The sequence below is a fragment of the Triticum urartu genome, chromosome 6A (assembly GCF_056163025.1).
Source record: "Triticum urartu cultivar PI428250 chromosome 6A, HENAU_Tu73, whole genome shotgun sequence".
NCBI classification, from domain to species: Eukaryota; Viridiplantae; Streptophyta; class Magnoliopsida; order Poales; family Poaceae; genus Triticum; species Triticum urartu.
Window position 1 is genome coordinate 526,253,216 of NC_141878.1, and position 72,089 is coordinate 526,325,304.

A 72,089-nucleotide genomic window follows, 5' to 3' on the forward strand; every position below is an offset into this window, starting at 1 on the left:
CCATGGATATAACACTATGGGTGGAATAGAATATGATGATGGGGGTTATGTGGAGAAGATAAAAAGGAGAAAGTCTCACATCAACGAGGCTAATCAATGAGCTATGGAGATGCCCATCGATTGATGTCAATGCAAGGAGTAGGGATTGCCATGCAACGGATGCACTAGAGCTATAAATGTATGAAAGCTCAACAAAAGAAACTAAGTGGGTGTGCATCCAACTTGCTTGCTCACGAAGACCTAGGGCACTTGAGGAGGCCCATTGTTGGAATATACAAGCCAAGTTCTATAATGAAAAATTCCCACTAGTATATGAAAGTGACAAAACAAGAGACTCTCTATCATGAAGATTATGGTGCTACTTTGAGGCACAAGTGTGGCAAAGGATAGTAGCATTGTCCCTTCTCTCTTTTTCTCTCATTTTTTATTTTTTTATTTGGGCCTTTTCCTTTTTATGGCCTTTCTCTCTCTTTTTTTGGGCCTTCTCTTTTTTATGGACTTTCTCTCTCTTTTTTTTGGGCCTTCTCTTTTTATGGCCTTTTCTACTTTTTTTTATTCCTCACTTGGGACAATGCTCTAGAAAATGATGATCATCACACTTCTATTTATTTACAACTCAATGATTACAACTCGATACTAGGACAAAGATGACTCTATATGAATGCCTCCGGCAGTGTACCGGGATATGCAATGGACCAAGAGTGACATGTATGAAATAATTATGAACGGTGGCTTTGCCACAAATACTATGTCAACTACATGATCATGCTAAGCAATATGACAATAATGAATGTGTCATGATGAACGGAATGATGGAAAGTTGCATGGCAATATATCTCAGAATGGCTATGGAAATGCCATAATAGGTAGGTATGGTGGCTGTTTTGAGGAAGATATAAGGAGGTTTATGTGTGAAAGAGCGTATCATATCACGGGGTTTGGATGCACCGGCGAAGTTTGCGCAAACTCTCAATGTGAGAAAGGGCAATGCACGGTACCGAAGAGGCTAGCAAGGATGGAAGGGTGAGAGTGCGTATAATCCATGGACTCCACATTTGTCATAAAGAACTCACATACTTATTGCAAAAATCTACAAGTCATCAAAAACCTCGGTACTATGCGCATGCTCCTAGGGGGATAGATTGGTAGGAAAAGACCATCGCTCGTCCCCGACCGCCACTCATAAGGAGGACAATCAAATAACACCTCATGTTTCAAATTTGTTGCAAAACGTTTACCATACGTGCATGCTACGGGACTTGCAAACTTCAACACAAGTATTTCTCAATTTCACAACTACTCAACTAGCACGACTTTGATATTATTACCTCCATATCTCAAAACAATCATCAAGCATCAAACTTCTCTTAGTATTCAAAACACTCTTAAGGAAATTTTACTAACTTTGAATACCTAGCATATTAGGATTTTAAGAAAATTACCATGCTATTAAGACTCTCAAAATAATCTAAGTGAAGCATGAGATATCAATAGTTTATATAAAACAAATCCACCACCATGCTCTAAAAGATATAAGTGAAGTACTAGAGCAAAACTATATAACTCAAAAGATACAAGCGAAGCACATAGAGTATTATAAAAAATTCCAAATCATGTATGGCTCTCTCAAAAGGTGTGTACAGCAAGGATTATTGTGGTAAACTAAAAGGCAAAGACTCAAATAATACAAGACGCTCCAAGCAAAACACATATCATGTGGTGAATAAAAATATAGCTCCAAGTAAAGTTACCGATAGAAGTAGACGAAAGAGGGGATGCCTTCCGGGGCATCCCCAAGCTTAGGCTTTTGGTTGTCCTTGAATATTACCTTGGGGTGCCTTGGGCATCCCCAAGCTTAGGCTCTTGCCACTCCTTATTCCATAGTCCATCGAATCTTTACCCAAAACTTGAAAACTTCACAACACAAAACTTAACAGAAAACTCGTGAGCTCCGTTAGCGAAAGAAAACAAAACACCACTTCAAAGTACTGTAATGAACTCACTATTTATTTATATTGGTGTTAAACCTACTATATTACAACTTCTCTATGGTTTATAAACTCTTTTACTAGCCATAGATTCATTAAAATAAGCAAACAACACACGAAAAACAGAATCTGTCAAAAACAGAAAAGTCTGTAGTAATCTGTAACTAACGCAAACTTATGGAACCCCAAAAATTCTAAAATAAATTTCTGGACCTGAGGAATTTATCTATTAATCCTATGCAAAAATAATTAACTAAATATCACTCTCCAAATAAAAATGGCAGGAGTTCTCGTGAGCGCTAAAGTTTCTGTTTTTTACAGCAAGATTAACAAGACTTTCCCCAAGTCTTCCCAACGGTTCTACTTGGCACAAACACTAATTAAAACATAAAGACTCAATCATAACAGAGGCTAGATAAATTATTTATTACTAAATAGGAGCAAAAATCAAGGAACAAAAATAAAATTGGGTTGCCTCCCAACAAGCGCTATCGTTTAAAGCCCCTAGCTAGGCATGATGATTTCAATGATACTCACATAAAGGATAAGAATTGAAACATAAAGAGGGCATCATGAAGAATTTGACTAGCACATTTAAGCCTAACCCACTTCCTATTAATAGGGATTTTGTGAGCAAACAATTTATGGGAACAATAATCAACTAGTATAGGAAAGCAAAACAAGCATAACTTCAAAACTTTAAGCACATAGAGAGGAAACTTGATATTATTGCAATTCCTACAAGTATATGTTCCTCCCTCATAATAATTTTCAGTAGCATCATGAATGAATTCAACAATATAACCAGCACCTAAAGCATTCTTTTCATGATCTACAAGCATAGAAAATTTACTACTCTCCACACAAGCAAAATCCTTCTCATGAATAATAGTGGGAGCAAACTCAACAAAATAACTATCATGTGATTGAAAATTAAGATCAAGATGACAAGTTTCATGGTTATCATTGTTCTTTAAAGCATACATGTCATCACAATAATCATCATAAGTAGGAGGTATCCTATCATCATTATAAATTTGCATATCAAAACTTGGGAGACTAAAAATATCATCTTGATCAAACGTAGCATCCCCAAGCTTGGGACAAACATTAATTGCAGCAAATATATTCTCAAAAACATCATCTTCATCAAACATAGCATCCCCAAGCTTGGGACTTTTCATATCATAAGCATAATCACTCTCATCATTAATAGTATGGATACCACCAATAGTATAGCAATTATCATATTCTTCCAAGAAAGTGCCAAAAAGATTTTCAAGATCATAAGAAGTATCATTATCTTCCACAATTATATTTTCATGAGGCACAATAGTAATAGGAGCAGCACTATTTGGGAGAGATATCTTTTTACCTCTCTTCCTTTTTCTTTTCTTCTTCTTCACCACATCATGTGTGGGTTCAATCCTCTTTTTGGAGCTTCTTATTAATGAGATTCGTTGAATAGGAGGCTCCTCCTCGTTACCTGATTCAACATAAGAAATAATAGGAGGGTATTGGGAAGTCTCTTCCCCTTCATTAGTATTCTCTTCATCTTTTATTTGTTTTCTTTTCTTTATGTAATTGGAAATATAAGGATTTTCAATGCAATTCACCGCACAATACATGTAAATCTTCTCTAGATCAAAATCAAGAAATCTATCAAGATTAAACTTTGGAATACCCTCAGTTATACGTTTCATTTCCTCATACCCCAAAAGAAGACTAAGCTCTTTACGATGCTCAAGGGTAATCAAATTATCACAATTTTTGGATATGATTCGGTCATGAAACAATTTGCATTGGAGATTTAAATGACCATGTTCATTGCAAAGTTCACAAGGGGTGCGAAAAATATTGAATTTTTCAGCACAATCATCAAGACTTTCTTGCAACAATTTAGTTTCTAAGTACTTATGCCTCTTTCAATATCTATCTTCACTATTTGGTGTGTACTTACAAACCCAATGTACTCCACAAAAATTGACATGTTTATAGGAGACATCATAACTAGTGCAATCATCATTAGTATCATGGATATTCAAAGGATTCGTACTAACAACATTGCAATCATGCTCATCATTCAAAGATTTAGTGCCAAACATTTTATAGACTTCTTCCTCTAGCACTTGAGCACAATTTTCCTTTCCATCATACTCATGAAAGATATTAAAAAGATGAAGCGTATGAGACAAACTCAATTCCATATTTTTGTAGTTTTCTTTTATAAACTAAACTAGTGCTAAAACAAGAAATAAAAGGATACGATTGCAAGATCTAAAGATATACCTTCAAGCACTCACCTCCCCGGCAACGGCGCTAGAAAAGAGCTTGATGTCTACTACACAACCTTCTTCTTGTAGACGTTGTTGGGCCTCCAAGTACAGAGGTTTGTAAGACAGTAGCAAATTTCCCTCAAGTGGATGACCTAAGGTTTATCAATCCGTGGGAGGCGTAGGATGAAGATGGTCTCTCTCAAGCAACCCTGCAACCAAATAACAAAGAGTCTCTTGTGTCCCCAACACACCCAATACAATGGTAAATTGTATAAGTGCACTAGTTCGGCGAAGAGATGGTGATACAAGTGGTATATGGATAGTAGATAATAGTTTTTGTAATCTGAAAATATAAAAACAGCAAGGTAACGAATGATAAAAGTGAGCATAAACAGTATTGCAATGTGTTGAAACAAGGCCTAGGGTTCATACTTTCACTAGTGCAAGTCCTCTCAACAATAATAACATAATTGGATCACATAACTATCCCTCAACATGCAACAAAGAGTCACTCCAAAGTCACTAATAGCGGAGAACAAACGAAGAGATTATGGTAGGGTACTAAACCACCTCAAAGTTATTCTTTCCAATCAATCCGTTGGGCTATTCCTATAAGTGTCACAAATAGCCCTAGAGTTCGTCCTAGAATAACACCTTAAGACACAAATCAACCAAAACCCTAATGTCACCTAGATACTCCAATGTCACCTCAAGTATCCATGGGTATGATTATACGATATGCATCACAAAATCTCAGATTCATCTATTCAACCAACACATAGAACCTCAAAGAGTGCCCCAAAGTTCCTACCGGAGAATCACGACGAAAACGTGTGCCAACCCCTATGCATAGGTTCATGGGCGGAACCCGCAAGTTGATCACCAAAACATACATCAAGTGAATCACGTGGTATCCCATTGTCACCACGGATACACACGACAAGACATACATCAAGTGTTCTCAAATCTTTAAAGACTCAATCCGATAAGATAACTTCGAAGGGGAAACTCAATCCATTACAAGAGAATAGAGGGGGAGAAACATCATAAGATCCAACTATAATAGCAAAGCTCGCGATACATCAAGATCGTGCCAAATCAAGAACACGATAGAGAGAGAGATCAAACACATAGCTACTGGTACATACCCTCAGCCCCGAGGGAGAACTACTCCCTCCTCGTCATGGAGAGCACCGGGATGATGAAAATGGCCACCGGAGAAGGATTGCCCCCTTCGGCAGGGTGCCGAAATGGGTCTAGATTGGTTTTCGGTGGCTACGGAGGCTTCTGGCGGCGGAACTCCCGATCTATTGTGCTCTCCGGTCGTTTTAGGGTATATGAAGATATATAGGCAGAAGAAGTACGTCAGGGGGGCCACGAGGGGCCCATGAGGGTGGAGGGCGCGCCCGGGGGGTGGGCGCGCCCCCTACCTCGTGGCCTCCTCGAAGCTTCCTTGACGTAGACTCCAAGTCTCCCGGGTTGCTTTCCTTCCAAAAATAAGTTCCGTGAAGTTTCAGGTCAATTGGACTCCGTTTGATTTCCCTTTTCTGCGATACTCTAAAACAAGGTAAAAACAGAAACTGGCACTGGGCTCTAGGTTAATAGGTTAGTCCCAAAAATAATATAAAAGTGTATAATAAATCCCATAAACATCCAAAACAGATAATGTAATAGCATGGAACAATCAAAAATGATAGATACATTGGAGACGTATCAGGTGTGTATTACCTGAAAATATTGACGAGGCCGCGCAGCAAGAAGAAGGGTCGGCGGTGAGGAGGCCGCGCAGCAAGAAGAAGGGTCGACGGCGAGGAGGCGGCACTGCATGAAGAAGGGTCGCCGGCGAGGAGGCGGCGCCGCAAGAAGAAGGGTAGCCGGCGAGGAGGCGGCGCTGCAAGAAGAAGGGTCGTCGGCGAGGAGGCTGGGCTGCCAGTAAGCAGCAGTGAAGGTTTGAACTTGGAAAGCAAGGAGGAATAGTGGAAATGTGGCTTTTGGTAGGAGGGAGGGGCGGGGAGATAGATATTTCCGCTGTGGAAAAAAAATTCCGCTCGGTGCCGCGAGAAACTGGTGCACAAGTGTGGTTCAAGCGGGGGCAGTGGACTGTAGACAACAAAACTTTCTGCGTAAGCCTGACAAGACGGTGCGCCAACATATTTTATATCACATCCCACACGATTCTTTCTAGTAAACTGTTTGTAGTATACCTGATTTTTTCATTATGTTTTGAAACACAAAATGGTCTTACGGAGGGAAGGATGGCGTTTGAATTGCTAGAACATTTACGTACAGTGAACATGCAACTAGTACATGAGTGTCATGTTTAAATTTGGAATTATTCCGGGTTCGTTTGCATTTTCATGCATTAATTGTGTTTTTGGGCATTTAATGTGCATAATTCAAATTTGAACTACAAGCACATGCTCCAATGCACCAAAGTTTGTTGAAAAATCACATGTGTGTCCTTGGGTGAATTTTAGGTCCCATGCAAGAAATGGGAATGAAATTCAAATATCTGGGCGTCGTGGCTCGGCCGGAAAGATTGAGAGACTTGGTTTCTTAATTCCTGTAAATCTAAAACACGCCTGAAAATCATGAAACTTGGCATGGTGTCATGACATGGCACCAACATGCTGCGGTATTTTTTTTGGCCGAATTGGGACAAGCTTTGGTGTAAGCTTCTTGCAAACCGGAGCTTCCCTCAAGAAGGCTCTTGGTTCCGAGAGGGAACGTGTCACCTCTGTGGGCAAAACGAGATACATACACTGCCTTCTCCCGCCTTAATTTTTTTACACAGGAAGATTAGACCAAATAGAAGTATCATGCTAAATTTGGAATTATTCCGGGTTCGTTTGACCTTTTTTGTACATTAATTGAGTTCCTGCGGATTTAATGTGCATAATTCAAATTTGAACTACAAGCACATGCTCCAGTGCACCAAAGTTGGTTGAAAAATCACATGTGTGTCCTTGGGTGAATTTCTAGGTCCCATGGAAGAAATGGGAATGAAATTTAAACATCTGGGCATTGTGGCTCGGCCGAAAAGATTGAGAAACTTGGTTTTTTAATTCCTGTAAATCGAAAACATGCCTGAAAATCATGAAACTTGGCATGGTGACATCACATGGCACCAACATGCTACGGTAATTTTTTTGGCCGGATTGGGACAAGCTTTGGTGTAAGCTTCTTGCAAACCGGAGCTTCCCTCAAGAAGGCTCGTGGTTTTGAGAGGGAACGTGTCACCTCCGTATGCGAAATGACATACGTACACTGCCTTCTCCCGCCTTAATTTTTTACACATGCAGATTAGACCAAATAGAAGTATCGTGCTAAATTTTAGAATTATTTCGGATTTGTTTGGCCTTTTTATAAATTAATTGATTTTCTACGCATTTAATGTGCATAATTCAAATTTGAACTACAAGCACATGCTCCAGTGCACCAAAGTTGTTTGAAAAATCACATATGTGTCCTTGGGTGAATTTTTAGGTCCCATGCAAGAAATGGGAATGAAATTCAAAAATCTAGGCGTCATGGCTCGGCCGGAAGGATTGAGAAACTTGGTTTTTAATTCCTGTAAATCCAAAACACGCCTGAAAATCATGAAACTTGGCATGGTTGTCGGTGTACAAAAGTAGGGGCCTTCTATACCCCTTTACTTGTGCATGGGCAGTTGTAGCCGCACCTGCGACCATGCTTGGCGAGGCAGAGGAAGCGAAGATACAAGACTACCCGAGCAGCGCTGAAGCCAGAGGCGCGAAGAGCAAAGTGGCATGATGGGTTTCCCTCGGCAAGAGCCTTACCGGGGCTGACCTATGCTGCCCCGACAATAGCCTTGCCGGGGCAACTTGCCTAACACCATCGAGACCGCCACCTTTGAGCGTGAGGATTATGACGCCATTGACAACGTCAAGACCAAAGCTCGGGAGTGCTTGCATGGTGGCATGCAGATCTTTGCGATGAACAGAGGCCTGCAAGACTGGGTAAGAACCAGAAGACGAAGGCCCCCAGGCAAGACCCTTGCCGAGGACGCCCACAAGACCCCGGCAAGACCCTTGTCCGGGACATCTGCAGGGTCACAATCAGGCCCGCACTTACCCAGGTTTCACTGCCCCATGGCCGTTCTGGCGCAGCAGCCAACCTGCCAACCAGGCACGCACCTACGTGGCAGCATGCACCTTCTAGGCCAACCAGGCAAGCACCTACGTGGTGGCATGCAGATCTTCATGAAGACCCTGCCACCGCACCAGCGCAATAGCCAGCCAGCTAGCGTGGTGTTGCATGCCTCGTCATCTTGGACGCATATCGAAGCGAGGCGAGGCGGCGACAGACGAGACAAGCTTCCTTGTTGTCCCCGATAAAGCAAGGGGGCACGTCGGTAGCGCATTAAATGCATTTTGTCCCACGATGTCAGGGATAGACTTGTACACTGTAGATACTTTCCACCTCCTGTGTGCCGCTGTGGCAGCCCATTTGACATATAAAAGGAGGCCCGAGGCATACCGAGGAGAGGATTCGAACTTTTTGGGCTAGGCATGCACCGCAGCTAGTTCAAGAACACCAAATATACACCAATGCAGGACTAGGGTATTATGCATCGTTTGCGGCCCGAACCTGGATAAAATTCCCCCGCGTTGATCTTCCAAACCCGCTCTTTCAGCATCCCCGCACCCTGTCAACCATAGTAGGGATTCCCTGTGATCTCATAGGTGTCGTTCTTGAACCCCGACATCTTTGGCGTGCCAGGTAGGGGGCGCAAGCTGTGAAAATCCGGTTTGGAAATTATGTTGGGGAACGTAGTAATAATTCAAAAAAAATCCTATGTGTCTCCAAGATCAATCTAGGAGATACTAGCAACGAGAGAGAGGGAGTGCATCTTCATACCCTTGAAGATCGCTAGGCGGAAGCGTTACAAGAACACATTTGGTGGAGTCCTACACGCAGCGATTCAGATCGCGGTCGATTCCGATCTAAGCGCCGAACAACGGCGCCTCCGCGTTCAACACACATACAGCCCGGGAACGTCTCCTCCTTCTTGATCCAGCAAGGGGAGAGGAGAAGTTGAAGGAGAATTCCGACAGCACGACGACGTGGTGGTGATGGAGCTCGTGGTTCTCCGGCAGGGATTCGCCAAGTGCTACGGGGGAGGAGGAGGTGTAGGAGAAGGGAGAGGGGTTGCGCCAGGGGAAGGGTGTGGCTTCCCTCTCTCTCCCTCACTATATATAGGGGAAGGGGGAGGAGGAGGCGCCCTAGGGTTCCCTAGGGGAGGGGCGGCGGCCACAGGGGAAACCCTAAATGGGTTTGGGCGCCCCCATCCCTAGGAAACTTGCCCCCCATGCCGGGAGGAGTGGCTGCCCTAGGGGAGGCGCCCCCGCCTCTCCAGGTTGCGTGAGATGGGGTGGAAGGGGCGCTGAGCCCCTTAGTGGGCTGATGTGCCCCTTCCCCTTGGCCCATAAGACCCCCCAATGCTTGCCGGGGCCTCCGAAACCCCTTTCGGACACGCTGGTCGTCACTCGGTACCCCCGGAACAATTCCGGACTCCAATAACCTTCATCCAATATATCGATCTTCACCTCCGGACCATTCCGGAACTCTTCGTCACGTCTGGGATCTTATCCAGGACACCGAACAACCTTCGATAACCACATACTATTTCCCATAACAACTCAAGCGTCATCCAACCTTAAGTGTGTAGACTCTACGGGTTCGGGAACCATGCAGACATGACCGAGACATCTCTCCGGCCAAAAACCAATAGCGGGATCTGGATACCCATATTGGCTCCCACATGTTCCACGATTATCTCATCGGATGAACCACGATGTCGGGGATTCAATCAATCCCGTATACAATTCCCTTTGTCTATCGGTATGTTACTTGCCCGAGATTCGATCGTCGGTATCCCCATACCTTGTTCAATCTTGTTACTGGCAAGTCTCTTTACTCGTTCCGTAATGCATGATCCCGTGGCTAACTCCTTAGTCACATTGAGCTCATTATGATAATGCATTATCGAGTGGGCCCAGAGATACCTCTCCGTCATACGAAGTGACTCCCAGTCTCGATTCGTGCCAACCCAACAGACACTTTCGGAGATACCTGTAGTGCGCCTTTATAGCCACCCAGTTACGTTGTGATGTTTGGTACACCCAAAGCATTCCTACAGTATCCGGGAGTTGCACAATCTCATGGTCTAAGGAAATGATACTTGACATTAGAAAAGCTTTAGCAAACGAACTACACGATCTTGTGCTATGCTTAAGATTGGGTCTTGTCCATCACATCATTCTCCCAATGATGTGATCCCGTTATCAATGACATACAATGTCCATGGTCAGGAAACCACAACCATCTATTGATCAACGAGCCAGACAACTAGAGGCTTACTAGGGACATATTATGATCTATGTATTCACACATGTATTACGGTTTCCGGTTAATACAATTGTAGCATAAACAATAGACAATTATCATGAACAAGGAAATATAATAATAACCATTTTATTATTGCCTCTAGGGCATATTTCCAACAAAACGAAGCGTTCCGGTACATCTGTAGATAACCTACATAAGCGAAGTACTTTTATCGTTAAAAACCTTATCACTTATACATTACCAAAGTGACCAAATCACGTCAAGCTCTCCCATCCTAAGAAGAATTCTAAATGATGTAGGGTAGAACCCTAATCGCCCGATCTTTCACAAAAGGAGCGGATCCCGCAAAGAACACGAGGAACATGAGGGGGAAACGAGGGAAACACAAGGGGAAACACAAGAGAATCACTCAACCAACAAGAACAAGTTACACATGCTCTAGATCCTCGAATACATAGAACGATACACGAATCCACGGACAACTAAGGACGATACAAAAGGGTAGCCGGTTCTTCTCCGTGAGGAGGTCTTGTATCCACGAGGGGATCTTCTCCGCGAGGAGGTCTTGAATCCAAAGGGATCTTCTCCGAAGAGGCCGCGGTCTCTCACGAGGAGTAGATCCGATGTGGATGAGCGAAGCTCTATCTCTAAGTATGAGCTAAACCAACGCTAACCCTAGAAAGTTGTATGGGATAGAGTATATATAGTCTAGGTGACGAAAGGGTACACGGGCCTCGGCCCAAGTGGCTGCGCGCAAGCAGGGCCGGAAGTCCCGGGCTAGGTCGGAAGTTCCGGGCGCCGGAGGTTCCGGGGAGGGTCCGGCCTAACCAGAGAGTTGGCGCGGAGGAGATGTGCTGGCATCCGGGGGCCGGAAGGTCCGGGCCGGCCGGAGGTTCCGGGCGCCGGAAGGTCCAGGACGGGGTCCGGGCTAACCCGAGAGTTGGCACGCTTGGGCCGGTCGAAGTCATCGGCGGCCGGAAGCTCCGGGTCGGTCGGAAGGTCCGGGGGCCGGAAGTTCCGGGCTGTCCAGAGTGTTGGCGCCTGTCTCTTCTTCTACAGTCCTCGGCTCCAAATCTTGAGCGTTGTACCTGATGACACATAGTATCTCGGACTTAGGCAGTAGCCATGTCTCACTTTAAGAGGGGGAAAACTCAAGTAGGAGTGATGTCACCTTGGATTGAATAGCACGTGCCCTAGCCCTTGTCATTGGTCCACTTGGAGCTTGGATAGTTGAGGTGGCGTCCATGGGGATGGTCGTGGGATGCTCCGCATCATCTCCCCTCCCTTGGGGAAGATCCGTCCTCGGATCAAGTTCATCATCACCATGGAAGGGAGAGAAATCTTTGATGTTGAAGATGTCGCTCACGTTGTATTTGTCGCGCGGGAGGTCGATCTTGTAAGCATTGTCGTTGTATCGTGCGAGCACCTTGAATGGTCCATCTACTCGAGGTCGAAGCTTAGACTTGCATTCTTGTGGAAAGCGCTCCTTGTGAAGGTGTAGCCACACGAGGTCACCAATGTTGAAGACCATAGGTTGCTTTTTGACGTTGAGCTTGGTCGCAAGTCGTTGTACTTGGCGCTCGATGGTGTTTCTTGTATCTTCATGCACCTTCTTGATATGGGTCGCTCTTGCACTTGCGTCCAAATTGATTCGCTCTTGGAGTGGTAGAGGTAGAATATCCAATGGTGACAAAGGGTTGAATCCGTAGACGACCTCGAAAGGGGACTTGTCGGTTGTTGAGTGTCTTGCTCGGTTGTAGGCGAACTCGGTGATGGGTAGACACTCCTCCCACTCCTTGATGTTCTTCTTGATGAGTACTCGAAGTAGAGCGGAGAGTGTGCGGTTTGTCACCTCTGTTTGGCCATCGGTTTGAGGATGGTAAGCCGTGGAGAAGAGTAGCTTGATTCTGAGCTTGGCGCATAGGGTCTTCCAAAAGTAGCTAAGGAACTTGACGTCGCGGTCTGAGACGATGGTTTTTGGCACACCATGGAGACGCAAAATTTCCCTACAAAAGAGATTAGCAACATGTGAAGCATCGTCTATCTTGTGGCAAGGAATAAAATGTGCCATTTTTGAGAAATGGTCCACAACGACAAATATAGAATCTTTCCCATTTCGAGTTCTAGGCAAACCAAGGACAAAGTCCATGCTAATGTCTTCCCAAGGTTGGTATGGAATAGGTAAAGGCATATAGAGACCATGAGATTGAGCTTTGGACTTAGCTTTGCGACATGTAGAACACCGGTTGGTGAAACGATTGACATCCCGAAACATCTTAGGCCAAAAGTAGCTCTTCGAGAGCGTGGAGAATGTCTTGTCGCGTCCGAAGTGTCCCATTAAGCCTCCTCCATGAGATTCCTACAAAAGCAACAAACGAAGCAAGGACTCGGGAATGCAAAGTTTGTTAGCTCTCATAAGGTAGCCATCTTTGATGTAATAGCGTTCCCAAGATGTATTCGACAAACACTTAGAATAAGGAATGGCAAAAGTTGTATCATGCTCATATAAGTCTTTGATATGCTCGAAGCCAATGACATCTAACTCAAGTTGCGTGACAAGCATGAAAATGCGGGAAAGAGCATCCGCTACTATGTTTTCTTTACCCTTGATGTACTTGATGACATAGGGAAAAGACTCAATAAATTCACTCCATTTAGCATGACGCTTGTTCAACTTAGTTTGTCCCTTAAGATACTTGAGAGTCTCATGATCGGTATGAATGATAAACTCATGGGGACGAAGGTAGTGTTCCCATTCATGCAAAACGCGGACTAAAGCATATAGCTCTTTGTCATAGATGGGATAATTGAGTTGCGCTCCTGAAAGTTTCTCACTAAAGTAAGCTATGGGGCGCTTCTCTTGCGTTAACACACCTCCTATGCCATTACCACTAGCATCGCAATGAATTTCAAAAGGTTTCTCGAAGTTGGGTAAAGCAAGCACGGGAGCATGAGTAAGCAAATTCTTAAGCTCATTGAATGCGGTATCTTGGGATGGTCCCCAAACAAAAGGTGCATTCTTCTTGCTCAAAGCATGCAAAGGCGAAGCAATGGTGCTAAAATCCTTCACAAAGCGACGATAGAAACCCGCAAGGCCAAGAAAACTACGCACTTGATGCAAGTTGGTTGGTTGCAGCCAAGTCTTAATAGCATTGATCTTGGACTCATCTACATGAACACCCTTAGAAGAGACCACAAAACCCAAGAAAACGACCTTATCAACACCAAAAAGGCATTTCTCCATATTAGCATAGAGATGCTCTTTCCTAAGAGTTTGGAAAACGGTGCGGACATGGGTGACATGCTCTTGGATAGATTTACTAAACACAAGAATGTCATCGAAGTAAACCACAACAAATATACCAATGTAAGGGCAAAAGACATGATTCATAAGGCGCATAAAAGTGCCCGGTGCTTCCGAGAGACCCATAGGCATGACTAACCACTCATACAAACCAAACTTGGTTTTGAAGGCGGTTTTCCATTCATCACCCTCTTGTATGCGGATTTGATAGTAACCACTTTTAAGATCAATTTTAGAAAATATAGTGGCTCCGCTAAGCTCATCAAGCATATCATCTAGGCGTGGGATGGGATACCTATAGCGAATGGTGATAGCATTGATAGGTCTACAATCTGAGCACATGCGAAAACTACCATCACGTTTTGGCACAAGAATGACCGGAACGGCACAAGGGCTCAAACTTTCACGCACATGTCCATGGTCTATGAGATGCTTTACTTGCCTTTGTATTTCTTTTGTTTCGTCAGGGTTGACGCGGTAGGGAGATTTGTTTGGAAGTGGCGCTCCGGGGATGAGGTCGATGCGGTGCTCAATGCCTCGAAGTGGAGGTAGTCCCGGAGGTAGCTCATCGGGGAAAACATCTTGAAATTCCTGCAAAAGAGAAGACAACACTAGAGGAAGAGTGTGAGAAGTGTTAGTTTGTGGTGCATTGTCTTTGCACACGAGGATGTAGTGTAGGACACTAGATGGGTTCTCACACACTTCTCTCATCTCACGTTTGGTGGCAAATAGAACTAGGTTCTTGTTTTCGCTCATCGTGGAGGCACTCGAATTTGGCTTGTGGCGCTCACTCTCTTTTTGGTGGCTCGCTCTCTCACTATGATCTCTACGATGGGTGGTATGCTTGTCGGCGATCACTTGACTTGGCGACATTGGACGGAGGACGTACTCCTTGCCCTTAATCTTGAAGATGTAGTGGTTCGTTCGGCCGTTGTGGACGACTCCTCTATCGAATTGCCATGGCCGTCCAAGGAGAAGATGACAAACGGTCATTGGAATAACGTCGCACTCCAAGGTGTCTTCGTAGGCGCCGATTTTGAAGGAGACTTGTACTCGGTGCTCGACTTGGATAGTGCCGGAGTCACTAAGCCATTGCACTTTGTATGGATGTGGATGCTTCGTATTGGGCAATTGGAGCTTGGAGCAAAGTTCTTCACTTGCGAGATTGTGACAACTCCCTCCATTGATGATGACCTTGACGGATCGTCCATTGATGCCGGCCTTGGTGTGGAATATGGTGCATCTTTGGTCTTCATCTTGGTGATGTTGGAGAGTCAAGACTTTGGAGACAACAAGTGCGGGGCTTGAGTCTTCATCATAAAATACTTGTTCTTCTTCATTGTTCACTTGGCGGTGCATGGTGACTTGCTCAAGGGCTTCCATTTCTCCTTTGCTCATGGAATCATAAGTGCCATCGTCGTTGAAGATCATGGTGCGCTTGTTGGTGCACTCATAGGACTTGTGGCCTCGGCTTCCGCATGTGAAACACTTTAGGGAGCTCGTCTTGACGGTCTCATCGGTAGGGGTTGATGATGATGAAGCTCTCGGCTTGAAGTTGCTTGTAGTAGGCGAAGCTTTCTTGGAAATCGACTTGTCGATGTTGGAAATAGACGGTCTTGTAGTCGGTGTTGGAGTCGTTGAAGCTTGGTTAGTGGAGAAGCCGTAGGACTTGGATGAGAACTTGGCATACTTGAAATCATCTTACACTTGGCGTTCCTCTTTGGTAGCTTGGTGCACGAGCTCGATGAGATTTGAGTATGGTTGGAAGTCGGCGATCTTCTTGATAGGATGATTGAGTCCATTCAAGAAACGTGCCATATTTTGCTCATCATCTTCCGTCACATTGGCTCTTATCATTGCAATCTCCATCTCCTTGTAGTATTCTTCAACGCTCTTGGTTCCTTGCTTGAGTTGTTGGAGTTTCTTGAAGAGGTCGCGGTTGTAGTAGGTAGGCACGAAGCGTGCTCTCATGACATCCTTCATTTGTGCCCAAGTAGTGATGGGTGGATCACCTCTTGCCTCGCGATGCTTAATGACTTGTTCCCACCAAATGAGGGCGTAGTCTTGGAACTCAAGGGATGCCATCGCGATCTTCTTCTCTTCTTCATAATTGTGCAAATGGAAGATCTTGTCAACTTTCAATGCCCATGAAAGGTATTCTTCGGGATCGTTGCTTCCGTTGAACTTGGGCATGGTGAACTTGAGCTTGCTGTAGCGTTGCTCTTCATTGTGTTGGGGTTGGGGATGATGACGCCCATGTTGAAGATGATTGTCCAACTCGTGGTGCTCTTGATGCGGAGGATTGTCAACCTCGTGTTGATGTTGTCGTGGAGGATTCCCATTGTTTTCATTCTCTTGATGAACTTGATGGTCTTGGCGAGCTTGTGGAGGAACGCGTCGAGCTCGAGGGGGCACTAGATGATGCATGCGAGCTTGAAATTGTCGCTCGTGAATTTCTTCGTGAAGTGCTTCCTCTTCTTCACGGGCTTGTCGGCCTCGGTCGGCAATGTCTTGACTCGCATCATGTAGAGCTTGTTGCGCCTCAAGTGCTTGAGCGTCACGGAGTTGTTGTGCTTGACATTGAGCCTCGGCATCGTGTGCATTTTGGTGTAGACGCACGCGTTCTTCCTCTTCATGTTGGCGTTGTTGTTGCCGTTCTCGAGCTAGCGCAAAGGCTTCTTCGGCTTGACATCATCGGTGCTCTTAAGAGTCGGTATCCCGAAGCGGATTGAGGTTTGCTTGACGGTCGGTGCGCGCGGCTCGACGAAGAGTGTTCGATGTCGGTGTACTTGAGTCGGAATGGCGACTTGAACGGTTCCTTCTTGAAGTGGAAGAAGAGCGGTTGAGCAACAAACCGCGATCTCTTCCATCCTTGCGTCATTCTCTTGCTTGTGATCGTCGAGCTTGTGGTCGAAGTAGGCCCTTGTACGTTGCTCGGAAAGTCGCAAGTCGGCGGCAAGGTTGTCGATGCGTTCACTCATAGCTTGTTGCTCTTGATGCAAAGCACGTTGTGCACCAAAGAGGTGACTCTTGGTGACGAAAGAGATCATGTCGTCGTCTTGCTCCATGAAGAGTGGGTTGGTAGAAGTACTTGGCCTATCCATCATTCCAAGACAAATGTGAGTGGTAGAAAGAGAGGAACGAGTACCAAATGTACCTTGACCGAAGTTGAAAGTGGATCGAGGATCACTCCAATGTAGGACAAGGAAATAGCACAATTGGTACGAGTTCTTGTCGGTTTCTCACACCTACACAAGTAAAAGCTTTTGGTGGAGCTTGGTTAGGATGGTGGCACAAAATTTGATGCAATTGTAAGTGAGCTTCAATAATGTTGGAAAAGATTCGCAAGATGCAATGTAACAAGTAGACCAAGCATATAAGGTACACGGAAACACACACGCAAAAAGATAAGTGGGGTTGTGCAACCAAGGATGAGCCAAAATGTGGAATCCACAAAAATGCTCTTGTTGCACAACACTAGAGAGACGCTAGCACGATTGCACGATAGGCGGATACAAGAACTTGTGCACAACGTACTTAACAAAAATGCAACGACTTCTATCCCAAATATTTTGAATGCAAGGTGTTGCTATGATATGATCCAAGATGATCGAGTATGACAATCTTAATGTTGTATGATGATATGGTTCTTGCTTAAAAGCTCTTTGCTTATCTTTCCTCTTTGCTTAAAAGCTTGGTTGGCTCTTTGATGTTTGAGCTCTTTTCTCATGCAATGCTTGATGAACCAAGATAGCAAGTGAGTATGCGATGCCAACTTTGTGACACAAGAGATGATACCAATATAGGCAACAATGATGTATGTATGCTATGGGAAGTATGACCACTAATGTGCACAAGTCTCGTTGCCGGCAATACTCAATGGCTAGTCTCGATGGGTAAGCAACGCAAAGGAGTAAGGCTATGATGGTTATCAATGTAGTGGCAAGAGTGATATGTCCAATACCAAGATGAGGTTACCGGTCTTGCTTCCTGTATGGTGTCAAAATGGTGGCATGAATACCAAGTCGTAGTCGAGGTGGTCGTTGTTGATGATGCGTCCGTGGCGAAGATGAGCGGCGGTGATGTTGATGTCGAACCGTACCTAGATAGCCGAAACACAAAAGGATACGGTACCGCAACTCAAATTCTCAAACCTCAAAGTGGCAATTGTGTCGGAAAGCGAAACGGTCCAAAGATGGTGAGTTATGCGGAAGTGGTGGAGGTATGCGGAAGTATATATGGTATATGGAGAGCACCGGAACAAAATTTGATGGAATTTGGGCGGAGTTGTGGAAGTAGTGCGAACTTCCTGTCGAAGCCGGAAGTTCTGGGCAAGACGGAGGGTCCGGGGTCTGGAGGTTCCGGGGAAGGCCGGAAGGTCCGGGGGCCGGAATGTCCGGGCTGAACCGGAAGTTCCGGTGGTCGGGATTCTGCCAAGAACAGAGACTTGGAGAACGTGGATTTGGGCGGAAAAACTTGGGGAAAAGCCCAAATCCGAAGGGGAAAAAGAAGAAATTGGAGGACAAGAAGGGTGGGGAGGCTAGATCTATGAGCCACACACAAAATTCACGGATCAAAACCAACAAAATCTCAACACACGAACAAATCACAAAAAAAAATTGGGGCTATTTTTGGTGGGGATTTTCGGATTAGGACGAAAAACAACAAAATTAGGCTAGAAACACAACGGGGAGGCTCCGAAATCGTGATCAACCTTGCTCTAGATACCAAGATGATGTAGGGTAGAACCCTAATCGCCCGATCTTTCACGAAAGGAGCGGATGCCGCGAAGAACACGAGGAACACGAGGGGGAAACGAGGGAAACACAAGGGGAAACACAAGAGAATCACTCAACCAACAAGAACAAGTTACACATGCGCTAGATCCTTGAATACATAGAACGATACATGAATCCACGGACAACTAAGGACGATACAAAAGGGTAGCCGGTTCTTCTCCGTGAGGAGGTCTTGTATCCACGAGGGGATCTTCTCCGCGAGGAGGCCTTGAATCTAAAGGGATCTTCTCCGAAGAGGCCGCGGTCTCTCACGAGGAGTAGATCCGATGTGGATGAGCGAAGCTCTATCTCTAAGTATGAGCTAAACCAACGCTAACCCTAGAAAGTTTTACGGGATAGAGTATATATAGTCTAGATGACGAAAGGGTACACGGGCCTCGGCCCAAGTGGCTGCGCGCCGGCAGGGCCGGAAGTCCCGGGCTAGGCCGGAAGTTCCGGGCGCCGGAGGTTCCGGGGAGGGTCCGGCCTAACCAGAGAGTTGGCGCGGAGGAGATGTGCTGGCATCCGGGGGCCGGAAGGTCCGGGACGGGGTCCGGGCTAACCCGAGAGTTGGCACGCTTGGGCCGGTCGAAATCATCGGTGGGCGGAAGCTCCGGGTCGGCCGGAAGGTCCGGGGGCCGGAAGTTCCGGGCTGTCCAGAGTGTTACGCCTGTCTCTTCTTCTACAGTCCTCGGCTCCGAGTCTTGAGCGTTGTACCTGATGACACATAGTATCTCGGACTTAGGCAGTAGCCATGTCTCACTTGAAGAGGGGGAAAACTCAAGTAGGTGTGATGTCACCTCGGATTGAATAGCACGTGCCCTAGCCCTTGTCATTGTTCCACTTGGAGCTTGGATAGTTGAGGTGGCGTCCATGGGGATGGTCGTGGGATGCTCCACATCACTAAACCTATGATCAATCCTATGTAACCAGTTGCCAAATATATTAGCAACACTACAAAGAGGATACAAGCCATAAGCTATTTGGATGACTGACCATATAGAACGAGCCAATTTACATTGGAAGAACAAATGTTTTATTGTCTCATCATGCGGACAAAATACACATTGCGTACTTCCATGTGAATTCCTCTTAATAAGGTTATGTTTAGTAAGAATGACTCCGCGACAAAGATATCATGCAAAGATTATATTCTTAAGAGGTATCTTCATCTTCCAGATCTTATTATTATCAACTGGCACGTCAGACTGGATCAAAGCTCTATACACATACTCCACTGAGAATTGCCCATTTCCATGTAGGTTCCAACAAAATACATCGGACCCATGTGACAATTGTACCATGGTTAATCCTTAGAGTAGTATGTTCCACGATTGGAGTCTAGGTCCAATTAAATCCCTTCCGAACATCACATTTGGCGGAGATGATTCCAAAACCTTGGCAATATTATCACCCTCGTGACGCACAGCATTTTAGTATCTGAAACTTGATGAATGTATCCTTTGTTTTATCAATAGTTCAAACTTGATAAAGTTTTTAAAACTTGTCAAAACGCCAAAACACTTGCAACATGAAAAACACCCCCACTGGAGTGCAACCAAAATTGTTGCAACATGACGCCTATCGGCCTATGCGTAGCCAACATATAAAAGTGCTTGCAGCATATGGGAACAACCTAGCAACATAAAAGCCACAATCCACAGACTTGCCTATCAACGCTAACATTTCAGGTGTTGCCTGGACCTTGGACCCGTTCCCGGTGATTTTAATGGGAATCATTAATCTCTCATAGATGAAACGCCTCGCCCCAAGTTCATTTTGAGATTGAGAATTCATGTACTCACTTATTCCGTTGCCGGCGTCTGATCAGGACTTTCTCTTTGGGAGCATTCTTCTCACAAGGACTCTCTCTTTTTCTTTTTCTGCATCCGTGGCTTTACAACCTCCATATATTTCTATGCATTATTGCATCGATTATTTGTAGTAGAGTGATTAGATTAGATTCTCAACATTTACTTTTGGGTGTTAAAGGTCGGCGCTCGCGATTTTGTTTAATATACGTATATAGCACTCCATGTGATGCCATGGACTGAAGTATTGCAACTTATGGCATTTTGAGATCCCCCGGCGCATGATTGTATGCCTCAATTGTTTGTTGCGTAGCTGTGTCCTCGGAATCACTCCCCGGAGCGACATATATATTCCTCGAGAAAAGAAGCATTGGGCTTCCATTGCTAAATTATAAGAAGCATCGCACTCTCCCATGTGAAATCATGCGCACCAGTTGTCTACCTACGAAATACATGTTGGCGTTGCTTATGGTACTACCAAATCTTCTAGACCATTACGATCCACAAATATGCAAAGCTGTGTTGTATTCATTTGCATCCCTCGAAGGGGCTGAAGAAGGCTTCATCAGTCTCCACAAGGCCAAATAGTGTGAACCGCTTGTGCTAAAACAACACCAAAACAAAACGGTGTCGACAGTTTTACCCGTGGAAACGGCAAGTATGAAACGAAGGGAGGAAACGGGCAAGCAGCAGGAAGCGACCAACGAACGAAGAGGACCATCCCGGCAGTGATCATTGCCTCCGTGGCTCCGTCCAAAGTTCGACAGCTAGGAGGTGCTCTGCTGATGACCCCGGTGGAACCTGACAGAGTAGCCGCCCCAGGTGCCGCCAATCGTCGCTGCACGGGCACGGGTGTGGTGTGGCTCACACTGACAACGATCAGGCGGAAAAGGCCACCGGCGGCGATGATGAGGCTGGTAGGGTTCGGTAAACAGCTGAAAATAAGTGGATACGGCAAATGCTACAGCTATAGCAGTCCACTGTAATTTGGTTGCACCATACTTCAGAGTCAAGAGTGAGCTGTGTGTTGGTACAGTATGTACACTGCAGTGTGCATGAGCTTCTACTAGTATACTAATACAATCTCCTGGCAGAGTGTCAGGCTTTGGATCTCGTGGCGAGCATGGTTCGTGGAAGCTAGGGAAACGAGCCCTATACACTACTGCATGGATAAACATACGGTCAGGGTCGGGTCAGGTCAGGTGCATACGGGTACTGCTGCTATACCACAGTAGGTACGCTGTACGCATTATTGGGGAGATGATTTCGGGTGGGCCTGCAGGCTCAGCTGGCCCATCCATCCATCCATCCATCCATCCATGGCGCCATCGCGCCCGTGAACTTCATCGCTCGCCATGGTCAAGCTCAAGACACGTACGACCGCGACATGCACGTAGCATCACGCACACAACTTGCCACGAGAAGACGAGCCGTACGCCGCACCGTAGGATTCCCGCGCGGCGAAAGCATCGGTGCGAACCCGTCGTTTTCCTTCCCCGAATCGTCGACTGCGCACCCAAACGTCCACCCGAGATCCCGAGCAACGTCGACCGGAGCCGGCATAGCATCTCGTTCACTTCACCCGCCGAGGCACGCATGTGAAAACCAGCGGCGCGGCGGCGCAGGATTTACGGCCGGTTTCCGGCGCTCGGGGCCGGCCGGTATCCTTGAATTGAATCCTCGACGAGGCGATGCGGACGGGACATGGCCTCGCTCACCTCACACGGTCACGTCGGCGTCGGAAATCTACTGGAGAGGCGACTTTCCCGTGCGCGCAACAGTCTATCACCGCCTCCCCCCTGTGCTCACACACATGGGCAATGAATTTCTTCGTACGCCACGCACCGCCGCGCCCGAGTCCGATCGATCAACCTCAGTACACACAAACGGCGGACGCCATGGAGCCGAGGGCGAGACGCCGACTCGGGCAGGGCAGCGAGTGGCGCACATGGCCTCATAAATTCCCGCCCCGCGGGGCTACGCGACCCTGATCCCGACGCCGCGCAGGTCGACGCGGACGCCCGACCCGCCGTGACAGCTTCCTCGCCGGCGCGGTGTTGACCGCGCCGCCGCAGACGTGAACACCAATTGCGCCACCACACTAAGCAGACGAAATAAGCACACAGGAGCGGCTTAATTAACGGTTGCCCTAGCCGTAAGGAAACCGATGACGAGTTGACGAGTCCGATGGCCAGCCGCATCTGTGCGGATTACATTTCCTTCTCTCCAGCAACCGGCATTTGTGTCTATTATAAAAGGCGCCCATCACTATTTTCTCCTCTTTCTTCAAAGAGAAGTGATGCCTGCCGGGAACAGTCCTGCATAAGATATTGGGTTGGACTGGCTTGTTTCCAGGGCGATGCTGGTTGGAAGCTGGGCAGGGGAATTGTCACCCGAATTTAGAAGCCCATCCCTCGCGTCACCAGGGGAGGAAGAATGATGACGAGCTTAGCAAGCCATCATAGAATAGTGATACAAGGGCAGATGAGTTGAGTATGCATATTGAGCCACGATATGTGGCGTTTATCACGGGGCCTCTCCGTGGCATTCATGAATGGGTTAGTTCGGAAATGCAACTGCAAGGGGCTCATGCTTGAGAGTGGACTTCCGGTTGCACCATACACCTATAGTTTGCGCTCCCACTAACGTCATTCGGTGCGTCGTGCGTTCAGTTCTTGCTGTTGTGATGGGAACTTAAAATTCTCCTACAGGTGAACGGCAACAAAATTCGCACTGCCGGAGCGCAACATTTTGCTTCAAGTTTAGTGCACGGCCAGCACAAATTGCACGTACGAGTGCCAAGCAATTTAGCGAGGTGCGTGCGTAGGCCCGGCGTCGAGATCAGCTCGGCGAAACCAGCAACTTTTTGCTTGATCGAAAAAAAATCTTTTGCTTGATGAGTGCATAGAATTTCAATTAATTCGGGGAGACAGGTAGATAGATATTCCTTCGGTTTTAGGGGTAGTGGATAGATAGTACTTCCTCCGATTCATATTAATTGTCGTAGCTTTAGTAAGTACAACTAGTAGATAGATAGAGCGAATCAAGTTGTGGTTGGATGGTTAGAGAGACTGTGGTATCCCAGCCCATTAAGGTTCAAATCATGGTGCTCGCATTTTAAGATGATATGTTGGCTCGGTCTTTTGAATGAGCTTATAGGAATAGGGTGTGCGCGTGTGCATTCATAGGGATGAGTGTATGCGCGTGTATATGAGCGCTTGTGTTTGTACTGATGTTAAAAAAAGTAGCTAGATAGATAAAAACAAAAACTGGTTAATTCGACCGATCTCCACCGTACACGACGGCCCACGAAAAGCAATCGTTTTGTAGATGCCGCCGGTCTCAGTCTCTCGCCGTTTGCTACGCCGGCCGCAGACTTACGTCTCCGACGAGCGGTGCACCCAAAAGTGAAATGCAGTACCTGACAGCGTCCGTTCACGTGGTGCTCGCGACGGTCGAAAACGAACCGGTCACCGGGACGGGATATGTACCACCACCACGGCACCACCTCGGCAACCGAGCCGTTGCTCTCTCTCCTCTTTATAAAGCACTGGTGCACCACACGCTCGCCACTTGCTCGCGCTCTCCCTCGCCCACGTTTCCCGGCCGGCACAGGGTAGGCTAAGCCAGGACCAGCGCCCAGCTCTGGTCACGGGGAGCGTGTGTGTGTGTGTGTGTGGCTGCGGCGGGCCGGAGCGGGCGAGGATGGGGAACTGCCAGGCGGCGGAGGTGGCGGCGGCGGTGGTGCAGCACCCGGGCGGGCGGGTGGAGCGGCTCTACTGGTCCACGCCCGCGGCGGAGGTGATGCGCGCCAACCCGGGCCACTACGTCGCGCTCGTCACGCTCCGCGTCGCCGAGGAGCGCCAGGACGCCGACGGCGGCGGCGCGCGCCGCACCGTGCGCCTCACCCGCGTCAAGCTCCTCAAGCCCAAGGAGACGCTGCTCCTCGGCCACGCCTACCGCCTCATCACCGCCAACGGTAAGCTTCGAGTCTCCGGTTCTCGTCCTCTGCCTCTTCTCCTGCAAGCTGTGCCCACTGCTAACATGGCATGGAAAAATGGTGCGTGCAGAGGTGACCAAGGCGGTGCAGGCGAGGAAGGAGGAGAAGCTGAGGAAGGCGCGGCAGCAGCTGCAGCAGCTGGAGTTGTCGACGCGGCAGAGCAAGCTGCGGCCGGCGGCGGACGGTGACGACGTCGACGACGACGACGACGAGGCCAGCTTGGATGAGAGTCTCGATCAGGTGGTTACATGGATTTAGCTCTATTCAATCCAACTACTTTTCTCTCTCTCCCCCTCGATGCCGCCATGCACGTTCTCTGCATGATTGATGCGCCTTTAATTGCCTTCTCTGCAAGGGTTGCTAGTTAGTTGTTCCTCGCGATTCTCATGTCTTCCTCAGTTCGTCCACATGCAACACTGTAGGTCATCAGCTTACCGAGAAGATGAATTTTCTCTGGGTAATTGCCATTAGATTTTTCGCGGCTGCAAAATCTGCAAAGTTTTCACAGAAATCTGGTTAACCTTTAGCTCAAAGGAGAGAATCAGTTTGGAGTACCTGACACTGACAATTCTCAATCCCCAATTGACACGCATAAAACAAGATTGTAGGTGTGGTCCTGTGGATCCAACTGATTGATGCCATCGTACCGTCCACAAGGGAATTTAATGCTTAAAATAGAGGGATGCAGAATGATAAAAGAATCATGAATTCATGATGATAAATAAAATACTGAAGAGTCGCGGCTAGTGTCAGGAGCAAAGAATCGTCTGCGAGATCCCTTCTTCTGCTCCCGTTCTGAACCGCGGCAACATGCAAATGTTCCACCTTCTGACTACTCTACACCTGATTGCAGTTGGCGCGGCAGGACGGAGGAGACGGCCACCGGAGCTCCGGCGCCCGGCACCGGCAATGGCGGCCCTCGCTGCACAGCATCGACGAGGCCGCGAGCTGATGCCCGGCCATGCATAGCCCTCGGTGGATCTTCTGTATTTTCGGCGTCCACCGGGCCTCGACAGATTAATCTAGCTCGCGTCACATGGTTTGCTGCCACATCTGTGTTGGATCGCTTCTGAAGCGGCTCCGTCGATCGGAGCGTGTCCGTGTACATTTTCAGGGTTTCTCGTCAGGGTCTGTTAGTGAGAGTGAGACTGCCTTTTTTCTTTCTTTCTCTTGATACGTTTGCACCTGATTAAGATGCATGAAAGAAGTTCACAACACGAGTAGCTAATACTACATCCATACAAGAGATGATGCCATCGCCATGTACTAATGCACCTGTGCATCGATCTCGTCCATGCTCATGGCCTCTCATGGGTGATGGCGTTTCTCTGTGCTGTGTTCTTGCAATTCTTGGCGCCGAGTTCTCAATCATAAGCACGGTGCCGGCTGCGGCCGCACCTGCAAGCAGCGGCCGCAGGTGGTGGGATGGAATCAGTCGTCTGATGAGATCCTTTTGGGCTGGAAGCTCGTTGAGCAGATTCGCGTCGGCGCTGCGAAGAGAGTTTAAAACTTTGACGCCCACGATACCTAAGCTCTGTGTGCCTGTTTGGCGCTTTGGCGTCTGGCGACGGTGGTTGGCCACATGCTCTCTGTGGGCTGCCCTGAACAACACAGGAGCTGACATTTCCACTGTAGATTAATGGCCAAGCTGTTAGTTAGTTACTCCTACTAACCACAATTGGGGACAGTTGAATACTGGCAGCATCAGCTGCTGTGCTTACCACTAGTTAATGTGGCCGGCACCAAATGGATCCGCCCAGCCTCCCATGGCGGGGTGAGTTCCTCCGTAAGTGGCAGCTTTTGGCCACTCATGGACGCATCGACCGTATGTGGCAGCTTGGCGGTGGCCGCTTTGTCCATCAAAAGGCCAATTATGCATTGCAAGATGATCAGATGCTTTGGGGATCGACTGCAGGCTGGGCCCGAGCCCGCGGTCGGAAATGAAATCTTCGCTTTAGCTGGGATTTGGATTGTGTTTCTGCGCAAAAGTTACTTGTACTACGTGCTTTCCTTGTTCATCAGAACCCTGAACGAAGCTGGCTGCAGGTTGGAAGGACGACGACGGTGTGTTTAGCTCGTGTCATGTGCCGTGGAGAAGTGCCACCGGCGGACTTGGCCTGGCATATCGGGCAAGCTACCTCATGTTTGACAACGGACAAGGACAACGGAATACGTACTTGTTGGAGTACAGATCGAGACGGCTGGAGCACGTACGGAGCTACGTACAGCAACCAATGGCTAGCATTGCCATATCTCCGGTGTCCATCTTTCCGTTTCCTCGAACACACGGCACGCTCAAGCGCGTGCCTCAAATTCACGGAGCACGCACGAACTTCCGCGTGTGGCCGACTTGAAGATTTGCCACTCCACGAAAACTCAAACGTGTGCTCGGTTCGGGCCGATGACGATCTGTGGCACGTAGGCACGACAACACGTGGATTTCCCGCCATCTTCGCGGTTCGAAAAATAGTTTGGACTTTGCAGGAGGGTCCGGTGAGGGGCGATTAGAGGCTCCCTGCCTGCATGCTGACGGCGGCATTTGTCTTCACTGCGAGGCTCCGTGCGGTTCCAGTCAGCCGCGAGATCGGGGTAATGGTGGCGTCTGTGACGTCGTTTCCTTCTCGAGGCATCATCGTTGCAGGTTGCGACACAATGCTTGGATTGCTCCGGGGGAAACCTTAGATCTGGATTTCTCAGATAGGACGATGACAACATCTTCGCTGCCGTTTTCCCTCCGGAGGCATTGTTTTGGGGCATGAGCTGGCTGGAGGAGACGAGAGGAAGAGTGGTGTCTCATCTACCGCAAGGGCGAAGGCGGGTCTCGGCGGCGGAGTTTTGGCGACGAGTGCGTGTGGATGGACGCGTGTAGGAGGGTGACACTATCTGGCGTCGACAGCAGTACGGCTTGGCGAGGTGAATGTGTTGATCGTTTCTGAAGGTGGGACGGTGAAAGATGGTGGCGGCACATCTAAAGCGTGCGCATGCGGTGCGCGCTGCGTGTCGGCCAGACCGGATGGTGCTCTCTACCCGATGCGGGGCAGGTGTGAGGCCACCGGATTAGATCGTGCACGTTCATGCGGTTCGCGCACATTGTCAAGAGTGTAGGTGCTGCGACTTGTGCGCCAGCTAGGAGGCTTCGGGTTGATCCATGTATTCACGCTGTCAGACTATGCTGAATAATACCACCTCCGTAAATAAATATACACGATCTAAGCGCTCTTATGTTTCTTCGCAGAGGGAGTAATAAAGATGGTTGTATGCATCAATTGACGCGGTCGGGGGTAATTCTCCTTTCAAAAATTATGACCATTTTCACATCAAAGTACTCTTTATTGCAAGGTGACCACCATATTATCTTTCACAAGCGTATCAACAATCTATACAGGTGGATCTTCCATCCACCGGCGCACACCTTAATTCTAGCTAGTCTAAATCATGGGCAGCACAATTAGTCTCTATAGGAGCATGCTCAAAAATAATATGCGGGAAATCACACGCAAGATGATGTATATCATCAGAAATTACCACCGATAGACCGAAGGAGCGACATCCATTCTTCATTGTCTCTATCACCTCGATGTTGTCGGAGTTCTTCTCTATGTGGTTGCACCCGACTATAGTTAACAAATTGAGATCAAACCATAAGGCCAGTGCCTTGGCCATAAGCGCATCTTTGCACCAATCGATGTTCTCGTTTCCTACCACGACGAATCAGCCATTCGAGTCTCCGGTGACAACGCCATACCAGCCTGTGAGTAAGTCTGGGTCAAAAGCCCCATCCACGTTCAGCTTCACATAATTGCTCCTTTGTCTTTCTCAGCCATGTCGCTTGATCGTCGACTTTGCATCACTTGCCATAGTATAGTTAGCAACCCAAGCTCTGATTGCTATTGCTATGAAATTTGAAATTAGGTTTCTGGACCTTTTCATTATGCACTAACTTTCTCCTCTGCCGCCATAAATACCAGGAACCTAGCAATATTTTAGGATGAATGCAGCCATATTTCAACACTGCAAAAACTGGATGGTATCATTGTTGGGGATCGTTGCAGAAATTAAAAAAATTCTACGCATCACCAAGATCAATCTATGGAGAAACTAGCAACGAGAGAGAGGGGAGTGCATCTTCATACCCTTGAAGATCGCGATGCGGAAGCGTTGCAAGAACACGGTCGGTGGAGTCGTACACGAAGCAATTCGAATCGCGGCTGAATCCGATCTAAGCACCGAATAACGGTGCCTCCGCGTTCAACACACGTGCAACCCGATGACGTCTCCCGTGCCTTGATCCAGCAAGGAGAGAGGGAGAGGTTTGGGAAGACTCCGTCCAGCAGCAGCACGACGGCGTGGTGGTGGTGGAGGAGCGTGACACTCCAGCAGGGCTTCGCCAAGCACTGCGAGAGACAAGGAGGGAGAGGGGTAGGGCTGCGCCAAGAGAGAGGGAGACTCGTGTCTCTGGCAGCCCCAAAACCCCCACTATATATAGGGGGAGGAGAGGGGCTGCGCCCCCATCAAGGGTTCCCCCCCTAGGGGTGGCGGCCAGCCCTAGATGCATCTAGGGGGCGGTCAGAGGGGGAGAGAGGGGGCCGCACCCTAGGTGGGCCTTAGGCCCATCTGAGCCTAGGGTTTCCCCCTTCTCCCCTTCCCTGCGCCTTGGGCCTCTTGTGGGAGGTGCACCAGCCCACCTAGGGGCTGGTCCCTTCCCACACTTGGCCCACGCAAGCCTCCGGGGCTGGTGTCCCCTCCCGGTGGACCCCCGAACCCTTCCGATGGTCCCGGTACGTTACCGATAACGCCCAGAACACTTCTGGTGTCCAAAACGGGACTTCCCATATATATATATATATATATATATATATATATATATATCTTTACCTCCGGACCATTCTGGAACTCCTCGTGACGTCCGGGATCTCATCCGGGACTCCGAACAACATTCGGTAACCACGTACATCTATTCCCTATAACCCTAGCGTCATCGAACCTTAAGCATGTAGACCCTACAGGTTCGGGAGGCATGCAGACATGACCGAGACATCTCTCCGGCCAATAACCAACAGTGGGATCTGGATACCCATGTTGGCTCCCACATGCTCCACGATTATCTCATTGGATGAACCACGATGTCGGGGATTCAATCAATCTCGTACACAATTCCCTTTGTCTACCGGTATGATACTTGACCGAGATTCGATTGTTGGTATCCCTATACCTTGTTCAATCTCGTTACCGGCAAGTCTCTTTACTCGTTCGTAACACATCATCCAGTGATCAACTCCTTGGTCACATTGAGCTCATTATGATGATGTCCTCCCGAGTGGGCCCAGAGATACCCCTCCGTCACACGGAGTGACAAATCCCAGTCTCGATTCGTGCCAACTCAACAGACACTTTCGGAGATACCCGTAGTGCACCTTTATAGCCACCCAACGTTGTGATGTTTGGCACACCCAAAGCATTCCTACGGTATCCGGCAGTTGCACAATCTCATGGTCTAAGGAAATGATACTTGACATTAGAAAAGCTTTAGCAGACGAACTACACGATCTTGTGCTATGCTTAGGATTGGGTCTTGTCCATCACATCATTTTCCTAATGATGTGATCCCGTTATCAATGACATCCAATGTCCATGGTCAGGAAACCGTAATCATCTATTGATCAACGAGCTAGTCAACTAGAGGCTCACTAGGGACATGTTGTGGTCTATGTATTCACACATGTATTACGATTTCCGGATAACACAATTATAGCATGAACAATAGACAATTATCATGAACAAGGAAATATAATAATAACCATTTTATTATTACCTCTAGGGCATATTTCCAACAGTCTCCCACTTGCACTAGAGTCAATAATATAGTTACATTATGATGAATCGAACACCCATAGAGTTCTGGTGTTGATCATGTTTTGCTCATGGAAGAGGTTTAGTCAACGGATCTGCGACATTCAGGTCCGTATGCACTTTACAAATATCTATGTCTCCATCTTGAACATTTTCACGAATGGAGTTGAAGCGACGCTTGATATGCCTGGTCTTCTTGTGAAACCTGGGCTCCTTGGCAAGGGCAATGGCTCCAGTATTGTCACAGAAGAGAGTCATCGGGCCCGATGCATTGGGAATAACTCCTAGGTCGGTAATGAACTCCTTCATCTAGATTGCTTCATGTGCTGCCTCCGAGGCTTCCATGTACTCCGCTTCACATGTAGATCCCGCCACGACGCTTTGCTTGCAACTACACCAGCTGACTGCCCCACCATTCAAAATATACATATCCGGTTTGTGACTTGGAGTCATCCAGATCTGTGTCGAAGCTAGCATCGACGTAACCCTTTACGACGAGCTCTTCGTCACCTCCATAAACAAGAAACATATCCTTAGTCCTTTTTAGGTACTTCGGGATATTCTTGACCGCTGTCCAGTGTTCCATGCCGGGATTACTTTGGTACCTTCCTACCAAACTTATGGCAAGGTTTACATCAGGTCTGGTACACAGCATTGTTGGAAATATGACCTAGAGGCAATAATAAAATGGTTATTATTATATTTCCTTGTTCATGATAATTGTCTATTGTTCATGCTGTAATTGTATTAACCGGAAACCGTAATACATGTGTGAATACATAAATCGTAATATGTCCCTAGTAAGCCTCTAGTTGACTAGCTCGTTGATCAATAGACGGTCATGGTTTCCTGACCATGGACATTGGATGTCATTGATAACGGGATCACATCATTAGGAGAATGATGTGATGGGCAAGACCCAATCTTAAGCGTAGCACAAGATCGTGTAGTTCGTTTGCTGAAGCTTTTCTAATGTCAAGTATCATTTCCTTAGACCATGAGATTGTGCAACTACCGGATACCGTAGGAATGCTTTGGGTGTACCAAACGTCAGAACGTAACTGGGTGGCTATAAAGGTGCATTACAGGTATCTCCGAAAGTGTCTGTTGGGTTGGCATGAATCGAGACTGGGATTTGTCACTCTGTATGACGGAGAGGTATCTCTAGGCCCACTCGGTAATGCATCATCATAATGAGCTCAATGTGACTAAGGATTTGGTCACGGGATCATGCGTTACAGAATGAGTAAAGAGTCTTACCGGTAACGAGATTGAATGAGGTATGGGGATACCGACGATTGAATCTCGGGCAAGTAACATACCGATAGACAAAGGGAATTGTATACGGGATTGATTGAATCCCCGACATCGTGGTTCATCCGATGAGATCATCATGGAACATGTGGGAGCCAATATGGGTATCCAGATCCCGCTATTGGTTATTGGCCGGAGAGATGTCTCGGTCATGTCTGCATGGTTCCCGAACCCGTAGGGTCTACACACTTAAGGTTCAGTGACGCTAGAGTTGTTATGGGAAATAGTATGTGGTTACCGAAGGTTGTTCGGAGTCCCAGACGTGACGAGGAGTTCCGGAATGGTCCGGAGGTGAAGATCGATATATTAGACGAAGGATATTGGAGTCCGGAATTGTTCCGGGGGTACCGGGTGACGACCAGCGTGTCCGAAAGGGGTTTCGGAGGCCCCGGCAAGCGTTGGGGGGCCTTATGGGACAAGGGGAAGGGGCACATCAGCCCACTAAGGGGCTGAGCGCCCCTCCCACCCAATCTCACGTAACCTGGAGAGGTGGGGGCGCCTCCCCTAGGGCAGCCACCCCTCCCGGCTTGGGGGGCAAGTTTCCTAGGGGTGGGGGCGCCCAGACCCATCTTGGGTTTCCCATGTGGCCGCCGCCCCTCCCCTAGGGAACCCTAGGGCGCCTCCTCCCCCCTTCACCCTATATATAGTGAGGGAGAGATAGGGTAGCCTCACCCTTCCCCTGGCGCAGCCCCCCCCTCTCCTACACCTCCCCCTCCTCTGTAGCGCTTGGTGAAGCCCTGTCGGAGAACCACGAGCTCCATCACCACCACGCCGTCGTGCTGTCGGAGTTATCCTTCAACTTCTCCTCTCCCCTTGCTGGATCAAGAAGGAGGAGACGTCCCCGGGCTTATTGTGTGTTGAACGCAGAGGCGTCGTTGTTCGGCGCTTAGATCGAAATCGACTGCGATCTGAATCGTTGCGTGTACGACTCCACCAACCGCGTTCTTGTAACGCTTCCACTTAGCGATCTTCAAGGGTATGAAGATGCACTCCCTCTCTCTCGTTTCTAGTATCTCCTAGATTGATCTTGGTGACACGTAGGAATTTTTTTGAATTATTGCTACGTTCCCCAACAGTGGCATCATGAGCTAGGTCTATGCGTAGATTCTATGCACGAGTAGAACACAAAGCAGTTGTGGGCGATGATTTGTTCAATTTTCTTACCGTTACTAGTCTTATCTTGATCCGCGGGCATTGTGGGATGAAGCGGCCTGGACCGACCTTACACGTACACTTACGTGAGACTGGTTCCACCGACGGACATGCACTTCATGCATAGGGTGGCTGGCGGGTGTCTGTCTCACCCACTTTAGTCAGATCGGATTCGATGAAAAGGGTCCTTATGAAGGGTATAGCAATTGGCATATCACCGTTGTGGTTTTGCGTAGGTAAGAAACGTTCTTGCTAGAAACCCATAACAGCCACGTAAAACATGCAACAACAATTAGAGGATGTCTAACTTGTTTTTGCAGGGTTTGCTATGTGATGTGATATGGCCAAAAGGATGTGATGAATGATATATGTGATGTATGAGATTGATCATGTTCTTGTAATAGAAATCACGACTTGCATGTCAATGAGTATGACAACCGACAGGAGCCATAGGAGTTGTCTTAATTTATTTATGACATGCGTGTCAATGAAAACGCCATGTAATTACTTTACTTTATTGCGAACCGTTAGCCATAGTAGTAGAAGTAATAGTTGGCGAGGCAACTTCATGAAGACACGATGATGGAGATCATGATGATGGAGATCATGGTGTCATGCCGGTGACGATGGTGTTCATGTCATGCCTCGAAGATGGAGATCAAAGGCGCAAGATGATATTGGCCATATCATGTCACTTTATGATTTGCATGTGATGTTTGTCATGTTTACATCTTATTTGCTTAGAACGACGGTAGCATAAATAAGATGATCCCTCACTAAAATTTCAGGAAAGTGTTCCCCCTAACTGTGCACCATTGCGAAGGTTCGTTGTTTCGAAGCACCACATGATGATCGGGTGTGATAGATTCTAACGTTCGAATACAACGGGTGTAAGCCAGATTTACACATGCAAAACACTTAGGTTGACTTGAAGAGCCTAGCATGTACAGACATGGCCTTAGAACACGGAAGACCGAAAGGTCGAACATGATTCGTATAGAAGATACGATCAACATGGAGATGTTCACCGTTGATGACTAATCCGTCTCACGTGATGATTGATACGTCCATTTTGCATCATGCTTTTATATCGATATTTATTGCATTATGGGCTGTTATTACACATTATGTCACAATACTTATGCCTATTCTCTCTTATTTTACATGGTTTACATAAAGAGTGAGAATGCCGACAGCTGGGATTCTGGGCTGGAAAAGGAGCAAATATTAGAGGCATATTCTGCACAGCTCCAAAAGTCCTGAAACTTCACAGAAGACATTTTCAGAATATATAAAAAATACTCAACGGAAGAGATTCACCAGCGGGGCCATACCCTATCCATGAGGGTGGGGGCGCGCCCTACCCCCCTGGGCGCCCCCTACCTCGTGGGCCCCCTGGTGGCCCTCCGGTGGCCATCTTCTGCTATATGAAGTCTTTCGATGGGAAAAAATAACAAGCCATCTTCTCGGACGAAACTCCGCCGCCACGAGGCGGAACCTTGGCGGAACCAATCTAGGGCTCTAGCGGAGCTGTTCTGCCGGGGAAACTTCCCTCCCGGAGGGGGAAATCATCGCCATCATCATCACCAACGCTCCTCTCATCGGGAGAGGGCAATCTCCATCAAAATCTTCATCAGCACCATCTCCTCTCAAAATCCTAGTTCATCTCTTGTATCCAATTCTTGTCTCCAAGTCCGGGATTGGTGCTAGTAGGTTGCTAGTAGTGTTAATTACTCCTTGTAGTTGATGCTAGTTGGTTTAATTGGTGGAAGATCATATGTTCAGATCCTATATGCATATTAATACCCTTCTGATTATGAACATGTTTATGCTTTGTGAGTAGTTACGTTTGTTCCTGAGGACATGGGAGAAGTCTTGCTATTAGTAGTCATGTGAATTGGGTATTCGTTCGATATTTTGATGAGATGTATGTTGTCTCTCCTCTAGTGGTGTTATGTGAACGTCGACTACATGACACTTCACCATTATTTGGGCCTAGAGGAAGGCATTGGTAAGTAATAAGTAGATGATGGGTTGCTAGAGTGACAGAAGCTTAAACCCTAGTTTATGCGTTGCTTCGTAAGGGGCTGATTTGGATCCATATATTTCATGCTATGGTTAGGTTTACCTTAATACTCTTGTTGTAGTTGCGGATGCTTGCAATAGAGGTTAATCATAAGTGGGATGCTTGTCCAAGTAAGGGCAGTACCCAAGCACCGGTCCACCCACATACCAAATTATCAAAGTACTGAACGTGAATCATATGAACGTGATGAAAAATAGCTTGACGATATTCTCATGTGTCCTCGGGAGCGCTTTCCTCTACATAAGAGTTTGTCCAGGCTTGCCCTTTGCTACAAAAAGGATTGGGCCACCTTTCTGCACTTTATTTACTTTTGTTACTTGTTGCTCATTACAAATTATCTTATCACAAAACTATCTGTTACCACTTATTTCAGTACTTGCAGAGAATACCTTGCTGGAAACCGCTTATCATTTCCTTCTGCTCCTCGTTGGGTTCGACACTCTTACTTATCAAAAGGACTACGATAGATCCCCTATACTTGTGGGTCATCAAGACTCTTTTCTGGCGCCGTTGCCGGGGAGTGAAGCGCCTTTGGTAGGTGGAATTTGGTAAGGAAAAATTTATATAGTGTGCTGAAATTTACTGTCACCTGTTACTGTGGAAAGTAATCCTCTAAGGGGCTTGTTCGGGGTATCTTCACCCCGACCAGTAGAGCAAAGAGTTGCTCCTCAACCTACTGAAATTAAAAATGTCTGCTTTGAAATTCCTTCGGGTATGATAGAGAAACTGCTAGCTAATCCTTTTTTAGGAGATGGAATAAAACATCCTGATGAGCATCTAATATATGTGGATGAAGTTTGTGGATTATTTAAGCTTGAGGTGTACCCGGAGATGTTGTTAAGAAGAAGGTCTTCCCTTTATCTTTGAAGGGAGATGCATCGACATGGTATAGGCTATGTGATGATATGGGGTTTTGGAATTACAAACGATTGAAATTGGAATTTCATCAGAAGTTTTATCCTATGCATCTTGTTCATCGTGATCGCAATTATATATATAATTTTTGGCCTCGTGAAGGAGAAAGCATCGCTCAAGCTTGGGGGAGGCTTAAATCAATGTTATATTCATGCCCCAATCATGAGCTCTCAAGAGAAATGATTATTCAAAAAATTTATGCTCGGCTTTCTGATAGCAATCGCACCATGCTTGATACTTCTTGTGCTGGCTCTTTTATGATGAAGACTATTGAATTCAAATGGGATTTATTGGGAAGAATTAAACGCAACTCTGAAGATTGGGACCTCGACGAAGGTAAGGAGTCAGGTATGACACCTAGTTTTGATTGTGTTAAATCTTTTCTGGATACCGATGTTTTCCGTAAATTTAGCACTAAATATGGACTTGACTCTGAGATAGTAGCTTCTTTCTGTGAATCTGTTGCTACTTATGTTGATATCCCCAAGGAGAAATAGTTAAAATATCATCCTCCCATAGAAGTAAAAGTAGCTGCACCTATTAAAGTTGAAGAAAAGATTGTCACTTATAATGATCCAATTGTTCCTACTTCTTATGTTGAGAAACCACCTTTTCCTGTTAGCATTAAGGGTCATGTTAAAGCTTCAACTATGGTTCGTAAAAGCAATATTAAAACTTATACACCTCATGAGCAAATTAAAGTTGAACCTGATATTGCTATTGTTAAAGATCTCTTGTCTGATAATATTGATGGGCATGTTATTTATTTCTGTGATGAAACTGCTAGAATTGCTAAACCTTGTGCTAAAGATAAAAATAGGCCGGTGGTAGGCATGCCTGTTATTTCTGTTAAAATAGGAGATCATTGTTATCATGGCTTATGTGATGTGGGTGCTAGTGCTAGTGCAATACCTTATTCCTTATACAAAGAAATTATGCATGATATTGCACCTGCTGAGATAGAAGATATTGATGTCACAATTAAACTTGCCAATAGAGATACTATTTCACCAATGAGAATTGTTAGAGATGTTGAAGTATTGTGTGGGAAAAATAAATATCCTGTTGATTTTCTTGTTCTTGGTTCCCCACAAGATAGCTTTTGTCCCATTATATTTGGTAGACCCTTCCTGGACACTGTTAATGCTACTATAGATTGCAAAAGAGATGTTGTTACTATCGGTTTAGATGATATGACTCATGAATTTAATTTCTCTAAATTTAGTAGACAACACCGTGAAGAAGAATTACCTGGTAAGGATGAAATTATTGGTCTTGCTTCTATTGCCGTACCTCCTAGTGATCCTTTAGAACAATATTTGCTAGACCATGAAAATGATATGTTTATGAATGAAAGAAGGGAAATAGATGAAGTATTCTTTAAACAGGAACCTATTCTGAAAAACAATTTGCCTGTTGAAATTTTAGGAGATCCTCCTCCACCCAAGGGTGATCCCGTGTTTGAGCTTAAACCGTTGCCTGATAATCTTAAATATGCTTATCTTGATGAAAAGAAGATATATCCTATTATTATTAGTGCTAACCTTTCAGAGCATGAAGAAGAAAGATTATTGAAAACTCTGAAGAAGCATCGTGCTGCTATTGGATATACTCTTGATGATCTTAAGGGCATTAGTCCCACTCTATATCAACATAAAATAAATTTGGAAGTAGATGCCAAACCAGATCGTGATCCTCAACGATGTCTGAATCCTAAAATGAAAGAAGTGGTAAGAAAGGAAATACTAAAGCTCCTTGAGGCAGGTATAATTTATCCTGTTGCTGATAGTCAGTGGGTATGTCCTGTCCATTGTGTCCCTAAGAAGGGAGGTATTACTGTTGTTCCTAATGATAAAGATGAATTGATTCCTCAAAAATTATTACAGGTTATAGGATGGTAATTGATTTCCGCAAATTAAATAAGGCAACTAAAAAGGATCATTACCCCTTACCTTTTATCGACCAAATGCTAGAAAGATTATCCAAACATACACATTTTTGCTTTCTAGATGGTTATTCTGGTTTCTCTCAAATACCTGTGTCAGCCAAAGATCAATCAAAGACTACTTTTACTTGCCCTTTTGATACTTTTGCTTATAGATGTATGCCTTTTGGTTTATGTAATGCACCTGCTATCTTTCAAAGATGCATGATGGCTTTATTCTCTGACTTTTGTGAAAAGATTTGTGAGGTTTTCATGGACGATTTCTCTGTCTATGGATCTTCTTTTGATGATTGCTTGAGCAACCTTGATCGAGTTTTGCAGAGATGTGAAGAAACTAATCTTGTCTTGAATTAGGAAAAGTGCCACTTTATGGTTAATGAAGGTATTGTCTTGGGGCATAAAGTTTCTAAAAGAGGTATTGAGGTTGATAAAGCTAAGGTTGATGCTATTGAAAAGATGCCATGTCCCAAGGACATCAGAGGTATAAGAAGTTTCCTTGGTCACGCCGGATTTTATAGGAGCTTCATTAAGGACTTCTCAAAAATTTCTCGGCCTCTGACTAATTTATTACAAAAAGATATACCATTTGTTTTTTATGATGATTGTGTAGAAGCATTTGAAATACTTAAGAAAGCATTAATCTCTGCACCTATTGTTCAGCCACCTGATTGGAATTTACCCTTTGAAATTATGTGTGATGCTAGTGATTATGCTGTAGGTGTTGTTCTAGGGCAAAGAGTTGATAATAAATTAAATGTTATTCAATATGCTAGTAAAATCCTAGATAATGCTCAAAGAAATTATGCTACGACTGAAAAAGAATTCTTAGCAGTTGTATTTGCTTGTGATAAGTTCAGACCTTATATTGTTGACTCTAAAGTAACTATTCACACTGATCATGCTGCTATTAAATATCTTATGGAAAACAAAGATGCTAAACCTAGACTTATTAGATGGGTTCTCTTGCTACAAGAATTTGATTTGCATATTGTTGATAGAAAGGGAGCTGAGAACCCCGTTGCAGACAACTTGTCTAGGTTAGAAAATGTGCTTGATGACCCACTTCCTATTGATGATAGCTTTCCTGATGAGCAATTAAATGTCATAAATGCGTCTCATACAGCTCCATGGTATGCTGATTATGTTAATTACATTGTTGCTAAGTTTATACCACCTAGTTTCACATACCAGCAAAAGAAAAAGTTCTTCTATGATTTGAGGCATTACTTTTGGGATGACCCACATCTTTATAAAGAAGGAGTAGATGGTGTTATTAGACGTTGTGTACCTGAGCATGAACAGGAACAGATCCTACGCAAGTGTCACTTTGAAGCTTATGGAGGACATCGTGCTGGAGATAGAACTGCACATAAGGTATTGCAATCTTGTTTTTATTGGCCTACTGTCGGTGTCAAAACCGGCGGATCTCGGGTAGGGTGTACCGAACTGTGCGTCTAGGCCGGATGGTAACAGGAGGCAGGGGACACGAAGTTTTACCTAGGTTCGGGCCCTCTTGATGGAGGTAAAACCCTACGTCCTGCTTGATTAATATTGATGATATGGGTAGTACAAGAGTAGATCTACCACGAGATCAGAGAGGCTAAACCCTAGAAGCTAGCCTATGGTATGATTGTATGTTGTGATTGTTGTCCTACGGACTAAAACCCTTCGGTTTATATAGACACCGGAGTGTTGGAAATATGCCCTAGAGGCAATAATAAATTAGTTATTATTATATTTCCTTGTTCATGATAATCGTTTATTATCCATGCTAGAATTGTATTGATAGGAAACTCAGATACATGTGTGGATACATAGACAACACCATGTCCCTAGTAAGCCTCTAGTTGACTAGCTCGTTGATCAATAGATGGTTACGGTTTCCTGACCATGGACATTGGATGTCGTTGATAACGGGATCACATCATTAGGAGAATGATGTGATGGACAAGACCCAATCCTAAGCCTAGCACAAGATCATGTAGTTCGTATGCTAAAGCTTTTCTAATATCAAGTATCATTTCCTTAGACCATGAGATTGTGCAACTCCCGGATACCGTAGGAGTGCTTTGGGTGTGCCAAACGTCACAACGTAACTGGGTGGCTATAAAGGTACACTACAGGTATCTCCGAAAGTGTCTGTTGGGTTGGCACAAATCGAGACTGGGATTTGTCACTCCGTGTAAACGGAGAGGTATCTCTGGGCCCACTCGGTAGGACATCATCATAATGTGCACAATGTGATCAAGGAGTTGATCACGGGATGATGTGTTACGGAACGAGTAAAGAGACTTGCCGGTAACGAGATTGAACAAGGTATCGGGATACCGACGATCGATTCTTGGGCAAGTATCGTACCGCTAGACAAAGGGAATTGTATACGGGATTGATTAAGTCCTTGACATCGTGGTTCATCCGATGAGATCATCGTGGAACATGTGGGAGCCAACATGGGTATCCAAATCCCGCTGTTGGTTATTGGCCGGAGAGTCGTCTCGGTCATGTCTACATGGTTCCCGAACCCGTAGGGTCTACACACTTAAGGTTCGGTGACGCTAGGGTTGTAGGGATATATATATGCAGTAACCCGAATGTTGTTCGGAGTCCCGGATGAGATCCCGGACGTCACGAGGAGTTCCGGAATGGTCCGGAGGTAAAGAATTATATATAGGAAGTGCTATTTCGGCCATCGGGACAAGTTTCGGGGTCACCGGTATTGTATCGGGACCACCGGAAGGGTCCCGGGGGTCCACCGGGTGGGGCCACCTATCCCGGAGGGCCCCATGGGCTGAAGTGGGAAGGGATCCAGCCCAAAGTGGGCTGGGGCGCCACTTCCCCCTAGGGCCCATGCGCCTAAGGGTGGGGAAACCCTAGGGGAAGAGTCCTAAGAGGGGAAGGCACCCCTAGGTGCCTTGGGGGGGAGGGACTCCTCCCTTGGCCGCCGCCCCCCTAGGAGATTGGATCTCCTAGGGCCGGCTCCCCCCCTTTGGCCTCCCTATATATAGTGAGGAAAGGAGGGCCTCTCACCACGCGCCTTGGTGCCTCCCTCTCCCTCTCCAACACCTCCTCCTCCTCCATAGAGCTTAGCGAAGCCCTGCCGGAGTACTGCAGCTCCATCACCACCACGCCGTCGTGCTGCTGTTGGAGCCATCTTCCTCAACCTCTCCTCCCCCCTTGCTGGATCAAGAAGGAGGAGACGTCGCTGCTCTGTACATGTGTTGAACGCGGAGGTGCCGTCCGTTCGGCGCTAGGATCATCGGTGATTTGGAGCACGACGAGTACGACTCCATCAACCCCGTTCTCTTGAACGCTTCTGCGCGCGATCTACAAGGGTATGTAGATCCACTCCTCCCTCGTTGCTAGATGACTCCATAGATTGATCTTGGTGACACGTAGGAAAATTTTGAATTTATGCTATGTTCCCCAACACGGAGAGGGTTAGGGTTACACAAGGTCGGTTACAAAGGAGGAGATATCCATATACATATTGCCTAGCTTGCCTTCCACGCCAAGTAGAGTCCCATCCGGACACGAGACGAAGTCTTCAATCTTGTATCTTCATAGTCTAACAGTCCGACCAATGGAGATAGTCCGGCTGTCCGGAGACCCCCTAATCCAGGACTCCCTCAGTAGTCCCTGAACCAGGCTTCAATGACGATGAGTCTAACACGCAGTATTGTCTTCGGCATTGCAAGGCGGGTTCCTTCTCCGAATACATCACAGAAGAATTTGAATACGAGGATAGTGTCCGACCCTGCAAAATAAGTTCCACATTCCACCGTAGAGAGAATACTATTTTCGCAGATCTAATGACGTTACGTCATGGCCCGGTGATTATTCGAACCATTTCTTTTAACCAGCCCCACACATAACGTGAGGCAGTTTTTCGACACGTCTTGTCAAAGCAGAGATTGTGTCCCCTTATTACGGGATTCTCATCAATACGGGCGTGGGTAACCCAACTGCGCCATCAATTGCGGTGCTTGGGGGATAAGCGAGTTTTACCAGGCAAGTGGGGACGCTTAGTTTTGTCCGCCCATATAAAGGGATAAGGATTCACCTTTCTATCCATGCATTCTTCCTCCTTTGCTCATCCGCTCCCGCACACTCAAGCTCTAGCGCCCAAGTCCTCACTTCCATCTCAACCTTCTCCAACCATGTCCGGAGCGGGAGGCAAGTGGATGGTCTCCTCCATCACGGAGGGAGACATCAAGAAACTGAGGAGAGCCGGATACCTGCCTGACGACATCGCACACCGGCTCCCAGATGAGGGGCAGCTCATCCCCACCCCCAGGCCCCATGAGAGGGTGGTATTCCTCACTCATTTCCTCCGCGGACTGGGATTCCCTCTCCATCCCTTCGTCCGGGGGCTCATGTTTTATTACAGCCTGGATTTCCACGATCTGGCCCCAAACTTCATCCTCAACATCTCGGCGTTTATCGTCATGTGCGAGGCCTTCCTCCGCATCAAGCCCCACTTCGGCTTATGGCTGAAGACCTTCAACGTCAAGCCGAAGGTGGTGGGCGGCCGCCAGGCGGAGTGCGGAGGCGCCATGGTAGGCAAGATGCCCAACATAACATGGCTCGAGGGCTCCTTTGTGGAAACCATAAAGGGGTGGCAATCAGGGTGGTTCTACATCACCGAGCCGCACGACCCTGCATGGGTAGCGGCCCCCGAGTTCCGATCTGGCATCCCCATGCGGCTCACCTCCTGGAAAGTGAAGGGCCTGTCCTGGGGTAGTTCAAAACAGCTGATAGGACTCCAAACATGTATTCAAAACATGGTGGACAAGAAGATCAAGCTTATCAACATAGTCCAGGTTATGCTCATCCGCCGGATACTCCCGTGCCAACAACGGGAGTTCACCTTGTGGGAGTTCAATCCGGTGCAGCACCGGACTCTGAACAGGCTCTTTGACATGATTCATGAAGACGCCTAGAGGGTGCTGTTCAAAAGTGCTGAGGTGTTGTCTCAAGAGGCATCGGATCGAGGGGAGACAGTCCTGGAGGCGCCTCAAGGCGACCTTCCGGACTTCGAGAGCCGTGGGGACGGGGCCCCCGAGAGCTCCGAGTTCGGCCCTCAGCCAAACACCGTGCCGGACCCTCCAGCGGTTCCGGACTCAGGCAGGCGGCCTCCTTCTAAGGGGGGAAAAACGCCTGTGCCGATGACCTCTGTCCATCTAGAGGCACCGGACCATGTGCTGGAAGCGCTTCGCAGCGCTTCCATCGACATGGAGCACCGCACTATCATGAGTGCGGTGATCCAGAAGGTTCAGTCCGCCAAGAGCGGATTGACTGAAGCCTGTGCCAGCCTTCTAACAGGCTTTGAGGTAAGTGTGTTTAAAATGTAGTAGAAATATTACCGCATAGACAGTAGCCCCTGATGCTTTGTTCGGTGTTCACAAAGAAAAGCCGGATAGAGGATCAAATAATATCGCAGGAGTCTAATATAAGTATGTCAATATGCATATGCAGGCTTTGCTGCTGGCATCCGCCGCACTAACTGTGGAGGTCGCCGTACTGAAGCAGGACCTCGAGGGGTCCAAGAAAGAGCTCGGCCTTGCCAAGAGGCAGCTCGAGGAGAACAAGGGTAAGTAATACCTCGTCTATAGATTTGTATATATAAAAAGGACGCGATTGCAAAATGACAGGATCGTTGTATGTTTGCCAGGGGCCACGACCGAGGTGGCGACCCTGAAGCAAGCGCTAACCAAGGCTGAAGATACAGTGGCCAAGGAGCGCACCGAGCGAGAGAAGCACGAGGCTCGGGTGGGCGAGGTGCAGCAAGAGCTCCAGGCTCTCGTGACAAAGCACGAGGCGTTGGAGCTTGACTCGAAGACACGAGAGTCTGAGCTTGCCGCGGCCCTTGAGAGTGCAAAGAGTGCCAAGGCCGAGGCCCAGAAGGCCCTCCAGGAGATCGACGCGATGAAGAAGATAGCGGCGGGTAAGGCTTTCTATATGCAAAGAAAGCATGTAAAAGTAAATTACCGATTACTTACCCGGATCCGGAGCTCTTCAGGAGCATTCACAGATTTGCCCCGTAGTGTGTCCGATGCCGCACAATTTTACCAGGCCGAAGACGGAAGCTCGACGGAGAAGCTGTTATGGTCTCAGTATGCTGAGGCCGAACATCCGGTGCCGATGAGCGACCAGCTGAAGCAGATGGTCGAGCTACATAAGGCGGCCGATCAGGCCATGAAGGGCTTTATAGTCCAGCTGTGGCCTGGCGACGCTCTTCCGAACAGCTTCTTCGGCCTGGTGAGGCGGCTTGTGGATGCCTGCCCACGGCTGGAGGTTGTCAAGCGATCCGTCTGCATTGAAGGTGCACGCCGGGCTTTCGCCCGTGTAAAAATGCAGTGGGTCAAGCTAGACGCCGTGAAGCTGATCAAGGAGGGGCTGGAGGGCAAGGAGCACCGCCACCCCGAGATGTATTACGAGGGTGTTCTGCCGGGTGCCCGTCTTATCACGGATGAGTGTTCGAAAGATGTAATATTTGAGTAAACTTGCTCCTTTTATCCTGTATCTATGAAAACTTGTTTCATATGCGCCATGCAACGCTTGTTTGAATTTAAAATATTACCTTATGTTTGTCTATTTATCCAATCTGAGAGATGGCTAGTCCTCGGCTTCTGCCCCCATGCCGCTAGTGCTGGGGTGTTCGGGATAAACCTAAGCACTCTTGTTCCCATATTTGGGTCCTTCGAGGGAGGTGCTCAGCACAACGAACAAGGCAACCGGACTAATATTGCTTTATCACTCTCACTTAGCCATAGAATTCTATAATTTTAAATTTCGGCAAAGCCCCTGGTATTCGGAAGGCCGAATTCGGGGCGCGATACACGCCTTTAAGCCGGACAGGGCCGGCCCCTCGCCCTAAGCGGCATAAGTCTTTAGTGACTCGAAAAAAACCTTGCCGAACAGCGACCAGTCTCTCGCTTTATCATGACAGTCAGTTTTAGCTTTCTCTACTGAGGTGCTCAGCCCGGCAGAACCGGGGCACAATCACAGTAGTTCTCCTAGCGCTACCTTAGCCGATAGAGCAGAACGTAAGGCACCAAAACATAGGAGCCGGGCAAACCCAACATTTGACCAAAGACATGATTCGGAGCTGATGCATATAATGTTATAAGTTCGGGGTGCCGCACTTGTGAAAGTGGTCGGACTTTTCACACCGCATTGTGGGGTACGTGAGCCCCTGGTGTATTGGTCGTACCAAAGTGTACGGTTGCAAGGCGTCGTTAATGAACACACACACACACACATATATATATATATAATGCAATAATGGTTGTAATGTAATGCATTGTTTATTAAAAAGCTGTGTTAAAGCAGAGTGATACAGATAGTGCGATAAGCAAAAAGTAGGACTAAGTCCCTTCCAAGGGCGAGCTGAGGGATGATATGAAATCAGAGATCAACCTGGTAATTCCGTAGATGTCTGCCTCCTTGGTTGCTGCATCATGTGTTCGGCAATACTGCTGCCGGTCAGTGTTTTCGAAGATTAAGGTCCTGAAAAAAGAAAAAATAACCAAACGGGAAGCCCCTAGTGCGGTTTAGGCTGCATTTTGGGGCGTGCCGCAGTTGTGCCCCCCTCCCCACCTGTGCCCATGGTATTTTTAATGCGTAATTATGTACGCGTGGCATGAATATCACCGTTGGGCTGGGATTGGGGTGGCCACCGTATTGCTACGCGAGCTCAGATCGCGCCAGGCGGTCTATTTGTTGATTGCCCCGAGCGCGCTTGAAGGTGTCCGGGCTTTGAAACGCCTAACTGGTTGATTGCCTTCAGAGGCTGCTTTGTGCTTCTACGGCGAGGGCCGCGGTGTGCTCCTCTGTTCGGAGGGAGCGCTCTGTGTTTCCATTGACTGTAATAACTCTGCGGGGTCCTGGCATCTTGAGCTTGAGGTATGCATAATGCGGTACCGCATTGAATCTAGCAAATGAGGTTCGCCCGAGCAGCGCGTGATAACCAATGCGGAACGGGACTATATCGAAGATTAACTCTTCGCTTCGGAAGTTATCCGGTGATCCAAAGACCACTTCCAGTGTAATTGAGCCTGTGCAATGGGCCTCTACGCCTGGAATAACGCCCTTAAAGGTCGTTTTTGTGGCCTCTCAATGAAAGCACCAATGTCGGTGTCAAAACCGGCGGATCTCGGGTAGGGGGTCCCGAACTGTGCGTCTAGGCCGGATGGTAACAGGAGGCAGGGGACACAAAGTTTTACCCAGGTTCGGGCCCTCTTGATGGAGGTAAAACCCTACGTCCTGCTTGATTAATATTGATGATATGGGTAGTACAAGAGTAGATCTACCACGAGACCAGAGAGGCTAAACCCTAGAAGCTAGCCTATGGTATGATTGTATGTTGTGATTGTTGTCCTACGGACTAAAACCCTTCAGTTTATATAGACACCGGAGAGGGTTAGGGTTACACAAGGTCGGTTACAAAGGAGGAGATATCCATATACGTATTGCCTAGCTTGCCTTCCATGCCAAGTAGAGTCCCATCCAGACACGAGACGAAGTCTTCAATCTTGTATCTTCATAGTCTAACAGTCCGGCCAATGGAGATAGTCCGGCTGTCCAGAGACCCCCTAATCCAGGACTCCCTCACCTACTCTCTTCAAGGACGCCCGTAAGTTTGTCCTATCTTGTGATGAATGTCAAATAATTGGTAATATTAGTAGACATCAAGAAATGCCTATGAATTATTCACTCGTTATTGAACCATTTGATGTTTGGGGCTTTGACTATATGGGACCCTTTCCTTCCTCTAATGGTTATACACACATTCTAGTTGCTGTTGATTACGTTACTAAGTGGGTAGAAGCTATTCCAACTAGTAGTGCTGATCATAACACTTCTATTAAAATGCTTAAAGAAGTTATTTTTCCAAGGTTTGGAGTCCCTAGATATTTAATGACTAATGGTGGATCACATTTCATTCATGGTGCTTTCCGTAAAATGCTTGCTAAATATGATGTTAATCATAGAATTGCATCCCCTTATCACCCTCAGTCTAGTGGTCAAGTAGAATTGAGTAATAGAGAGCTCAGATTAATTTTGCAAAAGACTGTTAATAGATCTAGAAAGAATTGGTCCAAGAAACTTGATGATGCATTATGGGCCTATAGAACTGCATATAAAAATCCTATGGGTATGTCTCCGTATAAAATGGATTATGGAAAAGCATGTCACTTATCTCTCGAACTAGAACACAAGGCTTATTGGGTCATTAAAGAACTCAATTATGATTTTAAACTTGCCGGTGAGAAGAGGCTATTTGATATTAGCTCGCTTGATGAATGGAGAACCCAAGCCTATGAAAATGCCAAGTTGTTTAAAGAAAAAGTTAAAAGATGGCATGACAAAAGAATACAAAAGCGTGAGTTTAATGTAGGTGATTATGTATTGCTATACAACTCGCGTTTAAGATTTTTTGCAGGAAAATTTCTCTCTAAATGGGAAGGTCCTTACGTTATCGAAGAGGTCTACCGTTCCAGTGCCATAAAAATCAACAACTTCAAAGGCACAAATCCGAAGGTAGTGAATGGTCAAAGAATCAAACATTATATCTCAGGTAATCCCATAAATGTTGAAACCAATGTTATTGAAACCGTAACCCCGGAGGAATACATAAGGGACACTTTCCAGAATGTTTTAGACTCCGAAAAGGAATAGGTATGTGGTACGGTAAGTAAACCGACTCCAAAACAGTTTTAAGGCAATATTTCTCCGTTTTGGAATATTTAGAAAAATAGAAAAATAAGAAGCAGTCCGGGAAGTTCACGAGGGTGGAGGGCGCGCCCTACCCCCTGGGCGCCCCCCCCCTACCTCATGGGCACCTCGTGTGCTCTTTGGACTCTGTTTTCATACACGACACGTATTTTGGTTGGCAAAAATTCATTATATAATCTCCCGGAGGTTTTGAGTCACGTATCACGCAAAAATCTCCTGTCTTTGTTTCGAGCTGTTTTCTGTCAGGGTTGTCAAGGCCAAGCACTATGTCGTCTCCCTCCTCCTCCAACCATGAGGGCAACGATGCTTGGCCTATGAAGATAGAGATGAAGTGAGAAGAACCCATGGAGATCAACAAGGATGAAGGGATCAAGAAAGCCATGGGGGATCAAGTTCCGGCAACAGAAGACACCCTTCAACTTGATCACAATCTTCTTACCCCAACAGACATCGAAGCTTTCAAGATGATTGAGTTAGCTCGTATACAAAATAAGTATCTCACACGTGAAAATATTTTGTTGAAGGAGCATATCATCGCACTCAAGGGCATTATCCGCAAGTTAGAAGACCTCCTACGCTCGATGTGCGACTATCCATCATCAACAACTCCACCTTCTTCACCAACAAAGGAGACATAATCACATGGGTATGGGCACTCCCCTTGGCAACTGCCAAGCTTGGGGGAGTGCCCCGGTATCGTATCACCATCACTTTTATCTTTACCTTTTTCTTAGTTCGATCCTTTTGGTAATATCTTGATGTAGTAGAATAAAAGTTCTTAGTATGATCTAGTTGTGAGTTTTGCTTTATAATCCTTCTATGTAATCGAGTCCGTGAGCTATATAATAAAGATTAGTGTTGAGTCAAGGGCTTGATCATTTTGCCATGATCCTAAGGGAATAAAATAAAAGAGAAAGAAATAAAAAAGAAACAAAGAGATCATGTGAGTCTTATGGAGAGTAATTAGCTCACATAGAAAAAGTATGATGAATAAAAGTTGTTGAGGGTTGACAAACATAGTTTTGGTCATCGTTGCAATTAATAGGAAGTAATAAAGAAAGAGAGGTCTTCACATATAGATATACTATCTTGGACATCTTTTATGATCGTGAGCACTCATTAAAATATGACATGCTAAAAGAGTTGATGTTGGACAAGGAAGACAACGTAATGGGTTATGTTTTCTTACATCTGAGATAAATTATATTGTCATGGATCATCCAACATGGTTGAGCTTGCCTTTTCCCCTCGTGCTAGCCAAATTCATCGCACCAAGTAGAGATACTACTTGTGCTTCCAAATACCCCTAAACCAGTTTTGCCATCAGAGTCCACCATACTTACCTATGGATTGAATAAGATCCTCTAAGTAAGTTGTCATCGGTGCAAGCAATAAAAATTGTTCCCTAAATATGTATGACTTATTAGTGTGGGAGAAAATAAACTTTATACGATCGTGTGATATGGAAGAAATAAAAGCGACAAATTGCATAATAAAGGTCCATATCACAAGTGGCAATATAAAGTGACGTTCTTTCGCACTAAGATTTTGTGCATCCAACCATAAAAGCGCATGACAACCTCTGCTTCCCTCTGCGAAGAGACTATCTTTTACTTTCACTTCCTACCTTGCATAAGAGTCATGGTGATCTTCACCCTTCCTTTTTACATTTTATCCTTTGGCAAGCACGGTATGTTGGAAAGATCCTGGTATATATGGCTAATTGGATGTGAGTTTTCATGAACTATTATTGTTGACATTACCCTTGAGGTAAAACGTTGGGAGGCAAAACTATAAGCCCCTATCTTTCTCTGTGTACGATTAAAACTCCATACCCATAAGTATTGTGTGAGTGTCGGCAATTGTGAAAGATTATACACTACAAAAAAAGACACATCCGTGACATTTTGGGCTGAACAATTTTTTTTTCTGTCATACATATGACACTTCTATGACGATAATTGTGACAAAACCCAGTATCATCATAGATGTGCTGGGCTCCTACTTCTATGACAAAAAATCATGACAGAAAATGGGCTTTTCGTCCTGGGCGGGCCGGAGACGCAACTACATGACATTCTTTGGGCCGTCCATGATGGAAAAAACTGTGGTAGAAGCGAGGGGGGGGGGGATTTCGGGGAGTTCCTGGTTACGGTGGGAGGTTGGGGGCCGAGCGATGCGTGTTTCTCTCGTACACGTACGCGCGTGCGTGCGAGGCGTTGGCTCTAACTGAACCCGAGCGAGGCGTTGGGATCTAACTGAACCCGAGCGATTGCACTGCAGGCTACGCGTTACTGAACCCGAGCGATCGATCGATGGCTGTTAACTGAACCTGATCGAGCGGTTCCTTCGCTACTGCTGCTAACTGAAGCCGATCGATGCTGCCTCTGGGATGAACAGTGAGCGTTGCGGGGGGGGGGGGGGGGTTGGATGAACAGTGAGCGGTGGTCTTGCCTCTGGATGAACAGGACCCCGTGGTGTGGTGGAGGGCTGGATGAACAGTAGACGGTGGAGGGGTGCCCGTGGAGGGGTGGTTGAACAGGCCCTCGTGGTGTGGAGGGCTGGATGAACAGTAGACGGTGGAGGGGTGCCCGTGGAGGGGTGGTTGAACAGTAGCGCGCGGTGGAGGCTGGATGAACAGGAGCCCGTGGAGGCTGTTGGAGGTCGACGGTGGAGATGAATAGTATCCCGTGGAGTCCCGTTTTGCGGTACGCCACACCCCTCCCGATGAACAGGACCCCCGTTTCGACCATAGCGCTCCAACACAAGTCTGTTTCGTCCGTTTTGCGGTACGCCACATCCCCCCCGATCAACAGGACCCCCGTTTCGACCGTAGGAGGTCCGTTTCATTCGTTTTGCGGTACGCCACACCCCTCCCGATCAACAGGACCCCCGTTTCGACCGTAGGAGGTCCGTTTCCTCCGTTTTGCGGTACGCCGGACCCCTCCCGATCAACAGGACCCCGTTCCGAACATATAAGGTCCGTTTCCTCTCGTTTCCATCGCATGTTCCGTCCAAGACCTCCCGATGAACACGACCACGCATTCCGTTCCGACCCAGTCGGTTGGCTCCCACGCGTTCCGTTGCTTCCCGATGAACACGACGCATTCCGTTGCCTCCGCATGAACACGACGCATTCCGTTGCCTCCCCATGAACACGATGACGACGTTGTTTCTCCGTTCTGACCCAGACATGTACACGAGCCCTGGCCGTACGTATGCGCGAGTAGGCGTTCGAGACCCTGCCCGTATGTACACATACGTGGCCGTATTTTCTTTCTTGCACCCTGGCCGCTGTACGTACGTGTACATGCTACGTGTGCGCCTCTACTATGACACGTACGCGCCTCTACTACGACACGTACGCGCCTCTACTACGACACGTGCGTGCCTCTACATCCACTGGTATATATGTACGTACACGTTCGCGACCAGAATGACAACACTACGTACGCTTCGACCAGGTGGGTCCCGACTCTCAGGCACTTCCTTGCCTACGAAGATGTAGCTGGTGGGTCCCAACAGTCAGGGAGGCGAATCATTTTTTTTGCCCGGACGCACTTCCTTGTGTGCGAAGATGTAGCTGGTGGGTCCCAGCAATCAGGGGCAAACGTTTTTTTTCATGAAATACGGTGGCCCGTCTGGTGGGTCCCTGCTGTCAGGTGGAGGAATAATTATTTTGCACATAATAAGGAGGCACTTCCTTGCTGCGGCTGTGGACCCAGCTGTCAGCCTCTCCACGTACAGTCCATGTTCGATGGAAGCCGTTCCTTGACCACGTTGACCACGCCGCGCCGAGAGCACCAGGGCGGTGGACGACGGTGAGGCCTAGGAAGGGGACGACGCGGAGCCGGGGAAGACGCGGCAGTGGATGCCCACGCATAGAGGAGTACGAGGGTTCACTGGTTCGCTGCGGTGTGAGGTTGTCGTCGCCGCAGAATAACAGGGGGTGTGGGTGAGTAGAGGGATGATATGGCCAGCGCTGGGAGTAGTAGGGGGCGGTGAGGCCTCCGCCGCATCGCAACCGACCACGGGAGGTAGGAGCACGAGGCACGACCGGCGCTGGTTTGGGCGGCTGGAGCAAGAATACCAGAGGTTGAAGAAGCACTACGGCCGTTGGATGGACATCGTACGGTCACTGGAGGTAGAATCGTGCATATTGACTAAGTTGACAAAGCCCTCCGTCCCTGTCAACTTAGTAGGCCCACAAGTCAGCCTGCCACTATACTGGGTCCCAGCTAACAGGGGGAGTATTCATTTTTTTTGTGCGTAATAAGGAGGCATTTCCTTGCGTGCGAAGATATAGCTGGTGGGTCCGAGCTGTCAGCGGCGGTAACGTTTTTTTCGTGAAATACAGAGGCCCTTTCGGTGGGTCCCTGATGTCAGGTGGAGGAATCATTATTTTGCGTGTAATAAGGAGGCATTTCCTTGCGTGCAGCCGTGGACCCAGCTGTCGGCCTCTCCACGTATAGTCCACTTCAGATGCATGTTGGTCGTTGACCACGTTGACCAGGCCACGCCGAGAGCACCAGGGCGGTGTACGACGACGAGGCCTAGGAAGGGAACGACACAGAGGCAGGGAAGACTCGGCAGTTGTTTCCCATGCAGAGGGGGGTACGACTGTACGCGGGTTTACTGGTTCGTCTGCCGTCGCCGGAGAATAACAGCAGGTGTGGGTGAGTAGAGGGATGACTAGGCCAGCGATGGGAGTACGGTGGGGCGGTGAGGCCTGTGCGGCAGCACAGCCCCCCGCGGGGAGGAGGGAGCAGGCAGTCCCGCCGGCGCTTGTTTGAGCGGCTGGAGCAGGAAGAGCAGAGATTGAAGAAGCACGACGGCCGTTCGATGGACATCCAACAGCCACTGTTTGTGCGTCAACCTTTTTTTAGGAAAGCATCAAATTTGTGGAAAACAGCATACATCCCATCTGCCATTATTTCTAATAATTTACAGCCCATTTGCTAATTCTTAAGGTTTTTTTGGAGCCCATATTCTTTTTGTTAGCATTACAACCCATATTGTGGCCACGGTTAAAAAATTATACGAAATTTTGTATATTTCGATGCGGTCCGAACTGTTTTTAATCCCAAAATTTTGACTCACATTCAAACTAATTTTAAAAATAAATGTATATCAATATAAAATCCAACAAATTCTCCACACATAAAAATTAATGTAATTTAAAATCTCGAAATGAAAAAAAGATATTTGAAACTAATTGCCGGTTTGATGTGTTTTAAAAATGTACAACCCATTTCTCATTACTAATAGGGCATTTTCTCGGCCAGCCGAATGAAGCTCTCCTCGTCTTGAAAGATTTGCAGCCCAACAGGCCTGACAAAGCGACTTATTTGGCAAATCACAAAAAACTAGGTTGTGGCCGTGGACCCAGCTGTCAGCCTCTCCACGTACAGTACTCTTCCGATGGAAGTCGGTCGTTGACCACATTGACCACGCCGCGCTGAGAGCACCAAGGCGGTGGATGACGGCGAGGCCTAGGAAGGGGCGTGGAGCCGGGGAAGACACGGTAGTGGATGCCCACGCGGAGATGAGTACGGGGGTTCACTGGTTCGGCTGCGGCGTGAGGCTGCCGTCGCCGCAGAATAACATGGGGTGTGGGTGAGTAGAGGGATACCCTGGGCCAGCGGTGGGAGTAGTAGGGGGCGGTGAGGCCTCCACGGCATCACAGCCGGCCACGAGAGGCAGGAGCATGCGGCACGACCGGTGCTGCTTTGGGCGGCTGGAGCAAGAAGATGAGAGATTGAAGAAGAATGTCGGCCGTTGGATGTAAATCCAACGCCTTCTTAGGCTTCGACCTACTGGCCCACATGTCAGCCAGTCCATTTGTTTTTTTAGTCCATTTGGTGGGCTGGGTGAAACAATGATGTCGCATCTATGCAGCCCATTTAAATCCCATTTGCATTTTTCTCAAAATCCGCGGACTTGCTGGGCTGGGTGAAAATATCATGTTGGGCTAGACGGAGAAATGTTATAAAAACATAAACACATGATTGCACGTCAGTAAAATCTTTGCAAGCTTATGTACGCAATCACTAGGAGTTAACTTGCCAAGTTATATATAAACGATTATTATTATTATTTTGTATGAATTTTCAACTTACGAAATAAAATATCATTTTAATTTGATGAGTTAATAGTACGTGGGGTATTATTATTTTTTAGGCTAGACGTGGGACAGTTGAGTTGGTTCTAAGGGAAAGTACTGGGAGAAAACTCAGTTTACATCGAAAAAGAAAGTGGGAGAAAATTCAGAGACCTGTTGGGTCCACCTAAGGAGGGGAATATGTTGGGAGGAAGGAGATTCAAAGCACGGCAGCCGAGTGAACTAGTTTTTTTACGGACAAGTGAACTAGTTTACATACATAAGCAAATAGCCACTAAAAAAAGCAATCAGGTTAATGGGTTCTTAAAAGAAATATTTCGGACAAAACAGATAATTACGACACATAGGCTAATGCATGAAACACTCAGATGATAAAGGTGCTTATAAACAGATAAAGTACAACATCTAGACCTTCCTGGCACGCTTGATCATGACGCTGCGGCTGTCCGTGTACTCATCGGTTACGGCAAGCAGACACGCCCTCATGTCCAAGATCTGCCTATACATGTCGTAGCATGCGTATGTGTCCTTGGCCGCGTAGGTTATGTAGGCTAGATTCAGAGGTACCTCCCACGTGTTCAGGTCGTCTTCTTTCATGTTGGCGTATCAGGGGTCGACGATGGTCTCAGCGAGGTCAACCACGAAGTCCTTCTCCTGCCCGTTGCTGATGATCTTGTATTGCTTCTGGATGTCGACAAGCTTGTTGCACAAGATGGCCGAATCGTCGCGTTCTTCCTTCTCTCCACCGTAGCGAAGGTGTCGTTGGCGTTGCCGATGAAACGGGCGAATGCTCCAGAACCTGGTGCAGCCATAGGACTGAGGCGAGGCAGAGCTTCACTGAGTCCGTATCGTTGGTGTACATCACATTCAACTTGGTGCAGCCATAGGACTGAACGGTGAACTCAAAGAGGAACTCCTTGCTGAAGTCCATATCCAGCAGGCTCACCCCTCGGATCACCATTGGAGTCTCTTCGAGTGAACGAGTGTGTAGGCGGCGGCAGCAGTTCGTTTTTCAGCTCTTGGGGATCTGGATTCAACAGTAAGCTGAGTGTGTATAGGCGACAACAGTTACTACCCCTCCCTCGTCCGCTGCACGCCCGGCAGAAGATGCACCCTCGGCCACATGTCGGTTCATGAGCGGTTCTGTATTGGTACTGTAATAACAGGAGTTAGTGGTCACTTTACTTAAATTTAATTAGCTTTAATAGAAATTTATACTTAAAACAAGCAATGCATTCGCTCGTTCTATCAGTGCCACAGGATCAACATGTACAACAATTAGAATTATTATTCTCTGGACGCACACGATCAGCACATTTGTCGCACTTTCACAAAGATAATACTACCAAGTTTGAACGGTTTGTATGGTTGTTGTCCTTTGCATCATCATGCCGTGTTTCCCAGCTTGCAAGATTCAGAACCAACAAATAAGATCCAAATAATAAGTACAACAAAGATGCCTACACATCTCATTGATTCCCAGCTTGCAAGATTCAGAACCAACAAATAAGATCCAAATAATAAGTACAACAAAGATGCCTACACATCTCATTGATTCCCAGCTTGCAAGATTCAGAACCAACAAATAAGATTCAAATAATAAGTACAACAAAGATGCCTACACATCTCACTGATTCCCAGCTTGCAAGATTCAGAACCAACCCACTAGAGCCTTTTGATAAAGTGAATATCGGGATTAAATCCATCTTGGCTAGCCATGTCATACAATCAAAGAACTTGGCGAATGCTCTTGATCGTCACAACATCTGTAGTTGAGTATTCCTGTTTGCACAACATGTTTGCACAGCACAAACAAGGAGACAGGAGAGCATGATTTCGCTTTAATAGCGGCCTCCTTGAACTCAACCTCCAGCTCTACTTGGATGAGGTCTGCCTGGAGTTCCATGATTCAATTCATGCGCCTTTTTTCTGCAGTTCACCTGAAATGAAGCAAAGATTGCATCATTCAGCTAGCAAGAAGTACTTGCTCTTGTGAGCTGGCAGGTTCTTCTTTAGTAGTTGCACTAAAATTGAGGAACATTAAGGTTGGCTGTCCGGCTCATGTAAGGTGCAACCATAATTTTCTTATCCTTTTGTGCAGTTCCACTAAAATAAAGTGCCATTGTGGTGACAGTGACGGCTCCATCTTACAAAGGCTAATAAAATGTTGCACGAGATTACCAGCAGAACTTGACGGAGATTTTGGAAACTCCAATCACCATTTTGTGCAGTTCCACCAAAATTGAGAGATGTTGCCCACGTGACATTTTAGTTGAACTGCACAAGACACTCATTCCAAAAAAAGTGTTTTGTGCAGTTCACCAAAAGGTCACAATAGCAACAAGGTGAAATGGATATCCCTATCTGCACAAAAAGATAGAAAGTAAACAGTTGCTAGTCAATAAGAATATACGAAACGTATACAAAATGAAAAGAAGCATCTTAATTATGTTGATGGCAATCATGCAAGGACAGTAGAAATTTTAAAACGTCAACAATGCTTCATGTTACCAGAAGCATTACGATCAACAATGAGATTCCTCAAATATGGGATTACTTTAATGGTGGCATTGCTTGTTTACCAGACACAGTAAATCAATAGCAACTAAAGAGTTGGTTTAAGGGCATGGGACCATGGGGACACCAGGATACTCAGCAGCGTAAAGGAGCAACTTACTTATCATACCGGGGAAAACAACAGGAGTGCCATTTGTAACATAGTTTAATTGCATCTTATCACTGGAGGCATTAGATTAACAATAACACTAGTTAGACATGTCCCTAAGGTAACAGTGTGATCGCTTCATTTTACATGCGCCCTTACATTAACAACAGCAAAAGGTTGGTATAAGGACATGCGATAGTGGACGCATCAACACAATGTACCTACAAGGAGGCATAAAGTGGTGATGCCGAGTTTGTTCATGCTATGTGAGGGCAGCAAACCTAATCCTGGAGACCTTATACTATGTGAGGGCAGAAAATCTAATCCTGGAGACCTTTTACTATGTGAGGGTAGCAAATCTAATCCTGGAGACCTTTTACTATGTGAGGGCAGCAAATCTAATCTTGGAGACCTTTTACTATGTGAGGGCAGCAAATCTAATCCTGAGACCTTTTACTATGTGAGGGCAGCAAATCTAATCCTAGGACCTTTTACTATGTGAGGGCAGCAAATCTAATCCTGGATACCTTTTACTATGTGATGGCAGCAAATCTAATCCTGTACATACTCTATTGACTTGTCCACCAGCCGCCACTTTCTATCCTTTTTTCAACCAATAATAGATTTGTTCCTTATCCAGTTTGTACTGCGTTTTCCCATTATTTCCCTTTTCAACCAAGAGACCGGTTGGTTATCCGGTCTCTACTACTTTCACCATATTATTTCCTCTTTGAATCAAGTCCTAGATTCGAGCTACAACTTTCCCCCTTTCTTCGTTGTTTGAACAAAGCCCTAGATTCGAATGCATGAAGTAGCTTTACCTCTAATAATACTAAAAATTTAGGTGGCTTTGGAAGAGCTGATGGGAGTAGAAAAAGATGCACATGCAGACACGTGGGGAGCTAGGCAGTAGAGCAAGGCCGCTTTCGAAGAACTTATACCTGAGGGTCGCCGGGGTGTCGGCGGCGGTAGGTCGGATCTGCGGACAATACGGCAGGGAGGAAGAAGGGTCGGAGGACCTCCCGAGCCGGCGCTGTGTCGGAGAGAATGGCACGAGCAGAGGATCGGGCCCCTCCGGCAGCTTTGGGTTTCCTCCCTCGGCGGCGATGACCGCGTGAACGATGCCTGCGGTCGCCAGCACCGTCTGGAAATGGTGCGCGGTGCAGGGCCGTAGGCCGGCGCCTTGGATGATTTGGCACAGCCGACTGCCGCTCGCGTCCATCACCTCCATAGGTGCTTGTGGCTTCTAGTCACTTGGTCTTGGATTGGAGTGAGCGGTGTTGCGAAGAGACTTGGGAGTAGATGGATTGGAGTGGTGGGGCTATACTAGCAAGTAGTTGTACGTACTAGTACAATAGTGGGCTCACATAGCAATTTTGTCTCATGCAAGAGCCTGGCTATATGCGTGCTCCAATGTTCGCAACTGCAATGTTCGGTTTGCGCTTGGCTCTTCGCCTCTTTGAGAAGACGAACAATGATGTTACTGTTGGAAATATGCCCTAGAGGCAATAATAAAAGCATTATTATTATATTTCCTTGTTCATGATAATTGTCTTTATTCATGCTATAATTGTGTTATCCGGAAATCGTAATACATGTGTGAATAATAGACACCAACATGTCCCTAGTAAGCCTCTAGTTGACTAGCTCGTTGATCAACAGATAGTCATGGTTTCCTGACTATGGACATTGGATGTCATTGATAACGAGATCACATCATTAGGAGAATGATGTGATGGACAAGACCTAATCCTAAACATAGCACAAGATCGTATAGTTCGTTTGCTAGAGTTTTCCAATGTCAAGTATCTTTTCCTTAGACCATGAGATCGTGTAACTCCCGGATACCGTAGGAGTGCTTTGGGTGTACCAAACGTCACAACGTAACTGGGTTACTATAAAGGTATACTACGGGTATCTCCGAAAGTGTCTGTTGGGTTGACACGGATCAAGACTGGGATTTGTCACTCCGTATGACGGAGAGGTATCACTGGGCCCACTCGATAATGCATCATCATAATGATCTCAAAGTGACCAAGTGTCTGGTCACGGGATCATGCATTACGGTACGAGTAAAGTGACTTGCCGGTAACGAGATTGAACGAGGTATTGGGATACCGACGATCGAATCTCGGGCAAGTAACATACCGATTGACGAAGGGAATTGTATACGGGGTTGCTTGAATCCTCGACATCGTGGTTCATCCGATGAGATCATCGAGGAGCATGTGGGAGCCAACATGGGTATCCAGATCCCGCTGTTGTTTATTGGCCGGAGAGTCGTCTCGGCCATGTCTACATGTCTCCCGAACCCGTAGGGTCTACACACTTAAGGTTCGGTGACGCTAGGGTTGTAGGGATATGTATATGTAGTAACCCGAATGTTTTTCGGAGTCCCGGATGAGATCCCGGACATCACGAGGAGTTCCGGAATGGTCTGGAGGTAAAGAATTATATATAGGAAGTGCTATTTCGGCCATCGGGACAAGTTTCGGGGTCACCGGTATTGTACCGGGACCACTGGAAGGGTCCCGGGGGTCCACCAGGTGGGGCCACCTGCCCCGGGGGGCCACATGGGCTGTAGGGGGTGCGCCTGGGCCTATATGGGCCAAGGGCACCAGCCCCAAGAGGCCCATGCGCCAAGAGATAAAAAAGGGAAGAGTCCCAAAGGGGGAAGGCACCTCCTAGGTGCCTTGGGGAGGAGGGATTCCTCCCTTGGCCGCCGCCCCCCTAGGAGATTGAATCTCCTAGGGCCGGCGCCCCCCCTAGGCTCCCTGTATATAGTGGGGGAAGGAGGGCCTCTCACCCCACGCCTTTGCTGCCTCCCTCTCCCTCTCCAACACATCCTCCTCCTCCATAGAGCTTGGCGAAGCCCTGCCGGAGTACTGCAGCTCCATCACCACCACGCCATCGTGTTGTTGCTGGAGCCATCTTCCTCAACCTCTCCTTCCCCTTGCTGGATCAAGAAGGAGGAGACGATACGCTAATCGTACGTGTGTTGAACGCGGAGGTGCCGTCCGTTCGGCGCTAGGATCTCCGGTGATTTGGATCACGTCGAGTACGCCTTCCTCATCCCCGTTCTTTGAACGCTTCCGCGCGTGATCTACAAAGGTATGTAGATGCAATCCGATCACTCGTTGCTAGATGAACTCCTAGATGGATCTTGGTGAAACCGTAGGAAAATTTTTGTTTTCTGCAACGTTCTCCAACAGTGGCATCATGAGCTAGGTCTATGCGTAGTTCTCTTGCACGAGTAGAACACAATTCGTTGGGGGCGTTGATGTTGTCAACTTTCTTGCCGCTACTAGTCTTATCTTGCTTCAACGGTATTGTGGGATGAAGCGGCCCGGACCAACCTTACACGGACGCTTACGTGAGACCGGTTCCACCGACAAACATGCACTAGTTGCATAAGGTGGCTGGCGGGTGTCTGTCTCTCCCACTTTAGTTGGAGTGGATTCGATGAAAAGGGTCCTTATGAAGGGTAGATAGAAGTTGACAAATCACGTTGTGGCTTTCGCGTAGGTAAGAAAACGTTCTTGCTAGAACCCTACTTCAGCCACGTAAAATTTGCAACAACAATTAGAGGACGTCTAACTTGTTTTTGCAGCAAGTGCTTTGTGATATGATATGGCCAAAGTTGTGATGAATGATGAATGATATATATGTGATGTATGAGATGTTCATGCTATTGTAATAGGAATCACGACTTGCATGTCATGAGTATGACAACCGGCAGGAGCCATAGGAGTTGTCTTTATTTTTGTATGACCTGCGTGTCATTGAGAAACGCCATGTAAATTACTTTACTTTATTGCTAAACGCGTTAGCCATAGTAGTAGAAGTAATAGTTGGTGAGCAACTTCATGGAGACACGATGATGGAGATCATGGTGTCATGCCGGTGACAAGATGATCATGGAGCCCCAAGATGGAGATCAAAGGAGCTATGTGATATTGGCCATATCATGTCACTATTATTATTTGATTGCATGTGATGTTTATCATGTTTTTGCATCTTGTTTACTTAGAACGACGGTAGTAAATAAGATGATCCCTCATAATAATTTCAAGAAAAGTGTTCCCCCTAACTGTGCACCGTTGCGACAGTTCGTTGTTTCGAAGCACCACGTGATGATCGGGTGTGATAGATTCTAACGTTCACATACAACGGGTGTAAGACAGATTTACACATGCAAACACTTAGGTTGACTTGACGAGCCTAGCATGTATAGACATGGCCTCGGAACACAGAAGACCGAAAGGTCGAGCATGAGTCGTATAGAAGATATGATCAACATGAAGATGTTCACCGATGTTGACTAGTTTGTCTCACGTGATGATCGGACATGGCCTAGTTAATTCGGATCATGTTATACTTAGATGACTGGAGGGATGTCTATCTAAGTGGGAGTTCATTAAATAATTTGATTAGATGAACTTAATTATCATGAACTTAGTCTAAATTTTACAATATGTCTTGTAGATCAAATGGCCAACGTAGTCCTCAACTTCAACGCGTTCCTAGAGAAAACCAAGCTGAAAGACGATGGCAGCAACTACACGGACTGGGTCCGGAACCTGAGGATCATCCTCATAGCTGCCAAGAAAGATTATGTCCTACAAGCACCGCTAGGTGATGCACCTGTTCTCCCTGCAGAACAAGACGTTATGAACGCTTGGCAGACATGTACCGATGACTACTCCCTCGTTCAGTGCGGCATGCTTTACAGCTTAGAGCCGGGGCTCCAAAAATGTTTTGAGAGACACGGAGCATATGAGATGTTCGAAGAGCTGAAAATGGTTTTCCAAGCTCATGCCCGGGTCGAGAGATATCAAGTCTCCGACAAGTTCTTCAGCCGTAAGATGGAGGAAAACAGTTCTGTCAGTGAGCACATACTCACTATGTCTGGGTTGCATAACCGCTTGACTCAGCTGGGGGTTAATCTCCCGGATGACGCGGTCATTGACAGAATCCTTCAGTCGCTTCCACCGAGCTACAAGAGCTTTGTGATGAACTTCAATATGCAGGGGATGGAAAAGACCATTCCTGAAGTATTTGCAATGCTGAAATCAGCAGAGGTAGAAGTCAAAAAGGAACATCAAGTGTTGATGGTGAATAAAACCACTAAGTTCAAGAAGGGCAAGGGTAAGAAAGCCTTCAAGAAGGACGGCAAGGGAGTTGCCGCGCCCGGCAAACAAGCTGCCGGGAAGAAGCCAAAGAATGGATCCAAGCCCGAGACTGAGTGCTTTTATTGCAAGGAAAGTGGTCACTAGAAGCGGAACTGCCCCAAATACTTAGCAGACAAGAAGGCCGGCAAAACAAAGGTATATGTGATATACATGTAATTGATGTGTACCTTACCGGTACTCGTAGTAGCTCCTGGGTATTTGATACCAGTGCAGTTGCTCACATTTGTAACTCAAAGCAGGAGCTGCGGAATAAGCGGAGACTGGCGAAGGACGAGGTGACGATGCGCGTTGGGAATGGTTCCAAGGTCGATGTGATCGCCGTCGGCACGCTACCTCTACATTTACCTACGGGATTAGTTTTGAACCTCAATAATTGTTATTTAGTGCCAGCTTTGAGCATGAACATTGTATCAGGATCTCGTTTAATTCGAGATGGCTACTCATTTAAATCCGAGAATAATGGTTGTTCTATTTATATGAGAGATATGTTTTATGGTCATGCTCCGATGGTGAATGGTTTATTCTTAATGAATCTCGAGCGTAATGCTACACATGTTCATAGTGTGAGTACCAAAAGATGTAAGATTGATAATGATAGTCCCACATACTTGTGGCACTGCCGCCTTGGTCACATAGGTGTCAAACGCATGAAGAAGCTCCATGCTGATGGACTTTTAGAGTCTCTTGATTACGAATCATTTGACACATGCGAACCATGCCTCATGGGTAAAATGACCAAGACTCCGTTCTCAGGAACAATGGAGCGAGCAACCAACTTATTGGAAATCATACATACTGATGTGTGCGGTCCAGTGAGTGTTGAGGCTCACGGTGGCTATCGTTATGTTCTCACCCTCACTGATGACTTGAGTAGATATGGGTATATCTATTTAATGAAACACAAGTCTGAGACCTTTGAAAAGTTCAAGGAATTTCAGAGTGAGGTTGAGAATCAACGTGATAGGAAAATCAAGTTCCTGCGATCAGATCGTGGAGGAGAATACTTGAGTCATGAGTTTGGCACACACTTAAGAAAATGTGGAATAGTTTCACAGCTCACGCCGCCTGGAACATCTCAGCGTAATGGTGTGTCCGAACGTCGTAATCGCACTCTATTAGATATGGTGCGATCTATGATGTCTCTTATCGATTTACCGCTATATTTTTGGGGGTATGCTTTAGAGACTGCCGCATTCACTTTAAATAGGGCTCCGTCGAAATTCGTTGAGACGACACCGTATGAATTATGGTTTGGGAAGAAACCTAAGCTGTCGTTTCTAAAAGTTTGGGGATGCGATGCTTATGTCAAGAAACTTCAACCTGAAAAGCTCGAACCCAAGTCGGAAAAATGCGTCTTCATAGGATACCCTAAAGAAACTATTGGGTATACCTTCTACCTCAGATTCGAAGGCAAGATTTTTGTTGCCAAGAATGGATCCTTTCTAGAGAAGGAATTTCTCTCGAAAGAAGTAAGTGGGAGGAAAGTAGAACTTGATGAAGTATTACCTCTTGAACCAGAAAATGGCGCAGCTCAAGAAAATGTTCCTGAGGTGCCTGCACCGACTAGAGAGGAAGTTAATGATGATGATCAAGATACTTCTGATCAAGCTCCTACTGAAATTCGAAGGTCCACAAGGACACGTTCCGCACCAGAGTGGTACGGCAACCCTGTCTTGGAAATTATGTTGTTAGACAATGGTGAACCTTCGAACTATGAAGAAGCGATGGCGGGCCCGGATTCCGACAAATGGCTGGAAGCCATGAAATCCGAGATAGGATCCATGTATGAAAATGAAGTATGGACTTTGACTGACTTGCCCGTAGAGCGGCGAGCCATAGAAAATAAATGGATCTTTAAGAAGAAGACAGACGCGGATGGTAATGTGACCATCTATAAAGCTCGGCTTGTCGCTAAGGGTTATCGACAAGTTCAAGGGGTTGACTACGATGAGACTTTCTCACCGGTAACGAAGCTAAAGTCCGTCTGAATCATGTTAGCAATTGCCGCATTCTATGATTATGAAATATGGCAAATGGACGTCAAAACGGCATTCCTTAATGGTTTCCTTAAGGAAGAATTGTATATGATGCAGCCGGAAGGTTTTGTCGATCCTAAGTATGCTGACAAGGTGTGCAAGCTCCAACGCTCGATTTATGGGCTGGTGCAAACATCTCGGAGTTGGAACATTCGCTTTGATGAGATGATCAAAGCGTTTGGGTTTATGCAGACTTATGGAGAAGCCTGTGTTTACGAGAAAGTGAGTGGGAGCTCTGTAGCATTTGTCATATTATATGTAGATGACATACTTTTGATGGGAAATGATATAGAGCTTTTGGACAGCATTAAGGCCTACTTGAATAAGAGTTTTTCAATGAAGGACCTTGGAGAAGCTGCTTATATATTAGGCATCAAGATCTATAGAGATAGATCAAGACGCCTCATAGGTCTTTCACAAAGCACATACCTCGATAAGATATTGAAGAAGTTCAATATGGATCAGTCTAAGAAGGGGTTCTTGCCTGTGTTGCAAGGTGTGAAATTGAGCTCAGCTCAATGTCCGACCACGGCAGAAGATATAGAAGAGATGAGCGTCATCCCCTATGCCTCAGCCATAGGTTCTATTATGTATGCCATGCTGTGTACCAGATCTGATGTAAACCTTGCCGTAAGTTTGGTAGGAAGGTACCAAAGTAATCCCGGCAAGGAACACTGGATAGCGGTCAAGAATATCCTGAAGTACCTGAAAAGGACTAAGGAAATGTTTCTCGTTTATGGAGGTGACGAAGAGCTCGTCGTAAAGGGTTACGTCGACGCTAGCTTCGACACAGATCTGGATGACTCTAAGTCACAAACCGGATACGTGTATATTTTGAATGGTGGGGCAGTAAGCTGGTGCAGTTGCAAGCAGAGTGTCGTGGCGGGATCTACATGTGAAGCGGAGTACATGGCAGCCTCGGAGGCAGCGCATGAAGCAATTTGGGTGAAGGAGTTCATCACTGACCTAGGAGTCATACCCAATGCGTCGGGGCCGATCAAGCTCTTCTGTGACAACACTGGAGCTATTGCTCTTGCCAAGGAGCCCAGGTTTCACAAGAAGACAAGGCACATCAAGCGTCGCTTCAACTCCATTCGTGAAAATGTTCAAGATGGAGATATATATATTTGTAAAGTACATACGGACCTAAATGTAGCAGATCCGTTGACTAAACCTCTCCCTAGAGCAAAACATGATCAACACCAGAATTCCATGGGTGTTCGATTCGTCACAATGTAACTAGATTATTGACTCTAGTGCAAGTGGGAGACTGTTGGAAATATGCCCTAGAGGCAATAATAAAAGCATTATTATTATATTTCCTTGTTCATGATAATTGTCTTTATTCATGCTATAATTGTGTTATCCGGAAATCGTAATACATGTGTGAATAATAGACACCAACATGTCCATAGTAAGCCTCTAGTTGACTAGCTCGTTGATCAACAGATAGTCATGGTTTCCTGACTATGGACATTGGATATCATTGATAACGAGATCACATCATTAGGAGAATGATGTGATGGACAAGACCCAATCCTAAATATAGCACAAGATCGTATAGTTCGTTTGCTAGAGTTTTCCAATGTCAAGTATCTTTTCCTTAGACCATGAGATCGTGTAACTCCCGGATACCGTAGGAGTGCTTTGGGTGTACCAAACGTCACAATGTAACTGGGTGACTATAAAGGTATACTACGGGTATCTCCGAAAGTGTCTGTTGGGTTGACACGGATCAAGACTGGGATTTGTCACTCCGTATGACGGAGAGGTATCACTGGGCCCACTCGGTAATGCATCATCATAATGAGCTCAAAGTGACCAAGTGTCTGGTCACGGGATCATGCATTACGGTACGAGTAAAGTGACTTGCCGGTAACGAGATTGAACGAGGTATTGGGATACCGACGATCGAATCTCGGGCAAGTAACATACCGATTGACGAAGGGAATTGTATACGGGGTTGCTTGAATCCTCGACATCGTGGTTCATCCGATGAGATCATCGAGGAGCATGTGGGAGCCAACATGGGTATCCAGATCCCGCTGTTGGTTATTGGCCGGAGAGTCGTCTCGGCCATGTCTACATGTCTCCCGAACCCGTAGGGTCTACACACTTAATGTTCGGTGACGCTAGGGTTGTAGGGATATGTATATGCAGTAACCCGAATGTTGTTCGGAGTCCTGGATGAGATCCCGGACGTCACGAGGAGTTCCGGAATGGTCCGGAGGTAAAGAATTATATATAGGAAGTGCTATTTCGGCCATCGGGACAAGTTTTGGGGTCACCGGTATTGTACCGGGACCACCGGGAGGGTCCCAGGGGTCCACCGGGTGGGGCCACCTGCCCCGGGGGGCCACATGGGCTGTAGGGGGTGCGCCTTGGCCTATATGGGCCAAGGGCATCAGCCCCAAGAGGCCCATTCACCAAGAGATAAAAAAGGGAAGAGTCCCAAAGGGGGAAGGCACCTCCTAGGTGCCGTGGGGAGGAGGGATTCCTCCCTTGGCCGCCGCCCCCCCCCCTAGGCTCCCTATATATAGTGGGGGAAGGAGGGCCTCTCACCCCACGCCTTTGGTGCCTCCCTCTCCCTCTCCAACACATCCTCCTCCTCCATAGAGCTTGGCGAAGCCCTGCCGGAGTACTGCAGCTCCATCACCACCACGCCGTCGTGCTGTTGTTGGAGCCATCTTCCTCAACCTCTCCTTCCCCTTGCTGGATCAAGAAGGAGGAGACGATACGCTGACCGTACGTGTGTTGAACGCGGAGGTGCCGTCCGTTCGGCGCTAGGATCTCCGGTGATTTGGATTTTGGATCACGTCGAGTACGCCTTCCTCATCCCCGTTCTTTGAACGCTTCCGCGCGTGATCTACAAAGGTATGTAGATGCAATCCGATCACTCGTTGCTAGATGAACTCCTAGATGGATCTTGGTGAAACCGTAGGAAAATTTTTGTTTTCTGCAACGTTCTCCAACAGTTACTACTACTGCTTCTACAGTCTCGAATCCACTGATGCATGTCCGTCCACCGCGAGCGGGGCGGATAGCTTGTTGTAGAAGTACTAATAAGCAAAAGCATGTCCTCGTTTGCGAGCAACCGCGCACATGGGTGAGGGAGAAGGCGTGTAGTAAAATCAAGCTTCTCCTCGTTGTACGAGTTGACGCAACACATCATAGCACTGGCCCCACATGCTTGCCTCCAAACTTGGCTGAAAGACCCGCAGTGTACAATATATTTGCTGCAACCTCTAACATTTACCCACCACAAATTAAAATATATGTGGTCGTATGTATCGTTCTGATGCAGAGGCCGGGGAGTCCCCCCTTTTCGAAAAAAATTAAAATATATATTCCTGTCTTGACCAGATGAGCGTGCAAACTACAATCACCAGGGTGTCAGGTAGGGCCAGAAGACTATTTTTTTTTAAAAAAAACTTCGAGATGGCCACATAGCATGGAGCCGACCCCAACGATTTTAAGCTTACAGGCACGGTACATGCTATCCTAGATTACTCTACACATGAAACTACCACACGAGCGTCCGGGCTGCGCTTGGCTCTTCGCCTCTTCGCGAAGTCGACCAATGATGGAGTACTACTGCACTGGAGGAGTACTACAGTACGCTTCTGGCCATCTGACACCGATTGAACTGCTGCATGTCCACCGTGTGCGGGAGGGTGAGCGTGTAGCGAAAGCTTCTCCTAGTCTTGCTAGCCACCACGCTCATGGGCGAGGGAGGGATGCTCCTGCCTTTGCGTGTATGACAGGTGGGTCCGACAGGTGTGTGGCCAACCTGTCATACAGCCAAAGGCAGGTGTAGTTAAGTCCGTGAGGGAGAGGATAATCAAACTTCTCGTTGATGTATGAGTTGACGCGACACATCAAAGCACTGCACTCGATATATTTCAATAATTTGCGTTTACCGATGCATTAATTACAACGCATGCATGCATGCCGTGACTCTCCTTTTGATACTCCCTCCGGTCCTTTTTACTCTGCATATTAGGTTTGTCTAAAGTCAATCTCATCCAACTTTGACCAATTTTATACAAAAAATTATTAACATTCACATAACAACATATTTATTATTAGATCCATCTCGAAATATATTTTCATATTATATTTATTAGATGTTATAGATGTTAATATTTTTTAATATAAATTTGGTCAAACTTAGCAAACTTTGATTTCAGACAAAGCTAATGTGCGGAGTAAAAAGGACAGGAGGGAGTACTTGCATGTGTTGATTTAATGCACCTTGAAGTAGTATAAAATATGTGACGGTAAAGCTTTGTAATACCCCAGCCCAAGTCGAGAGATGGTTGTGCACGAGGAGGGCGAGATCATGCAGACCAAGCAGGACCCGACGATGGAGCTCTCTAAGGTCTCGATGGACCTCACCGTGCTCCACTGCCCCTTGTGCATCCGCCCCTTGACGCTTCCAGTGTATGAGGTTCGAATACACCTCGTCCGTTCGGCTGATTGAGCAAGGTGCAGGTTTCTTGATTGATGTGTTGTTCGATTGATTTCTGCAGTGCAAGGGAGGGCACCTGGCCTGCGCGGACTGCCGCGTCGAGTGCCCTGGGAACCAGTGGCAGTGCCAGAAGTGCGAGCGCGGCGGTGGCTTCGACGTGCGGAACACGGCGGTGGACTCCGTCCTTTCGTCGGTGAGGGTGGAGTGCCCGCACGAAGGCTGTGGGCTCTACGTCACTTACCACAAGCTCGCCGATCACCAGAGCATGTGTCCGCTCGTGCCCTATAAATGCCCCGTGCCCGTCTGCGGCTACGAAGGCCCGCCGCCGGCGCTCTACCACCACATCAACACCGCGCATCCCATGCCCGTGCACAGGATCTAGTACGACAAGGTGCTCCAGCTGCAAGTGCCACTGTCGGAGCCACGGCTCTTGCTGTTCGCAGAGGAGGACCGCCGCGCGTTTTTCTTGGTCGGCGGCATGCTCGACATCAGCGCGCCTATCGCCGTGTCGGTCGTCTGCATCAGAGCGGGGGCGTCCCCACTGCCGCACTATGTGGCCAAGCTGTGGGCGAACGGCCCGCCGGGGGAGCCCAAAGGCACGACCGACACCGTCAAGGTGGAAATGGAGGTGACAAGCAGCAAGGATCCCGGCGACGTCGACGTGCAGGAGCTGACCTTCTTGACAGTTCCGCCCAAGCTACTGGCCAGGGCTAAGCTTGTGTCCCTCCACATTCAGATTGACAAGCTCACGTCCTAAATGTTTCTACGATGCCTTCTGTTTATCTTAGTAATATGCTAATATAGGGATTACCTTGGTCTACTTTAGCTTAAGAAGTGGTGGGTTTTGGTGGCGATGCAGCAATTACTTCGACATCAGATCAGTAATTTCCAACAGTCGAACGGATATTTTGTGTCTGTTGGATATAAAGTTCCTTTGGGTAAGAAGTACTACTTGTCATCAAAATGGATAAAAGGAGATGTATGTAGACGTATTTTAGTTCCAGGTACATCACTTTTTATCCATTTTGATGACAAGCACTCCCTCCGTTCCACAATACATGCCTTCCATTTGTCAAAATATAGATGTATCTAAACATGTTTTAGTATATAGGTACATCCATGATAGAGACAATCGAATGGTTGAGAACACTACAATTCGTAGCTACAGATGCGTGTGTGACTCCCAGATGCAGAGGCCGGGGGTCATCATCCTCCTTTTCGAGAAAAAACAGACGCGTGTGTGAGAGGACGAGTGCGTGCGTGCACCTCTTCTCTTCCTGTATAACGTACTACTAAACTCAGAGTACAAGTTTTTGTGGGTGGCACGATGGTGCGTGCGAGAAGTCCCGAGAGATAGGTTTAATGCGTCTGAAAAAAGACTAGCCTAGAGCTCGCCACGCGGCTATTCCTGTCGAACGCCCCATTAACCGTAAGATATGTATATGACGGTGCCAGTTATTGCACGTACACAGCAGTACTCCCTCCTTTCCGGTTTATAGGGCTTAATTCAAAAATCTCACCAACCAAGATGGTGAGTGGTGGAATATTTTTTGTAGTTTGCAAAAGCACCTAATTAATGCTCTTGTTTTTCTCAAAAATTAGTATGTTTATCAATGCATTAATTGCAATACATGCATGCATAAAGTACATGCATTGGTCAATTTTCTCTTAATACTTGCATGCAATGATTTAATACACCTTGGAATCTGAACATGTATTGGGGAACAACCAAATTGAGCCTTATAAAATGGAAAAACTAAAATTTTGAGATAAGCCCTTTAAAACCGGAAAGGAGGGAGTAGAAAAAGAAGTACTCCATCCGGGAATAGTGCCGCACTACGAAACTAGAACCGTCAATAAATTTTGAGCTTGCGTCTCGTCACATTCCAAATTACTCCACGCTATATTGAATTGCAAACCTGTTCACACCGATCACAACCTAAACGGTTTCCCATTTAGGAGCGTATTAGTACTCGGTTATAAATACTAGTATGCCAAGATGACTGCACATTCCTCCTCAACTCCGCATCCACAAAAACAAACAAGTCATTCAGCATCCTTCCCTTGTGTCTGCCATGGCCAGCATGAGTTCTCGGTCGAGAGATTGCCACCAGGGAGAGGCGAGCATGGAAGCGGAAGCACGAGAGATGTCACGCCTTGCTGCAAGAGCAGCCGACATGTCCCGCTGCGCGGAAGTAGCAGCACATAGGTCCCGCTGCGCTGCTGAAGCAGCACGGAGGTCCCGTCACACCGTCGATGCAGCAGTCTGGTCCGGCCGCGCCGCGGAAGCAGCAGAGATGTCTCGCCGCACCACGAATGCAGCAGAGATGTCCCGCCGCGCCGCGGCGGCCTGGGAAAATTTCTCGCGGGCAGGCGACGACTGTTACAGGCGCATGCATGCGGTCGTCCATAGCCAGATGGATCAGATCTCTAGCTGGGCGAGGTTGCAGGACGACATGAAAGCCTCGTTTGAACAGGCTACCGGCATCATCCGGCAACTAAGGGAGGGCAATGAGAGGATCCGAGCCGAGCGCGACCTGCTGAGGGAGAAGATTGTCCGAAGTGCAGACCAGCAGGAGGAGACCAGTGCCTTGTTGAAGAGGACCAGCATCATCGTCAAGAACTTATGGACGAGAATGACATGCTCCGCAACAAGCGCCAAAGGCTGGTGGAGGAATCCGTGGATGTTCTCAAGCAGCGTCTTGAGGACACGAAAGAGCTCATCGCCGCTCGCCGTGGAGACTAGTTCTCGCGGCCTGCAGCAACGCGTCAAGAAAGTAGAGATCAGCAAGCAGATCCTTGTCTTCCTTCTTATTTTGCCCTTGTGTATTTCGGGCGTAGCCGCATGTGGATTTCTTAATTATCTTTCTAATTATGTAAGACAATTAATCGTCCTTATCTTTCTGTGGAAGATCAATGTTGCGAGGCTGGAATGAAGAAAACTCTTGCTGTCGCGACCCTAGCGTTGCTGTTCTTCTAGTTGCTGCTGGGATTCCTTTAGTTTCCTGGTTTCTTTTGATGTAATAGTCGGTTTAGGATGTGGATTGTGTCGTCGGTTGTGAAATGTTGGGTTCTAGCGCGGATGTTTGGCCTTTGTTGGCCTCTTGGGATGTTGCGTTTTCAATATGGTAGCTTTTAGTCCTTCGTGTTAGGCTGGAGTTGTGTTGAACTTCTTGTGAATTGTGGTGGTTTTCAGTAATGAAAATCGGAAGGGGCAAGCCCTTCTTTGATCAAAAAAAATTTAATCATCCTTATATATTCATCAGTCTTGCTATAAGTCGCAGTAGATGCTATATAGGTCCGTCGGATCTAACATCAAGATCCGTGCTTTCTGATTTTCTTTTTTCTCTCTTAAATCTCAGTCGAGTGAGACATAGCCACGCCATTAAATAGAGGCTCGGGTGCCATTAATGGAGACCTTGGGAGAGAGGTGGACGGTAGATGGAGGTCAAAGGGCTCTCCTCCCGATAAGCACGCGCAGGGGTCTGATCGCACGCCTCTCGTACTCCAATAGCTACCCTGCGCGGCGCCTCCTAGCTAATAAAAAATGGGGACGCGTGGCGGCACGTAAATGGTACTAGTAAGTAGAACGCCCACGGTTTCAATAATACTTGTGTTTCCGATTGTAACATGACAGCACTTGTTCCAAAATGACTTTGTTGATTGTTAATGTGTGCGCCTTCGCAAATCGGACTGCAAATTTACCATAGCATGTTGGTGCCATGTCATGGCACCAAGCCAAGTTTCATTATTTTCATGCGTGTTTTGGATTTACAGGAATTAAAAAACTAAGTTTCTCAATGTTTCCAACCCAGCCACGACACCCAAAATTTTGAATTTCATTCCCATTTCTTGCATGGAACCTAGAAATTTACCCGAGGACACACATGTGATTTTTCAACCAACTTTGGTGCACTCGAACATGTGCTTGTATTTCAAATTTGAATTATGCACACAAAGGTGACACGTTCCCTCCCAGAACCACGAGCCTTCTTGAGAGAAGCTCCGACATGCAAGAAGCTTATACCAAAATTTGTTCCTATTCGGCCAATTTTTTTACCACGACATGGTACTA

General features: G+C 47.0%; 1 protein-coding gene and 1 pseudogene across 1 annotated transcript; both read left to right on the forward strand.

Moving 5' to 3' along the window:
• Positions 1-24,069: 24,069 nt before the first annotated feature.
• On the forward strand, positions 24,070-25,746 carry LOC125514628 (uncharacterized). Its single transcript, XM_048679965.2, has 3 exons — positions 24,070-24,508; positions 24,600-24,769; positions 25,383-25,746. Exons 1-3 carry the CDS (start codon positions 24,235-24,237, stop codon positions 25,479-25,481), a joined length of 543 nt encoding a protein of 180 aa, XP_048535922.1. The 5' UTR covers positions 24,070-24,234; the 3' UTR covers positions 25,482-25,746.
• A 41,554-nt stretch (positions 25,747-67,300) lies between these two features.
• Positions 67,301-68,771, forward strand: LOC147966060 (E3 ubiquitin-protein ligase SINA-like 7; annotated as a pseudogene).
• The last annotated feature ends 3,318 nt before the right edge of the window (positions 68,772-72,089 follow it).

Excerpts from the sequence above, each read along its gene's own strand:
- LOC125514628 (XM_048679965.2), top strand. The coding sequence starts at position 24,235 with ATGGGGAACTGCCAGGCGGCGGAGGTGGCGGCGGCGGTGGTGCAGCAC. Across the intron at positions 24,509-24,599 it reads CCGCCTCATCACCGCCAACG|AGGTGACCAAGGCGGTGCAG; the intron begins GTAAGCTTCGAG and ends TGGTGCGTGCAG. Across the intron at positions 24,770-25,382 it reads TGGATGAGAGTCTCGATCAG|TTGGCGCGGCAGGACGGAGG; the intron begins GTGGTTACATGG and ends ACCTGATTGCAG.